This window comes from Pinus tabuliformis, chromosome 3_2 (assembly GCF_031772625.1).
Source record: "Pinus tabuliformis cultivar Carrire ecotype Pingquan chromosome 3_2, CPIR1, whole genome shotgun sequence".
NCBI classification, from domain to species: Eukaryota; Viridiplantae; Streptophyta; class Pinopsida; order Pinales; family Pinaceae; genus Pinus; species Pinus tabuliformis.
Genome location: NC_142302.1, coordinates 128,754,654 through 128,826,742, shown reverse-complemented (window position 1 = coordinate 128,826,742; position 72,089 = coordinate 128,754,654). Strand labels below are relative to the sequence as shown.

The following is a 72,089-nucleotide window of genomic DNA, read 5'->3' as shown; positions in this document are numbered from 1 at the left end:
TTTCCACCTTGTGGATCCTAGTTACCGATTTCGAAAGTTTATCAACGCCTACGGATTTTGGTGTAATTGAAAACCTCTTCAAAAATAGACATTTCAATATTGATGGGACATCTATTATACTCTCAGGCGAAGTTGGCAAAATATACATTCTAGAAACAGGACAAGGAAAGTCCCAAAAGGATGCAAAGTATGACTAGTTCTTTCTGGGGAATTACCACCCTCTTGTTCAAGATGTACAAGGGAACATTCTAAATTAGGAGACTCATCTACCTCTATATCGATGCAACATTCAGGATCTTCTTTGTGATGCAAATATGATTCCTTATCCTGATTGATACCAAAGCATGTATCAGTAATGACACTTGGGAGCCCTTAGGATTGACTGGTTGCCTCCTTCTATAAGACTAGTTGTAGGCACAACTAAAGATGGTATTTATGTTATTCAAGATGATATTTTAGGACGGTTTCCTACCCCATATATTGAAGGGAATAGGGATAGGTAGTTGGAGCAACCAATATAATTGGATGATGTGCAGTTTGATTATACTTCATGCCCCAATAATATGGTCTCCACGGTAAATTTGAGGATGAAACCTAGGGCTAAAGTTTCTATTGTGGGTCCTTATGGGGGTGGTAAAACAATAGTTGTAAGCTTGATAGAAATATTCTATGAACCCATGAAATGGAAGATCCTTCTTGATGGAGTGTCTTTGGTGGAGATATTATTTTGAAATTTACATAAAAATTAAAATTAAAATTTAAAAAAAAAAAAATTATAAAAAAAATATATATATATATAAGAGTAAATTGAACTAGGAACCTATTATTTTTTACTGCTCAGTAGTAGACAATATTATGTATGGAGTGAAAGGAAAAGCTAGCACTATTGACATTGAAAATACTAGCATAATGGCCAATATCCATTATATAATATCAAATTTTCCAAAAAAGTACAATACACTTGTTGGAGAGCATGGTGTGAGGCTTTCAGGAGGTCAAAAATAACAGATTACAATAGCAAGGGCATTATTGATGGATCCTCGTATACTTGTTTTGGATAAATTCCTGATATTAGGAGATGTGATAAGTTCTTATCATTGTGTTTTTTAAGATTATTTCACTACGGAAAATATTCCAGATGATTGGCTATTTGAAATTAGTCCTTTCATGAGATCAATCCCAAGATTTATAAGTGTACCAGAGGCTTCAAAGGTTTATCCTATATGTTCGCTTTGTGAGTGGGAAACATGTGAATTCGGAATTTTCTGAGGCCCTCTGCCTGTAGGTGGAAAAATAACTGGAAAGGGGGACTTCTTCCATGTGTATGTAACAATTTCAGCCATAAAAATAAAGTTGGATGCAATTCAAAAGAAGATACTTTCTAACAAAGGAAATGCTTATGGAAATGGATTGCTTCATAGTATGGAAGAGTGTCACAATTATGTCAGGTTTAGTTGTGTTGAGATGATACAGCAAGTATATGTGGGAGCATTCTACAGGCATATTTTGGATCTTGGTATTGATATGTAGTATTGCTTGAGGGAAAGAAATCCTGGGAAGGGAGAATTGTAATGTCCCTTTTGAATTACCACTTTTGGAGACTAATTCAGCAACTTATTTGATTCCTGTAGGATATAGTGGGGAAGGGGATCAATTAATTTTATGAATTTCACTTAAGTGGAAAGAACAACAAGTAGAAGTGAGAGTGGATAATTAAATTAAAAAGTGACTATGGAGGAAAATAAATAGACTTTATAAAGTCAATTTATATTATTAAGAAAGAAAAAGGTAGAAAAGGGGAGATCCATGGTATTCTATTAACCCATGATATTCTACAGACACATGGTATAGATCCATGGTATTCTAATGATACAAGTTATAAAAAGGAGAATTGGAGCTCACTTTTGGACATGCATTGGTTATTTATCTAAATTGATTTGAGAGCTCTTGGAGCTTGAGTGTAAGGGTGAGAAATTGAGTAAGGATTGGTCTTCAATGGTAAGATATCTACCCTAGCTAATTCTAAGACTAGTTTCAGTGGTGAAACGATCCACCCTATATGGTTAAGAGGAGGGATCATTCATAGTGCTCAACATTGAAGGTAAAGATACTATTTTGTGGGTCAGTCTATTCTTTTGGAAGCCAAGGCCCTCTCTTGGAAGGTCCAGTTATCTCTTGGAAGGTCGAGTTATCTCTTGGGAGATAAAGTTATTTTGGAGTCTGAAATTATCTTAGAAGTTGATCATATTTGGAGCTACGTAGTTCATTGCGAAGTCACTTTATTGGAGGAGAAATAATTTGTGATAAAGGTTGAGTTATTGCAACAACTGAGTTTATTTAAGGAGAAGTTGAGTTTGTCTTGCGGAGGAAAAATTATTGAGGAAGGGTCGCGATACTTGTGAAGGCTCTAATTCTTGGGCATAACTCGCTTCAATGTTATCTTCGTTAGCCATTTTTACAACCAAAACATGCCAATTTTCTGAGTTATTCACAAGTTCCAATTTTTCTAAATTTTTTTTATAAGCCAATCATTGGCTATCCCAGGGACTAATGCTGTAGGTTACGAATGGATGGATCTCCCACCCACCCACGTACTCATCACTGCCTGCCTGTGCTTGCCTGACTGACTGGTCCTGCCGAGCTTTTCTTCCGTAGATGCTCTGTTCCTAATGCCCATATATGCTTTTCATCTCCCTCATTCATCAGAGTGGGATGGCATAATGACATATATAAAGAATGTCCTTTCCTGTTGGTCATTCTTTATATATGTCATTATCTCTCTTATCGGTCGAACCAAAAGCATTTTCAAACGCCACTTTCCCAATCGAGACAAAGGCATATCTACCAATGATGACAAGAGCAGTACCAATAGCATCAGTAGCATATCTTCCAGTTCCATGTCGAGAGCGACTTAGCCGATGATCCCAACCCATACCGAGATGCAGATCCTTATGATGATGGGCGTGATCTGGTGCCCGGACTTCCCCTGTAAGGGATTAATGGACTCGGATGTTTTTATATCTATCGCCTCTATCACCCTGTAGGACCTTGAAAAATACTGACCAACCGGGTGAAATCCCAAATACATGGGAAACTCAAATGGATGAAGGAGAGAAAGATGTGAAAACCTCCACCATCTTATCGGTCAATAATGACATATATAATAGATATTTTTTCTGATGATATTATATACGCTACATGGCATAAGAGGCTATGCCAACCTTCGACAACAAGGAAAACATAGTGGTTCGCTTCTCAGTTATCAGAAGAAATCAAATCAATCAGTTTAGATCTATTATTTAGGAGTCGGTGGTGGGTTCAGCAGGGAGGGAGGGAATTATAGCGGCATCAGGGAGTTATAACCGCCAAGAATAACTACATGCTTCACCTTGTAAAGCCACCTGGAATAAACAACGGATTTCCCCTCTAATCTAGGCACAATATCCCACTTTCTATTAATTCTTCAACATATTACATCTTGGATAGATCTTCTGCAGGAAAACTAAGGCCTCACTCCTACCAGATTTATTGGCCATCAAGTACAAAGAAAATAACTTTGATAAAAACATTATAAAACTATTAGACCACATATCAATGGTCCAAAAAGCCTAGAACTATGAAAAAATAAAAATATAACCCACTCACCTCATTACGCATGAACATTATTAGGATCTTGAGCAGTATACCACCTCACCGGGGTAGTGGAAAGTGTTGTGAACATATTATTCCATGTATACCATGCCTCCCTCGAAGTTTTCCATCTTATACTAAAGCCTCTTTTGGCCTCTACGAAGGGAATCCTAACAGTCAAGGATATGCCACTAGTTATGCTAGATATCATTGAGGAAATCGATGACTTCATTCCAGTCATTGTGGAAATCTTGTGCCTATTGGTCAACCGCTGCTTGAACTAGACAAATTTGATCTTCTAGGGAGTTAAAATGGGGTGGAAATTCCACCTGCCCAGGGGAACCACGAAGCGGCTAATCCAGTTCCCCTTCTTTGGCAGGTGGAACCACTTGAGGCGTTTCACCCTAACCCCTCTCGCCCCCACCTCGCCACGGCCTTCCTCTTTGGCATCGCATAGGTAAGCCTCGCAGATAACTCTGCAGCCCCATGACGAATAGTCAAACCAAAGTAGCCCATACTACTTCCTGGCCCACACGCACACTCCCTTCACAGGTGGGGAGTAGTCCACCTCCCCACACTAGTCCTGCAAGGCAAACAAATGGCTACAGGTGACCCCAACTACTCTCTCTAGGGAAACATAGATTGTTATAGTCGGAACCCAAATTAACCAAGGTCGATGTTTTTCAATACCCACTCCTCTAAAAATGTAGCACATTACATTCAGGTTGACTCCAAATAAAGTCTCTAAAAAGAAATAACACCAAACCTTCACGAGGGAGCGCCTCACATGGTGACCCCTAGTCTTTCGACCTAGACTCCTCAAACCCATGGTAACCCTTAAGGAAACCAACATGAAACTCACTGTTGAGAAGGAGGAGTTACGGGGCCACCCATGATAGAAACTAAAAAATAAGAGAAAGGATGCCTTCCAGGGCCACCCACAGAAGAAGAATGGCCCCTTTTTTGACTGCATTGACTACCACTTAGACCACATTGACTGAGCATACCACAAACCAACCACTACAAATGACCAAATGAATTGGATTACCTGGTAAAATGTGTGAATCATCGCTCTGTATCATAATTGTCACATGGGAGGGCTATTAATTCCCAAGTCCTATGATGTATTGCCCGCGTTCGTCACCCCCATCAGGGAGGTTCCAAATTTTATATTAATGGAGTGATTAGAATTTATTTTTATGCTCCAAATTAATAAATAAATTCGATGAGTTATTGTTGTTTATGTGCTAAGTAAGGGTTTCTTATTTGAATTCTTGCAAATGTTTGAATAAATATCACTACCATAAAATTTCTCTTCTTTGCATACAAAGCGTTTGAATAAATGTTTCCATGCAAAGTGTTTTTTAAAATGTATGAAAGAAAATATTGAGAAACATCTGAAAGAGAATTTTGAGAATTCTTGCAATATTAATTGGCATATTTTGGTTAGGAACATCACATATTATACAACAAGGTTTTACCTTGGGAAAATTTTAAAAATAACGTAGAATCTAATCCAAGGTTAGATGCATTGGTTTTTACTATTATCATGCATATCTTACACTTTGTACTTAGTGATTTTGACTGCAAATATAGGATAATTGTTGGTTGTAATATAAAAAATCTACAACAAATATCAAGGTATCCAGCTCACAACACATAACTAACTATTAGAAACTTTGTTTAGTGACTCTATATTACTTTTAAATTGCTGATTTATTATTTTACAAACCAAAATAGAAGTCTTCCAGCCATATTTAAAGTCTATATTAAATCAACATTTTTTTAGCACTTTGCTAAAGGGATTGATCCCATTCCACAAGAACTTAAATTTTTGGTGCACTGGAAATTGCGATTTTATGTTGTTACAAGTTGAGAAGTGGTTTGATAAGGGTCCTTGCTCATCCTCCAACCTTCCCACCCCTGTATCTATGATCTAGGAGTACTTTTTCACTCATTAGGTAGTCAATTTGAGTGAAACAGGGTGTTGTCCATGTGGTTTTTTTTATTTTATGCAAATACATTTAACGGGACAGTGAGCTAATTCACTTAGTAAACCTCCTAACCACTCATCTAAATTGAAAAAGAACATTGTTGTTGGTTAGGATATTCTCTACGTTTATTTTAAGTACCTATACATTATATTTAACATCAATTGGTGTAGTTTTATTATTGGTTTCAATTTCCTGTTGCATAATCATACACAAAATTAGTGGGAAAACCCCAAGAATTAACTCCTCCACCTCTTTTTGACTAAATTTAAGGCATAAGTCTCATTGGGAAATAGTTGAGGTATCAACTGGAAATCCTCCATTGGATTTTCGGGAGGGATTTGGGCATAGAGAGTGAAGGTTTGGTTAAACGTGACAATGGGCCCCTAGCCTATGTTTTCCAATCCCAGCAGGTTGCACAAACATTTGCAACTCTGCTAATTGGATTGGTAATATTTCTTGGTAATTTTGTTGGAGATAAGCTCAAACAATTTGGCATTTCAATGACATTTCAAATTATTGTTCAAATTATCTTTCGGATACATCGCATAAGGATTCTTTTTCATCGACGTTTCGAACGAGCAACGGTGGTTCATCTTCAGGATGTGAGAGAATATTGAAAGACTGGTCTTATTTTTCACTTATATATATGGAGATGCTTAGCCGACATAATTGATTTAATTATTCTTTTTCCCTTAGGTTTATGGTTAATTATATTTGTTTTAATTATCTAATTCTCTTTTTTTAATTTAATTTTGATTAGTTATTTTTATTTTAATTAATTATCTCTATTTTAATTATTCTAATTATAATTCGTTTTAATTATTTATTTTAGTTAATCTAACCACTTTTAAACCCTTAAACACTATTCGTAACTGCCTTAATCCTGTGAAAGACAAAATTGACCCTAAATGCCATAAAGGTGTCTACTTAATTCCTTGCTCATGTGGCAAGCCCTATGTAGGTGAGACTGGGAGATCCTTTAACACAAGAATCCAGGAACACTCAGCAGACATAAAACACAATCGATCCAAATCCTCAGCTCTAGCTGAACATTCTGATAAAACTAAGCACCAAATTTGCATAGAAGATACCTGTATCTTAGCTAGGAGTGATCACTACTTCATAAGGAAATTCAGAGAAGCCATAGAAATTAGCAAACACCCTAATAACCTAAACAGAGACGATGGATGGACCATAAGCAAAAACTGGGTTCCAATCCTATCATCCAAATCTACCCCTAACTATAATCCTCCCCTAATTAACCTAGAACAAACATAAAAGTTCTAATCCATTTTAATTTAATAACACACTATGACCTATATCTTAGCTATAATAAACTCCTCAATGTAGGGAGCCTTAATAAATAATCACGACATATAATTAAAACAAATACAAAGTAAAAAAAAAAAAAATAATAATAATAATAATAATAATAAAAATAAAAATAAATTAATTAATAAATAAATTGATATAAATATAATCATAACAATTAAAATTAAAATTAAAATTAAAATTGATAAATAAATTGAAATAAATATAATTATAACAATTAAAAAGTAATAATTAATAATTAATTAAGATAATAATTAAAATAAATACAATTTAAACCATTAAAATTAATAATTAATTAAAATAAGCAAATAATTAAAATATATAAAAATTTAAAAACAATTATATAATCAATATAATTACAACCATTAAAATTAATAATTAAAATAGTTATAAACATAATAATTAAAATAATTAAATAATTAAAATTAAATAATTAAAATAAATAAATAATTAAAATTAAATAATTAAAATAAATAAATAATAAAAATAAATATATAAATATAATTAAAATAAATCATATAAATATAAGATTAATTAAAATAAATAAATAATTAAAACTAATTATCAGTAATTAAATATAATTACAACAATTGACATTGAAATTAATAATTAAAAGAAACTTAATTAGAATAATTAAAATAAAAATAATCAAAATTAAATTAAAATAATTATATAACTAGATAATTATAAAATCATATAAATATTAGATTAACTAAAATAAATAATTAAAACGAATTATAATTAGAATAATTAAAATAGAGATAATTAATTAAAAATAAATTAAATTAATTAAAATAAAAATAACTAATCAAAATTAAATTTTAAAAAAAAAGAATTAGATAATTAAAACAAATATAATTAACCATAAACCTAAGGGAAAAGGAATAGTTAAATCAATTATGTCGGCTAAGCATCTCCATATATATAAGTGAAAAATAAGACCAGTCTTTCAATATTCTCTCACATCCTGAAGATAAACCACCGTTGCTGGTTCGAAACGTCGATGAAAAATAATCCTTATGCGATGTATCCGAAAGATAATTTGAACAATGATGAAACTCGCAGAAACCTCAAAGACAAGATTTCAAATTATATTTCAAGGTGTGAATTTTTCTCATCCATCGGTAATGTTTTTTGGCACCAGTGCCAAGGAAAAGGTCTTTCAACATAGTCATATATGACATCAGTCACTCTTGGTAAGTTTCCATTTATTGGTTTGTACTTTGATGAGATTTATTTTTATAAGAAAAACTTGTAGGATCTTATATGGAAACTCTATCTCAGCCCAAACCTAACAAAAGGCACAATACAAGATATTGTAACCAAGGTATTCTAACCAAGGTGAGTTAATCTATGTTCCTAAATCTGAATTATTTTATTAACGTAGGAAATTTAGAGCTATATTTCATAGTCTCTTGCACTTCTTTCACTTAAATATTTATGTCTTGAATAAGAATCACTAATCAATAATGCAATGGTCACTCCATGGCTGGCCGAATTATACAAACCATTTGATCTCTCAAACATACCCAATTAACCACATGATCTCCTTGATTCTTTGAAAGAAATACCAAATTTCAAGGTAAATCACTCACAAATTGCACAAGAATTCTGGGAACTATTTATTAAAAGCTTGCATAAATGAAAAGTAACTCATTTGGATGTTGTATTGAAATGTTTAACACTTGCATTGACTAGTGATACATCTATATGGTTCTCTAGTCTTCTATATAATAGTATTGTTGATTTGAATATATTAAAAGAATAGTTCTTTGAAATATGGGTTGAAAAGGAACAAGTTAGGTTTCTTTAAAATGCATTAACTAAGCTAAAAAAAAGGTTAATGAATCAATAGAGGAGTTTAATGTCATGTGCCATAAAGTAATACAAGAAATTCCACACATGCACAAGCATCTTGATCAAGTTATTACGGCATATTACCATAATGCATTTAATGGGAATTTTTCCTTTTTCCTTAATCATTCTAAAACCAACAATATCAATGAAGCTAAAGAAAATGTCGAAGGGAATTGATACTAGTTGGTTATTGTCTAGTAAACGTGACATGATTGCTCCAAATGAATCAATATCTATAGTTCAACGTAAGAATATTGAATCAAAAGATAAATCTTCAACCTCTACTATAATACTTTTAATGATGTAATTTCTCTTTTAACTTAACAATTTAAGGATTTCCAATTATATATTAACAATTTAAGGATTTCCAATTATATATGAAAGAACTTATGCAAGGCCAATAGACCATGTAAAACAAGATTATTCAATTGGGAATAGAAAGTATGGAGAAAAATTAGGAATTAGAAAATAATAAAATATTATTGACTAAATCAAAATCTAGCCGTTGTGAATAATTTATTATATTTTTTAGAGTGAAAGATATTCAAAATGATCAAATATCTTTATTTAGAAAGTGGTTGAAGAAATTAACAAATAAAATTAATTTACTAATCACTTTGTGAGAATTAAGAAAGAAATAATTATTAAATAGTGGTTTAATAATTATCTCATAAAGAAAATATAGAATAAATAAGGAATAATAAATAAATAGTGGTTTATTTAAATATTCCAAGGTGATTAAGTCAAAAGTGATAAGAAATACTAAATATTTCTAGAGAATACTAAATAAATAATGATTTATCTAATTATTCTCATGGGATTTTTAAATTTTAATGAGAAATAATTTAGGAAAAATGGTTTACGAAATTATTTCCTATGGTGAAAGTGGGTTTACCATGGTAAAATTAATCCTACATGGTGTATTTCGATCCACCTAGTAAGAAATGGCTAGGTGATCATTTTTTGGGTGATAACAAAGAAGTCAACAATTTTTTCCCCTGTGAAATAATTCTCCACCAAAAGAGAGTTATAAGGCTCCTTTCTATTGCCAAAAAGCCCCTAACACTTTTGAATCCGCTAATGTTGTAGGGAAATTGAATCTTCATTTCTATAGAGTATGTGATTGATTTCACTCAAATTTTACATGTGTTGTCTTTGTGAAAGCACAAAATTTGCATAATCCTAATGGACCCAATATCTCATATAGTTGTAGCTTATCCTCTTTTATGGGAATTGGTTGATTATTTTGAGAACTAGAACTAGAGCAAAGTGAAACCGAGGTTGATAGAGCCACCTAGCATTTTGGGAGGATTCCTTCCTCTGAAGAGATATAACGTATGTACATCCAAAAAATTTAAAGAGGAGACATACTAAATAAATATAAAGAAACAACATCCTTAAACCAAAACCTAGATGGGAGTTCCTTCTCCAAGAAAGTGGATGAACAACCTTAGTCTTTGGGATCTAAAGAATTGGAAGTAGACATTTATGGATGGGCCAGTAATGTCAAGGCACCTATCACTTTCACTAAATTTGTCAAATTTCCTACCGTCAAAAATCAAATCAGGAAGGTCTTGGGTTTTGAAAATCCCAATGTTGGTGAGAGTTCCAAGGCAAGTAAAATATTTGAGGTTATACAACCTAGTATTGTTCAAGTAGAAGATCCTCCCATGTTCCTCACCACAACCATGTTTAGGCCAAGTAAAAAGCCCTTAAATGAGCCATTCCTAGTATCATTGGTAGTGACTGATTGGATCCTTCACAAGTACATGATGGATTTAGGAGTTGCTATCAATGTCATAAGTTTGGAGGTGGCCAAAGGAATGGGATAGAGAACTTCATTTCCATATAGAAATATATGTGGTTTCGATTCCTAAGAGATCGCATATATACGCCTAATCAAATATTTGCAAGTGCACCTAGCAACACACTCTAAAGTGTTTTTAAGTATGGATATTGTGGTTTTGTGTGTGCCCTTGGCTTGGGGAGTGCTCTTATCTCATAAAAGGATGGAAAATGTAGGTGGTATAATCTAGATGGATTTTTCATAAATAACCTTACCGACTCCTAATGGTTAAATGGTCAGATTATATAGGGAGGAATATCGGAAGAGTCGAGTGGAAGATCTTGTTAAGAATTAGGATGCGCAATAAGAAAAAAGAAAATGACAAAAAAGGCTTAATTTTTTTCTCGCTTGCACCTTGTATTGGTATCAAGATCTAAATTTATAACACGTCAATTAGATCATTTTACATCTAGATATCACTAAAAACTCATCTGTGGATCGTAACAATGCCTCTTAAAAGATAAGGATGATAACTCATGATAATTGTATTTTTGGAATTTGTGATTGTTTAGGGACTTATAGCCTAAAATTTTCCCCCTCAATCACAAGTCTAAAGGATTTTATCAATAAATTTTTCATCTTCAATATGAAATTGTTGAACTAAGCTCTAATAAAGATATGCCTGAAAACTGCCAATATTTGAATGTCTAGAAGTGAACAGTTGTTACGTCTAAACATTCTAATGAATAATTGAAATTATTGTTATTGAGGAGACTAGTCAATTATATTGGAATGCCCATATGTTGATTGAATTTTGATTGACTTTGAATCTTGAAGCCTAATATCTAATATCCCCTTTGTTAGGATCAAGGTGAGAATATTTTCAATAGTTCATAATGGAAACAATCCAAGCTAGGAATTTGGATTCTTTAGGTGGTGGTTTTTTATTAAGCAGTAACCATCTTCCTTTGACACTGGTGGTTTATGGTTTACCACTAACCAATCTACTTTGAATAATGTTGTGGTTTCTAGATAACTGCTAACTAATTTGAATTCATCAATTTACTCTGCCCCCCTTAAAGGTGTAGGGGATTTTCTCATATTATTGTGCTCCCCCACTTTAGGTGTGAAGAGTATCATCTTTGACTCTTATTGTTTTTGTCTTTACCTCTACCTTAACTAGGCAGTAAGACTAATAAATTGTTTCACCTATAGATTCCATCTCGAAGGGTTTATCCATCCATAATTAACCATCTTCTTAACCTACTTATTCTTATGACATTTTTATAATAAGTGATTTATCTTCCCATAATGAAGACAAGGATCAAGATCAAAACATTGACTCTCCATGTGACCAACTCTTTGAAAATGTTGGCATTTGTTTTCAATATTTTGAACATCTTCAAGAAATCCTATGCTCGCAAGTTGAACTACTTTGGAGTAATCTAGAATATGCAAGTTTTTTCATTTGTCATATCCCAAGCCATGTCGATTTTTGTTGAATGATATCTCTTGCCAAGGTTAGACAAACATCTTAGAAAGCTCTTGATGTTGTTATTTTTCTTCTTCACATTTTATTTTTTTGTATTGTTGTTGTCATTATTTTCTTGTGACTCATCTTCATTCATTTTTTCCTTCATTAATTTACTATATGATTCCATCAAGTCTTTTGTATCATGATGAGCATCAACAACTTTCAATATTTCATTTGTTTCATATGTTGCATCAAACATTTGAATAAGATCTTATATATCATATGTTGCATCAATATTTTCTCTAAACTCCGTTGTGTCACAACTTACATCAACATTATGGATGACTTCATCCATATCACAAATTGCATTAGACTTTGTATGAATTCCTTTGTGTCACATATTGCATCAATCTTAGTTGCAGATGTTGTATCAATCATGTCATTAATTTGATCTTTTTGTTCTCTTAATTTGATTTGAAGTGTCTCAATCAATTGATCATTCATTCCCATATCACTTTGACGATTATTTGTTGACTACAGTGTATAGCCATTTGACCAATTATGATTCCTTTGTTAAGTAAGTTCCACTCAAGTACTTTAATTTGATCTTGTAATTTATGGTTGTACTCTTACAAAACCTTGATTTACTAAGATGCATTTTGTATACATTTTCCTTTACCTATTTTTCTCACGCTGGCTTTTCACACTCGCTTACACTCACTCACTTGATCATGTGCTTATGTATCACACTCACTTGATTTTATGTCACCTTATGATGGCAAATACTACCAATTATGCACCCTAAAGTAAATTTTACAATGGTTTAATGATGAAAATGACTTGAATTTCAACCTCCTTATTCAATTTTAGGCAAGTGTTTATGATAACTTTCATGTTTCACTTTGAAAGGGTTTGAGACTTGACCCTTTATACATTTGAATGGTTCATCCTTCAATTTTGATAGTGCAATGATCAATTTGATTTGAACACCTTGTTACTTCTTGAGAAATGAAATCGAATGCCAAAATTAGTCACAAAATAGATAATCACGCATCCCAAAAATCATACATAAAAGGAAATGTTGTTAGACCTCCTTATTCATTTTCAAGCCAGATCTTACGATAAAGAGCAAAAAAAATGATTTTGTTGTAATGTCCTTTCTTTTTACAAAGATAAGGACCACGTATAAGAAGACATTAACATAAACCTCCTTTTACAAAATATTACCAACCTCCTTTTATTGAGCCAAGAGACTCATTCTATAGCCCAATATGAGGGGATGTGTAAGTTTGTTCGTTTGTCCATCTAGTTGATATGTTCCCCTTTAAAATAAAATAAAATATGTTTTAAATAGAAAATAATGTCGGTTATAATAAAATAAAATAAAAATCCTCCATAGTAATTAGAAGTAAACAAAAAAGGTGTGAACACGATGTTTAAACCTTATACTTTTCAAAAATATTTCGACGGGGGATTTAAATAAATTATTTGAATATCTATGTTAACTAATTTATGTCTATATGTTAACTAATTTATGTGGGTTATCAATACAATATTTTAATAACAACTAATATTGACATATACTTAAAAATATATTAATAATAATAAAAAAAAAAAAAAATCATTTTAATTTGCACTTAAAATGTCTCAATGTGCATGTGATGTAAAAAAAATTACTGTCAATTATGTATATATTATATGTCATTCAAAATATATATATATATTATTTTTTAATTTTTTTAACCATTTATTATTTTTATTTATTTATAATTTTTTAGGATTTAATTGTTTTTATTGTTTCGATTATTTAAGTTTGACCTAAATATAATTTTTATTTTAGATATTCATTTCATTAGAATTCTCTTTTTGATAAATTATTTTCCTTAATTCAATATCAACAACAGTTTTTTATTAAAATATTATTTATTAATAAATAATATTTGTTTAACTATTATATTATAATGGCTAAAAAAATTATCTTTATCTATTTAACTTGATGCGAAGGTCTTGTTCTTCATCTTGTCCTAGCCATCACACTGATATGATGTTTACTGAAATTTTTCTTACCATTCATGATATGGATTGGAGAAGCCTAAATTCAATCATGAAAAAAAATAAGTTTGTATGGTTAAAACATTTATTTGGTTCTATATATACTTTATATAGCATTCAAAAATACAATTTAAACAATGAAAAATTACACATTTTATTTTGCACTTTACAAAAATTTGCACAATAATTTTGAAAAATCTCAATAATATTCCTAAAAACATCTAATTCTTTTTTAAAGAACATTCGTTTATTTTATTGCTCCATCTCCTCCCTTTTCTAAAATAATAAAATATATTTTTTATAACTTTTTATATAGCTTGTATCTATTGAAAACAAGTTTGTGCAGGTTGAAAACAAGTCCCACTTAATACTTGACCTAATTCAACCATTAAATCAAGTAAATCACCACAGGAAAATATATATATATATATTTTCATAGTCACTTTCTTATAATTCTTCTTGTCATCTCCAATCCTCTACAACTGCTTAAATAGATTTGAGGTATAGTCAATATTATGCTTTTTCTGTGGAAAAAAAAAAGATTTGAGGTATAGTCGATGGAAATTGAGGCACGCGTGATCATAATAATCATATCTCAACAATCTACATGCATCCAATACCACGCTGGAGTTTTGACGATTTCGAGAAACTGTATTTGAGCTATAATCAGCTGACCTGTTCAAGAATCGAACCCGTGAGCGATTTATGGCTCTCTCTACCTGCAATTTCAAATCCGATATGTAAATTGGCTTTCTCTACGTACAATTTCTCCTTATTCTTACCACTTGTGTATGGGGAAGGGGGTCCTTTATAATTCTAAAACAATCATGCTTCTACAATGGTATACAGGCCTCTTTCTAGCTAGTGGATGGGCTAGTGACCAAACCACTCAACTCAGATCTGCAGGGATTCGATGAAAAGTAAGGATCTTGATTTGGTTATTGTATCGTATTAAGCCATGTGATAAAGCTCGGGTTCTTCAGCAAATATCACCATGAGAATTGTTTATGGACAGCCCAGAAATATTAGTGCTCAATCAGTAACCTTTGTTAGCCCTCTCATTTCCTCAAACCGCCAGTATAGATGCCACCATCACTTTCAGCACCATAAATTTCTTTCTTACAGCTACTTTCCAAAGACATAGGAGACCGCAAACAGATCTATAACTCAAATATTTCAATCATAATCTTATCATGGAAGAACAATATATCGCAAATCTATGAATCAGATAATTCAATCAGCAGTTGCAGACATGCTTGGTCAACTTCCTATCGCCCATAATAAGAACCGGCAATATGCCTCATGATCTTCAATATACCTCATGGTCTTCAATGAATATGAGAACAATATTCCATTCATATGATCTACTATTTGATAGAGCAAGGGGGAGAATTGATAAAAACTTTGGAAATATTTATATCTATGGTAGATTCAGGGAATATTTCATAATCTGATAGTCATGAGAGGGGTCAATTATTTGACCCTCAAGTTCCAGGATATTATCAGAATCTGCAATCGACAACTTCAACATGGATTGGAATGGGATGTTGGCTGATAAATTAGGCAACCAATGGCCATTAAATCTAGTTATAAGATATCAATGTGCTTTGTCATGTGGGGTTGTGTGAAGCTAAAGCCAAAGCATGCTTAGGCACTGTGTCTATTTGCGCAAAGTCCATCAAAAAATAGGCGAAAAGAATCCATATGTGGGTAGTATGCTTCTAGTAGTTGCAAATCTCAATCCACTTGAGTGTTGAACAAATTCTTCGGAGTACTTCTAATTAATAAACTATTGTTTTTGTTGTTCAACCCAATCAATCTTTCAATTCAAACTTCAACCAGAAATTTTACTCTAAATGGATCTATTATAGATCTATTCATTTTTGCACATCAAACTAGCTCGTCTTTGCCATTGCATGTTGAAATGAATGTAGATTGTCATTTTATTGGCATAGGCAACATGAGGCTCCTCTCTCACTAATCATTATTATGGAGTAACTTCCATCCATGTTCAACTTAGACTTCTCCTCTCATAGCTTCACTATGCTCTTATATTTTCATTATCTTTCATAACCTTGCTTTAATACCAAGTCAAGAATTAATATGAGTGAGACAAGACAAGCAAATGACATAAAAGGCTTAATGTCATTCTCTCTTACCTTGTATTGATCTCAAAATGTGAATTTATAATACATCAATTGGATCATTCTAGATCTAGATCTCACTAACAAACCTTCAGTGGATCATGAAAACACCTCATAAAAGATAAGGATCATGACTCATGACAATTGCATATTTGGACTTTCTGATTGTCCAGGGACTCGCGATCTCACAAATCATTGGAAGCCATATGATGAGATCAAGTTCATAGAAGAGAATATGGGATCCTACTCCATTATCGTTGCTAGCACAACTCTAGGTGAGGATGTGGGTGGATTATGGAAGATGAATTTTGACAATGCATCCTCAAAATATGGGAACAAAGCTAGAATTTCAATCTCTTCTCCTGATCGGGAAGTGATCCACTTCTCTTACCAATTGAGTTCAAAGCAATGAATAATGTGGTGGAATATTCAGCATTCTTATTAGGATTAGCTACCACCAGGGATCTGGAAGTTATGTATCTAAAAGTGATAGGAGATTTGAATCTAGTTGTTTTTTGGGTCAAAGTCCTGCATGCCTACAAAAATAAGCGTCTTACGAGATACAGGCAACTAGGCATGGGTGTGATAGATGCATTTGATACATTTGATATAGAGGCGGTGCTTAAATCAATGAACATAGTAGCTAATTCTTTAGCAATAGTTGCTTTAGTCATGCAGCCTTTCCCGAAACTGGAACAGGGAGGACGTATTGAAACTCATTATAGACCCTCCATTCCAGATAATGTTGAGAATTTGACAACATTTGAAGATGATGATCATATTGCCAGGTTTCTCAAGGGCACAAAGGAATTTGAAGGAAATGAGCCAGATATGAGGGATGAGTATTTGATAAAACAACTAGCCTTTAACAAGATTCCTTCGTCTTTAGTTCTTTTGGAAGCATCTTTCAACTAAGATGATGCTTTCAAGGGTTGAATAGATGTGATCAAACATGAAGGATATGAAGAGATTAACATGGGAACAAAATTTGATCCCAAAATGATGAAGGTTAGAAATCACATCACTCCTAAGGACAAAAGCAAGATGAAAGATCCAGTGATGGACTTCAAGGATGTGTTTTCTTGGTCATATGATGACCTCAAGGCATACAAGGATGACATTATTCAGCACATCATCACATTAACTGAAGATGCTAAGCCTTTTAGGAAAAAGTTAAGGTTAGATTAATCCTAAAATAACCCACTTAGTCAAATCAGAGCTTGAAAAGATGTTGAATGTAGTGGTTGTTGCCCTAGCAAGACATACTACTTGGGATCCTAATATCGTAGTTACTAGGAAGAAAAGAGGTCAAATAGACATGTGCGTCAATTTTAGGAATATCAATGCAACCTTGAATAAGAACAACCATCCTATACCCAACATGGAAATGTTCTTGCAGTGGATCACAAGGTCCGAAATGATGTCTTTTCTCGAAATATTTTATGGTTACAATCAAGTCTCAGTGAGAGAGAGATATGGTGAAAATTTCATTCATGACTCCATGGGGAAAATTTGAATACATTAAAATGCCTTTTGTTTTGCAAATTGCGGGTGCGACATTCCAAAGGGAAATGGACTATGCATTATGAGTTATAATAAAGAAGATCATGGAGATCTATTAGGCCGACCTAACTATTTTCTCGAAGAAACATAGAAATCATGTTATTCATGAGAAATAAGTCTTCCAAAGATGCAGAAAATATGGGATCATGTTGAATCCTAAAAGGACAATGTTGGGTGTGACCAAAGGGAAGCTTCTAGATCATATATTTTCGAAAGACCGAACAGAAAGAGTCAAAGTCATCCAAGAAATCCATCAACCAAGGAATGTGAAGCCTACGCAAACCATTCGTTGGTAAAGTTAGCTTCACTGGGAATTTTTTCCCAAATATCACAAAAATTATTAAACCTTGAATAAGTCGCTAAAGAAATATGCCACTTATAAGCAGGATGAGGCAAGTAGACTAGCGCTTCAAAATGTCAGGGATGTTATCACTTATGCTCTGGTCTTGGTGAGTCTAAATTATAGCAAGGAATTCATCATCTTTTGTTTACATCAAATGACGCCATTGTTAGAGTCCCCCTCCAATACAATGATGAAGGATATGAACATCCCATCATGTTCATGAGAAAGATGCTCAGGAATGTGGGGATTAATTATATGGAAAAGTAAGCTTGTGCATAGTCAAATATTAAAACATTTACATACTTACATGTGATATTCAAAGATAGTGACATTCATTCCCCATGTTGTTGCGAAAGAGATATTATCCAAATGGGATTGCTTAGGAACAAGAGGAAAGTGTGTAGCTAAAATTCAAGAGTATGGTCTCGAGATCAAACCCACAAAACTTATTAAGGGTCAAGGACTTTCTAAACTCGTGGATGAATGATACAAAGAAGCCCTTGGGCTTAAGGATATTTTTGTGCCATGATTAGTGCATTCACTCGGAAGCTTGAGAATGCAAAGCATTATAAGGACATCATCTATTATCTCAAACACTTGAGCAATCCTAGACACCACCCTGAGCATAAACATAGGTCATTTAGGCTAATGGCCTCTAAATATTGTTTCATTGATAAAGTGTTAGGATAATGAAGTCCTTATGGGCTAATACTAAGGTGTATAAATATGGAAGAAGCCAAAACCTTAATTAAGGAGTTCCATCAAGGATTATGTGATGTTCGTCATGCAGCTAGGACAACGACGCATAAAATCCTTAGGGGTGGCTACTATTGGCCATCCATTTTCACTGATGTTCACAAATTCATCAAAGAGCATCATTCATGCCAGTGCTTCATGAGAAAACAAAAGTTGGTAACACTATCTCTACAATCAGTCATAGTGGAGGCACCATTCCAACAATGAAACCTTGAATTCATCAGTGAGTTCAAGGAAAACTCTAATAATTGTTACAAATGGATTCTGACCATTGTGGATTATTTCACTAGGTGTGTGGAGGCCATACCCACCAAGAAGGCAATCAACAAGGTAATGGTCAACTTTCTTGAAAATATAATTATCACTCGTTTTGGTGTCCCTTGAAAATCACGACAAATAATGCCAAGGCATTCAATTCCACTAGAGTGTCATATTTTTGCTTTGATTATGGCATTATCTCATTTCACTATTTGTGCTACTATCCCTAAGGAAATGGTCTTGTTGAGTACAGCAACAAAAATTTCATGAATATCATTAAAAACACTTTGGGCAAAAATGCAAAGAGATGGGACAGTCAAATCAAATATCATCTATGAGCATGTAGAATTACCAAGAAATATTCTACTAGTAGAATACCATTTGAGCTGGTATACAAGGTGGAGGTAATATTTCCTATTCATCTAAAACTTCTTGTATATCGCATATTACAACATGTTTCCATTCATTTTTATGTTGTGTAGGAGAGGATTTCATAGTTGATCGAGTTGGATGAGAGCAGAATAAAAAATAACAATCATTTTGTCAATAGCCAAGAAAGCCCAAAGAAGAAATTTGACAAGAGGGCTCGTAAATAATAACTTTCAGATCAATGATTTGGTGCTTCTATGATACAAAACGGTAAAAAGCTAGGTAATCATGGTAAGTTTAAAATTTTATGGTGAGGCCCTTGCATTATTGTTAAGATTGCAGGTGAAAACTCCTTACGCATTGGTCATTTGGATAGCAAGAGACTTCCATTACATATCAATGGGAAAGCCCTTAATCTCTAATACAAAGGTATAAATTAGCATTATCATGGGTGTTTTCTTGAACCTTAGCTAGTTGGCACTTTTGCTTATGTGATTTCATTTATTGATTCAATGTTATTTTCATGCTTTAGTTTGGTTAATATTTTGTGTTGTCATTTCTATTTCAATTTTGTTAGTTAGTAGACATTTCATTTTGATTATTTTCATATCGAAAAGGACAGGACTTTGGTTTGATTTCCTCCCAGTGTTTTATGTCTATCTAGTGAGTTTTTTTGGTGAGAGGTAGAATAATCTATGGTTATAACATCCTCCCAAGAAGAGTGTGTGTCCTACAATTGAAGCCAATTGTTATCCCTCATGTCAACAGGGATACATACAAAATTGTGTAGTATATTTCACCACCATTTAAGCCCAAGGTCAAAAGTCAAAAGTAGTGTAACAACCATTTGAGGCTTTGTATTATGTATCCTACATGTGTCTTGTTGTATGTATCTTGTTGTTTTGGTCGAACCATGGTTTGTCCCTTGGAGTTCATTCTAGATTCATTTCTCCCTGTATAGGATTGGAGGGGCCTAGGTGGACTTACTTGTTGTAACAATCATTTGAGGCTTTGTACTATGTATCATACATGTGTCTTGTTGTATGTATCTTGTTGTTTTGGTCGAACCATGGCCAGTCCCTTGGAGTTCATTCTAGATTCCTTTCTTTCTATATAGGATTGGAGTGGCCTAGGGGGGCTTACTTGAGGGCTTACGATTTTATGGGGGCCTACTTTTGTATGGGGGGTCACCGATGTATGTTCCAGTCCATCTCGTGTCAAGGTACACCTATGTCTTACCGCATGGTTAGGGTCTATAAATTTTATAGGTGGCATTGATTTGGTGTGATATCTCTTAGAAAATTCTCATGCATCGTAGTGTTATATTGACAATTTTCACAGTTCCCGAGGTAGTTCACGGTGTCTAATGCAAAGTGGTGTCATTGGTCAAAAATCCAACTTGGTCTCAATTTGTTCAGCTTGATGAGAGGGGCCCATGCCATGTAGAATTATTCCAAACCGTGAAGTCAATGGCTAGTTACAACTTGTTCAAATAGATCATGTAGGTTTCCAAGTGGTAGAACAGGGTCAGTGTTGGGAATTTTAGTACATGCATTATGTCAGAAGCCATCTACAAAATGAGAGGAACAAAACCCAAGTGTTAGAATTTCCAGATTCCTCAAGGTGTTATAGAATCAACATAGTGGACTAATGACATGGTAGAGACAATGATGATGTGGCAACACTAAGCAAGATATAGAGATTTGGAAACATACCTAGTTCATATCAGGGCATGTGTCAGATTAGCCAAATTCTTTAGGGTGTTGGATATCTAAAGAATGTGGATAAGTTGACTTGACTATGGAGCAAAATGTCAAAGGAAATTGTCGTTGGGGAGTCAACTAACCATTGAAAAAGTCTAACTAGTCATTGGAGGTGCCTTGGACCAAGAAGTTAAGGAAAGGACTGATAAGCTATCCATTATGAAGCCAAGCAAACATCTCAAGACCAAGTTAAGTTCTCTCCAAGCCAAGTCAAATTCATATGGACCAAGTTGAGCAACCACATGGACAAAAAAGGGGGATGCTGAGCAACTAATTTCTATTATTCTTCATCTTTGACCATTCTAGGCCATTAGCAAAGGGAATCTTGGACCAACTTGTGCATTATGAACCAAATCGACCCCTTAGTGGGAAAATTCATTTTTGTAATGTAATATTTTTTTAAAATACTAGGTCTCCAACGTAGATGACTAGTAAAATATATTTTTTGGAGCCATTAAAAAGATTTTATAAAAGGCTAGCCTCCCTTCTAGCAAATGTTGTTGTTGTCTTATGAGATAAGTGCCATAAATAAAGAACTCTCATTTTGCAAAACTACATTCAATTATTTTTTGTGCATTTTGTGGGATGGTTTTTAACTAGCTCTTTCTTTGTTGATTAATTATTGTATATGTGTTTAATCCAACAAATTATCTGATAAATAAGATCACATGGAGGCTAACAAGTTGAGCCATCGAAGAGCTACATAGTCACATGAAAGAGGCAAACTAAGGGGAAACCCCAATTTATTTTCTTGTTTGCAAGTGGATCGCTTCAAGAGACCTTGCACTATTTTGTGAGGAAGATTCATCTAGCAAGGGTTTTGTACTCCTTCTCTTACTCAAATTTGTCGAAAAATGTGTAACTAGGTTCGGCCTTCATAAGTATGAAATGTATTCTTGTAAATATAAAATGGAAAATAAATTATTATTATTATTGGAGCATGGGTTTCATGCTCAAGTTCTTTATTTTATAGGTCAAGCACCCATTGAGTGCTTCTAGGATTTGTCCTAGTTAGAAGAGTCATTATCATATATGGAAGACCCTATGGGCACATTGTAAATTGTAGAGAAAAAAATATTTTGTCTTGAAAGTGTCAAAATACCTCCGAGATAAAGTCGGCCTACATGAAGAGCCACGTCCACCCTTGAGGAAGCTTATATATATGTCCTCCATTTGGATCACTCACTCACTCATATCTTATGTGAAGAAGTAAAATAATGAGAAGTCAAAGAAGGAAGTACGAAGAAGAGGAAGTCGAAGAAGTTGAAGTGTTTATGGGCCTTATCTATTCTTCTGGGAAGATCGAAGTTAGGGTTTCTGCGCTGGATATTTTGGGATTCGATTTTGGAAGCAGAAGAGAAGGGAAGGAAAGTTAATGCCTCATAGGGAATCATACTAGTCCTAGGACTCAAGTCAAGGCAAGCGAAGTCAAGGGGAAGGCTATTAGAAGAAGATTGAAGTCTCCTAGAGAAGCAGCAACAGTTGCTGGGCAGCAGAATTTTGGATCTACTGGGAGGTCAAAGATATTACAGTAGGAGGTCATGGTAGACTTGATATTGGAGGGTATTTGTCTAATTCTAGGTCATGGTATTCGTCAATTGAAAGATCTGAAAGATAAGAAGAGATTTATGGGTTTTCCCCTCAAGAAGAGGGGTTTTGGCTGTGGCTTACAGCCTATATAGTATATCATTGCTCTTATTGTTTTGGTAGTTGTTTGATGTATTGTACATTGGAATAATAATGAAAAAAAGATAATAAGTAAAAGGTAACACAAACAGTTATCAAGTTAAGAGAATTAACAAATTCATTGCCCTCTTGAATTCTCAACATGGTATCAGATCTTTGGTTCTCTAAGGGCATCGTGAAAATATCCTCAACAATGAAGAAGTTCATCAAGAAAATTGCAAGCCATCTCAAGAAAGGTATCAAGGAAGCATGGAGTTTCTTATTCTCTGCAAAGAAGGTACCATTCAAAAAAAGGGATGAAGATCTCTTCTCGGCTCTCTCTTGTACATTCCAAGATGAAGACATCAGGGTAATTGATAGTGGTGCATCAAGGCACATAATTGGCCACTCCCTCCAATTGAAGACCTTATCAAAAGGAAAATTCGCTTACTCTGTGGAGCTTAGAGACAATAAGAGCTCTCTTGTGAAGGGCATTGAATCAACTTCTATAAAACTTGAAGATGGAAGCAACATCCACCTCAACAAAATTCTATTTGTCCCAGGTTTGCACAAAAATTTACTTTCTATTTCAAGTTTAGAAGACAAAGGAGATAGAGTAGCCTTCATTGATGGAAAAGTAGTTGTTTGGGGAAAATACTCAAGCATAGATCAAGCAAAAGTTATTGGTATCCGAGAAGGAAGGATTTACAAATTAATATCTTCCATAAACCAAGCCCTATTTCACAGCGATATTAGTCCATGTGAACTTTGGCATCGAAGGTTTGGTCATCTACATTTCAAAATACTTTCAACTTTAAGTTCCTTAGTAGATGGAATATCGAATTTGAAGGAGAATCATGAAGGTGTCTGCAAGGGATGTGCATTGGGAAAGAATACCAAGAGGCCATTTTGAAGCAGTGTTTTGCAGTTGAAAGAAATCATGGATCTCATTCACTCTTATCTATGTGGCCCTGTGAATCCAAAATCTCTTGGAGGCCATATATGCTATGTCACATTCATAGATGATCATTCAAGAAAAACTTGGTTTTACTTGATGAAAGCCAAGGATGAAGTATTTACAAAATTTCAAGAATTCAAGGTTAAAGTGGAGAACCTTACAAAAAGAAGAATCAAGATACAAAGATCTGATAATGGAGGAGAATATACATCCAAAGAGATTATAACATTATGTAAGGAGTCTGGGATTAAGAGGGAGATGATAGTCCCATACAATCCTGAACAAAATGGAGTCGTAGAAAGAAAGAACAGATCCATTGAAGAAAGTGTAAAAGCAATGTTACACGATCAAGATCTACCTAAGTTTTTGTGGGGAGAGGCAACAAAGACAGTGGTCTACATTCAAAATCAATGTCCTCACAGATCTCTAGATAACAAGACTCTGGAAGAAGTGTTCACTGGGAAGAAGCCATATGTAGATCATCTCTGGATCTTTGGATGTCCTGTGTATATTCATATACCAAAGGACAAAAGAAAGAAGTTGGATCCTTCCAGTATGAAGGGAATATTTGTTTGGTATAGTAACTCATCAAAGGCCTATAGAATCTATATGAAAGATGGAAATCACATTGAATTTAGTCATGATGTCATATTTGATGAGATTATAGCATTCAAGAAGTCAGAAGAACTTTCCATAGATTCTGATGATGAAGAACTTCTGATATTTGAGGAGGAAGTTGACAAGGAAAGAGAAGGATCACACCATGAAGAAGAAGGGCCAAGTGAACCTGTTCAACCCGTGGTCATTCCAGAAACAAGGAAAAGACCTAATTGGTTGAAATCCACACTAGTTGATGCAGAAGTTCGTGGGGCAACACAAGGATCATTTAGAGAAAGTAAGAGACCCAAGAAATATTCTGGGTATGCTGCATACATGAAAAAAATTATAGAAGCAAAATCATCCACCTTTGAAGAGGTTGTAGAACATCGAGAATGGAAGGATGCCATAAATGAAGAGTATCAATCTATAATGAATAATGGAGTCTAGGGAATCGTACCTAGGCCCGAAGACAAATTTGTGATTACTTCCAAGTGGATCTATAAGATCAAGCATGCAGCTAATGGAAGTATAGATAAGGATAAAGCAAGATTTGTGGCTAGAGGCTTCTCTCAACTTTAAAACATCGACTATGAAGAAACATTTGCTCCAACAGCAAGATATACAATGGTTTGATCAGTGGTCTCTCTGGCAACATCGATGGGATGGAACATACACCAAATGGATGCATACCTCCAAAGAATAGGCTTCACAAAAAGTTTTGTTGACTCGAACCTTTATATTAAGGTTGAAAATAATGAACCTGTAATTATTCCTCTGTATGTATATGATCTTCTCTTGAAAGGTTAGAAGGTCTAATTGAAGAATGTAAGAAGCAAATAGCATCAGAATTTGACATGAAGGATCTTGGGTTGAAAAATTACTATTTGAGACTAGAAGTCTGGCAAGGACCGAATGAAATCTATTTGGGTCAAGGAAAGTATGTGATCGAGATTCTAAAGAAGTTCAACATGATGGGTTGTAAACCTATGACCACTCTGATGATCACAAACTTGAAAAGATTGAGGAGTTTTGAATCAAGCCCTTTGGATCCTTCCAAGTATAGACAACTTGTTGGCTCATTGATGTACTTGGTGAATACTCAACCAGACATAGGTTTTGCAGTAAATGTACTCATTCAATACCAAGTGAAGCCGAAACATGATCATTGGATAGCAGCAAAGCATATTCTGAGATATTTGCAAGGAACCATCAACTACTATCCGAAATATGAAAGAAGGAATGATGTCCAATTGATTGGTTATATAGATTCTGACTAGGGAGGCAGTGAACAGGATGGAATAAGCACTGCGGGAAGATGTTTCAGTTTAGGATCCTCCATGATCTCATGGATGAGAAAAAAGCAAGACACCATTTCTTTGAGTAGTGTTGAGGTTGAATATGTTGCAGCATGTGAAGTAAGCAGAGAAGCAATATGGTTAAGGAAGTTGTTATCCAACTTGTTTGAAGGACCGATGAACTCTACAGTGATACTTTGTGATAGCTCCAGTTGTATTCATTTTTTTGATAATCCAGCGTTTTATGGAAAGACAAAGCACATCAACAACAAGTATCACTATATTCGAGAGCTAGTACAAAATCGTGTGTTGCAGCTATAGTATATCTCCACTCATGAACGGGTCGCTGATATATTGACGAAATCACTTTCGAACAAGAAGCTTGTATACTTAAGGGACAAGCTTGGTTTAGTGGATTTGTCCTCCCTAATTGAGAGGGAGAGATAGACACTACATTCTTGTCTTCACTTGGGAAGAAAGAATGGAGGATTGTGTAACCATCTGGCATTTGATACTCTTTGAGAATGTGGTAGGGCATTCAAGACAAGAGTAATTGTGGACCAATATTCTTTGGCAATTAGCTACCCAATATAAGAATAGTCCAATGGGAGGTCATACTCTGTGAACACCCAGGTGGAGTATGTGCTTTGGGAGACAATTATGATGGTGTCTATACATCATTGGTCTAGCCAGCATTGTGCTATGATCCTGTGGAGAGATAGAGTTGTTAGTCAAAGCCGTGTTATGTGACAATGCTGGTTAATATGATGTTAGACAGATGGGTTACCAATCCGACTCTTCTTATGAGATCTCTTCAGATTAAGAATAACCATGCACCTCTTATGAATACCTCCCTAGTTAAGAGGGAGTGTTGGAAAATGTGTAACTAGGTTCGGTCTTCATAAGTATGAAATGTATTCTTGTAAACATAAAATGGAAAAGAAATTGTTATTGTTATTGGAGCATGGATTTCATGCTCAAGTTCTTTTATTTTATAGGTCAATAAACCATTGAGTGCTTCTAGGATTTGTCCTAGGTAGAAGAGTCATTATGATATATGGAAGACCCTATGGGCACATTGTAAATTGTAAAGAAAAAAATATCGTGACTTGAAAGTGTCAAAATAACTCCAATATCGAGTCGGCCTAAGGAGCTGTCAAGTCAGCCTACATGAAGGGCCACGTCCACCCTTGAGAAAGCCTATATATAAGAATAATGTGTCCTCCATTTGGATCACTCACTCATTCATCTTATGCAAAGAAGTAGGAGAAGGAGAAGTCGAAGAAGGAAAGTACAAAGAAGAGGAAGTCAAAGAAGTCGAAGTGTTTATGGGCCTTATATATTCTTCTGGGAAGATTGAAGTTAGGGTTTCTGCGCTGGATCTTCTGGGGTTCGATTTTTGAAGCAAAAGAGAAGGGAAGGCAAGCGAAGGTCTCTTAGGGCATCTTACTAGCCCTAGGACTCAAGTCAAGGCAAGCGAAGTCAAGAGGAAGGTTATTAGAGGGAGATCGAAGTCTCCTAGAGAAGCAGCAGCAGTTGCTAGGCAGCAAAATTTCAGATCCACTGGGAGGTTGAAGATATTGCAACAGGAGACTATCGTAGACTTGATCTTGGAGGCTATTTCTTTGAGTCTAGGTCATGGTATTCGTCAATTGAAAGATCTGAAAGATAAGAAGAGATTTACAAGTTTTCCCCTTAAGAGGAGGGGTTTTGGCCTTGTCTTGCACCCTATATACTGTGTCATAGTTCTTACTGTTTTGGTAGTTGTTTGATGTATTGCACATTGGAATAATAACGAACAAAGATGATAAGTAAAAGGTAACACAAACAGTTATCAAGTCAAGAGAATTAACATATTCATTGCCCTATTGAATTCTCAACAAAATTGAAGGCCATAGAACACCACATCAAGGGGCCACTCCTAGTTGGCTTTGAAAGCTAAAAGATTTGTTAAGTCATAAGTGGGGATGATTTCTATTATAGACTAAACCCACTTCCATGACAAACTACAATATCGACTCAAGGAGGTGCACGTTTCATGTTCCAACAAGTGAGGTATATCATTGATGATACATGGTATAATTGCAATAACCACTATAGTTTCAAATTTTCAAATAAAACTTTACTTTTCTATTCTCGAATAGGAACTCTCCTTGCTGATTTTTTTTAATTGTGATATCATACAATAGGAAATTTTTACCTTGAGAAAATTAAAAAATAGTGTAGAATCTAATCCAAAGTTAGATACATTGGTTTAACTATTATTGGACATATCTTACACTTTGTATCTAGTGATTTGAGTGCTAGGATATTTGTTAGCTGTAACATACAAAATTTACATCAAATATCAAGGTTCCAACTCCCAATGAGTAAACATTGGAAACCTTATTTTGTGACCATATATTGCTCTTAAATTGTTGTTTACTATTTTAAAGTCCAAAATAGAATTCTTCCAACCATATTTATAGTCTATATTAACTCTAGAAAAAATTGGGCACTTTAGCTAGAGGGATTTGATCCCATCCTAGAGGAAATGCAATTGTAATTTCCAGTTGTTACAGGTTGGAGAGTAGTCTCATAAGTCTCATTTCTCATCCTCCAACATTCCCACCCCTAGATCTACGATTTGTATGTTCTTTGGCACCTATCGAACGATTGATTTGAGTGAAATAGGTTGCTATCCATGTGGTTTGCTACAATTTATGCAATCTGATTTAACAAGATAGTGAGTTAATTCGCTTTGTAAACCTCCTAACCAGAGATCTACACTAAAAAGGAACATTGTTATCGATTAGGATATTTCCTCTACATCGCTTTTGAGTACCTATATGCTATATTTAACATCTATTGGTGCGGTTTATTGCTATGTTTAATTTTCTATTACATAATCATACATATAAATAGCAAGAAATCCCCGAGCATTAACTTCTCCACCTCTTGTTGACCCGATTTTAAGGCACTAGTCTTATTGGACATCAATTGAAGTATCAATTGGAAACCCTCCCTTGACCTTTCAAGAGGAAGTTGGGCCTTAAGAGAAATAATCTGGGCTGAGATGATAATGAGCCCCTATCCTATCTGTGTCAATCCTAGCATGTTGCACAGGCCTTATAAACCTTGCAGATCATAATAGCTACAAATAAAGTAAACACACAGAAAACAATAAAAAATTAAATACAAAATTTGTTTTCAAATATTTCAGTATATATTTGTCATTCTACAAACATATCATATTCGATAAACTTACTATTCCAACAACATTTTCTGTCTTATTTTCAAGGATTATAAAATATAGTTTATGAACAACAACAAATGTCGTCATTTCACAAATATTTTTACATGACAAAAGTTATCATAGGGCAAATTTTTCTTCAAGAAAAGATATTTATTTTAACCCAACTGTCTTAATAAATATTTAGATTATATTTCCTCTTCATTAAAAGCATCATATATCCACAAAGTAGCCCTAGGGTAAGGTTGGCCAAATATGCATAAAATTGTGCAATGTATTATACACTTCAAGGTAGATGTATGTGCACCAATTAATTAGATTGAGTAAAGCCATATTTTTTTATAAATTTGTGAAAAGATAATTTGGCATTAGGTGAAATTTTGAAATCAAGATGGACTTCTTAGAAAAAAAAATTAACTAAAAATTATGATTAATTTCAGCCAATAAGATTTGATATTATGATGTCAGCCCCTTGGGTTTACAAAACTTAAAAAGAATTTTAAAATACCAAATCTAAATGATTACGATTTAATTAAATAGAATGAAATATGGTTAAGCTTAGAATCCTTAATTATTGGTTCAATAAATAACAAAAACAAAAACACATATAGTATAACAAGATTAAATTTTGTGTAGAGCTGGAAATACTTCAATTACTTATTATTTAGATCAGTTTAAATATAAAATGGATGATATTTAAAACTTTTTACAATACCTAGCTATCATTCTCTCTTCTTTAATGTGAAAATGAGTGTAATTTTCTACTTATCCTTCTTTATTAATGTTAAAGTCATTTTAAAGTATAAAATTTATGATGTGTACTAGGTTTTCACATTATTTATCTATCATTCTCTTTTATTTAGTATGAAAATAATCACAATATCATTAGTTAAGTTTTATCTGTATCTGTTTATATGAATGCAATTTCTTTTACATTTACAAACCAAACAAATAAAATTGTCAAAGTTTATATGGACATTTTGTTTACAATTAAAATGTATAACTTTGTCACTGTTTATTTTAATAGATTTGTTAATGTGAACATAAAGTTTAATAAAATAAACTCACATTATTTAATCATTATAATCTGTTATTTAGTGTGAAAAGGAATGAGGTTATATCATTATCAAGTGTCAAAAATAAAGTTTTTTAAAATGAATTCATTTTTTTACTTAATGTTTTTTTTTAACATTTAGTATTAAACTACATTATATGTAAACAATATCTAAATTATTTATTATTATTTCTCATAATTCTTCATTAACCTAACTTGCATGGAAATAATCAATAGTACCTTTAATGTTGTGTAATGTGGCATATGCTCTCATTATTTTATTATTTTCCTTGTGAAACCCATTCTTAATCCCAAATTTCTCCTAATCAAGCTAATGTCCATTTTTAATTAATTTGCTTCTAACAAATTGGTCTTCAAAACTTTTGAATTTTCTTATAAAATACATATAAAGCATAACACTAGTGTATATTTTGCTTGAAATTCAAGTTTAACTATTGTAAGCACAGTACTAGACAACTAAACATGAGGTAGGCTATAAGAAAATCTCTAGGAAATTTTCATTACTTGAAAACAACATTGACAAACAAAAGAAATCAAAGATACCTTAACCTTTACATACCACTTATAATCCGTCCACAAGAATGGAATCCTAAAGTCCTGCGGATGGAATGAATGCCATGTTGAGGATGAAAGACAAGAAAATTAGTAAGGAATAGAAACCCAATCATAGGATATGCCATTATAAATTTTCATATACGTCACATAAACAACAAGAAGCCAAAGAGAGCCCACAAGGCATAACATCAAAACCACCACCAACTATGTTAGTGCTAAAGTGGGAGAAGATGCTACCCCAAAGCCAATGTCCAAACTAGCAAAGCTTTTGGTATAGACAATGCCTTGTAAACCAACTTTGTCTGGCAATTGTTATACAAGTGGGATTATTCAGAGAACACACACAAAATTAGAGCATTAATGTGGAATAAAATCCCAATCATGAGATATGCCATTGTATTAGTAAGACTTGCAATTATTATGGACATCATATAGATAATCACCACAAGCCAACTGGGGCCCACAAGGCACGACGCCAAAACCATCAGCGACGTTAATTTCAAAGTGGAGAGTGCTATCACATCAACACAGCCCGTGGTCACTAACACGAGGCCAATCTAGGAATTACAATGTCTTGACATGATTCTTATTGTGCTCAGGTCCATCATAGATAGCAAACGAGGGTCTAATCTGAAGCACAACAAGAACTCATTCAGAACACCAGTTCCAGTACTCCCACCAATTTTCACTCTCAGATTCCAACTTCAAACTAACAGTATCAACATACATCACTGCCCAAAACACTTCATCACCGAAGATGTAATTCGTGATAAAAGAAACTTCATGCCAGCAGAACCTCCTGGAAAGTATGAAACAACATAATATAGCAATGCCACAACCTGGTAAGAAAGCATGTAGGTCAGATGATATTGGCAACACAACTATTTCCATTTACAACAATCTAGAGACTTATTTGAGATCCATTCACCTTTCCTCTGAAGCAAAATAATACAATATAAGGATACATAGAGATAAACCTGAACACCAGAAAAAATGACAGAAAGCAAATAGCTGCGAAGCACCATTGATACATAAATGGTAGCTGCCATACTGCTAAAAAATCCAATTGTCAATGGCAATCTCTGCACATTAGCAAGTCATAAGAGTGAGAATACTAAAGCTTAAAGTTTCCGATAGCAATATAATGGAAAAACTATCTTCCATTAAAATGTGCTCCATAAGCCTCTATTATAGTATTGCTAACAAAAGATCACATCTAAACAGATTTAAATAGAAATAACTTAGATATTATAGATGCCTGCCCGGTAATTCCACCTGGCCTAGCAGGGAAGGCTGTAATGCTATCGAACCCTTAAAAAGGCCTCAATCCAAAACATGAATGTAATGCCATGAAACTTATAAATAGGCGGACTATAAGAAGATGACATCGAGAAACCACCTCTTTTGATGCCATGTGAAGAAGCTGATTTTTGGGACCTTTCAATGCAAAGAAAGATAGAATGATAAATAGGCAACCGAGCGTAAAGCATATTGCAAACTTTCGAGGCATCACAACCATGACGGGAAGGAACATGATCAAGGCAATGAAAATGAAGAAAATGCCTGTTGCCAGAAGCATCCCAAAGTACATGAGGGCTTTTCCTGAAGGCAGATTACTTGCAGCTGACTGCACATTTCCTGGCAAATCCCGTACTCCTTTTGATACTCTGCCAAAAGATTTAAGAAACTACATGAATAAGCATAAAAACATCGGAGTTGGTTAGTTTCTAGTTCTACCCTCTCAAAACAAATACTAATCTTTGTTTCCCTTGCTTATCCATTAATTACAATTGCTTAAAACAAAGGAACATTGAGGTGTATTAAATAATTTAAAGGAAAATGTCTGTTTCAGATCAGAATTATATCAAAAGCTGTAACTGTATAACATAAAACATACAAGTTATAACCAGGAGGAATGCAAAACACTATCCACTTGGTTGCTTTACGGAATCAGAACAGTAACCAATGATATTCTGTATACCATTGGCCCAAATAGCTTTCTTATAAGTCTGTAACTTGTGAATATATGATACAGATAATAGCTCCACAAGAACATTGGAGTCAGTTTCTAGTTCCTTTTTTTTTTAACCATGGCATATCAGTAACACATGGAAGTAATCTGGGCAAGGCCCAGGATCAAATCTTTGTATTGCCACTATAACACCAAGAGTATATCCAACAGCCCGCAAGGCAGATATACCAATAACTTATGACTTAGCAAGAACTTCTAGTTCTAAATTCTGCTCAGGAGTCGGATCAAACACTAGTGACTAATCTGGGCTTGCCTCACATGATCAATTTCAATGGCCCAAAACAAAAGAATGTGAAAGTATTTCAGATAATTTAAAGGGAAAACTCTATTTCAGATATGTAATACATTCTTATTCTGAACACTGCCCATTTGTAATTACGTATATACGTTTCCCATAAGTGCCAAGTCAAGGGTAACTTAAAGTTCTGCCTTTGTCCCAAGACAAGTGTAGCTTATGGAGTTTTGCCTTTGTGCCAAGTCAATGATACCTTGGATGTAATACCGCAAAACTTGTCACCCCAGCTTGTATCAGACTCCCAAAATATTTTCTTTTGGAAATATGATTCTATTAATCTAAAAGCTCTAGATAAATTGATACCACAGGATGAAATCTGGGTGAAGACAAACAACCCTCTAAACCTCAACCAGAAACTAGCAAATTGCAAGACTGAAACTTATTACATCTCCTTACAAAACACACAGAACCATGCAGGTGAGTGGCATAGTCAAGAAAACAGAATAAAATTCTACCCTATACAAAAACTCAGGCTACCATGCAAGGAAGTAGGATGACCTTGAATGGTAATTTACAAAAGAAATAAATCCTTATCAAAATTCATGTGGCAACAATTTTTCAAACAGAGCCAACACACAAAAGACCTTACCCAACAGAACATTGTGGAGGCATGCTACAGAAAACACACACCATGGGGAGTGAATAACTCACAAAATCAGTAGAAAAGTGGGGCCCTGCTCTTGAAATTTTCAGACAATGGTAAGTAGATTCTGCACTCACAAAATTTAACCTAAACCCTAGGGAGCTTAAAACTGAAAACTTCAATTGAAAATTGTAACGAACAAAGTTTGTTTATGCTCTGATACCAATGTAGCAAACAAAGTTCGTACATGCAGCGGAGAGATTCAGAATATCTGAAATATAAATGTATCTATCATAGGATAATATATATATATATATATATTGAATATAGAAGAGATATGAGACAGTCTTTGATTACAAATGAGGGTCTACTTTATATACCTAGGCAGGTACCCCTTCATGAATGGCAATGTCCTTAGAGACATGCCTCTTCACTAATTAGTTATTATTTATTTTTATTATTTTTATATTTTATTCATAACAAAAATGCTAATCTGAAATATGTTAATCTAGAAACACTTACTGCTGGAAATATGAACATTCAACAGTTAATACAAAAAAATAGATCTGAACTCTCAAAACCGCATCTTTATTCTAATAATTGATGTAAATAGTAAATACACGAAGGTTTACAATCAATACCTATTCCCGTGAAGTGCCTAGAATAGAACACCCAATCTGCATGAGTTGCTCCTAGATTAGAGCACCCTCAATGAGTGAAGCATGCATGAATGTAAGCACTAGTCTCCTAGGCATCAGCGCCCTATCCTAAACAAGGAATCACCCCTAAAACAATGTGCTGAGATAAGTTTGTAAATGCTAACTTAAGACAAAAAAAAGCACCTAATCTAATTCTGGAATAAGCTAAAAATTGGAAACTGCTTTCCAAAATAAAAGATCCTAAGGGTGGCACATGCATGCCTCTACTCTAGCCTACGTAGCTGTGCCTTCTCCACACTGCAACCTGGTGCTGTGCCATCTCTATCAGGACTACTGCACAGAACCCAAGATGAACCCTGCTAAATTATGGATCTGAGGCACTGCTGTGCCATGTGGAGGAGAGGCTAACTCAGAAACAACGTAAAAATATAACACTCCCTCTTTGCGAGGTAAATGTTCTCCACTAAGCCAAATCTCTCCTTCAACGTCCCAAACTTCCCCTAAGCCAGGGAATTTGTCCGGACATCTACAACATGTGAATCTAAAGGAACATACTCTAGGTTCATTGCACCCTTCTAAATGCTGACCTGTATGAAATAATACCAGATATTGATGTGCTTGGAGTGATCATGAAGCATTAGATTCTGAGAGATCTTGACGCAACACTAATTATCACAACAAACAATTGTGGGCTACAATATTTGATCAGTCCACTTTGTCATTAGTTTGTGAAGTCATATAGCCTCACAACTAGCAGTACTTGTGGTCATGTAATCTGCCACTACTAAACTAAGTGCAACTAAGGACTGTTTCCTGCAGAACCAGGATAGACTTCAGAACCCAAACTGAAGAAACAACCTAAAGCACTCTTCCTATCACCTACATCTCTTGCCTAGTCATAATCAACAAATCCATGCAACAATAAATTACCATCTCTCTCAAACCTCAAACCATAATGAATTGTTCCCTTCAAGTATCTAAGCACGTGTTTTACAACCTTGCAATGACTATATCAGGGCTAAGCACGTGTTTTACAACCTTGCAATGACTATATCAGGGCTCAATCATGAACTAGCTCAAAATGTTCACCGAAAAAAAAAAATTAACAGGCCTAATATTCACTAGATAGTAGATATTTAAGGGAACCAATCAACTACGTGTATAAAGAAGGATCTACCAAACCTGAATCTAAGTCAATAGATCACTTTGGATTTGGAACCATATGAGTGGCTAGAGGTTTACAATCCATCATCTAAAACCTCTTCAAAATCGCTATGGCTAGAGGCTTACAAGCCAAACTGAAGCAACAACCTAAAGTACTCTTCCTATCACCTACATCTCCTGCCTAGTCATAATCAACAAATCTATGCAACATTGTTCCCTTCAAGTATCTAAGCACGAATATTGCAACCCTCCAATGACTATATCGGGGCTCAATCATGAACTAGCTCAAAATGTTCACTGGAAAAAAATATCAGGCCTAATATTCACTAGTTACATAAGGGAACTAATCAACTACCTATCTAAATAGGGATCTGCCAAATCTGAATCTAAGTCAATAGATCACTTCAGATTTGGAACCAATGGAGTGGCTAGCAGTTTACAACCCATCATCTAACACCTCTTCAAAATATCTATGGCATAATTCCCTTGTCCAAGGAAGACTTCCATGAAACCCTTCCGAACCTCTAGACCCAAAAAATAAAGCATCAAGCCTACATCCTCTATCAAATTCATTTGCCAGTTTCTTCTTGCACCATGCTATGAGCTTTTCTGAACTACCTGTCAAGATCAGAGCATCTACATACAACACTAAGATAAACAGATCAGATTTATCAAATAGATAATACAAGTTAGGATCTATAGCAGTCATAGTGAAGCCCAAACTCTATACGTACTCATCAATCTGTGAGTACCAAGCATGTGGTGTCTGCTTCAACCTATAAAGGGCCTTCTTCAATTTGCACACATGCATATCTCACCTATGCACCTTAAAACCACTCAACTGCTTAATGTATATTTCTCCATCAATCATATCATTAAGAAAAGTTGCCTTGGCATCCATCTGATATAAAGGCCAATAAAATATTGATGCTAAAGACATAATGGTTTTGATGGAAGTAAACTGGCAACTAAAGCAAAGGTCTCCTCATAGTCTACTCCCTCTTTTTGGGAGAATCCTCTCATTATGAACCTAGCCTTGCACTTCTCAAGACTGCCATCAGCAGCATGCTTTACCTTGTATAGCCACCTGGAGTCAACCACTAGCCTCCCTACTAGTCTCAACACTATCTCCCAAACATCACTCTTCAGGATGGAATTAATCTCCTCTCCCATGCCATCCTGCCATACCTGCTCGCTTGCTAACTCCTCATAACTGAAAGGCTCTGCACCTACAATGGAACATTGTTACCACCTAAACTAGAATTCAAGTGGAATGTCCAATCACAGATGCTACCTTGGGGTGACAAGATGGGAATTGCACCATTGTCACCTTAGTACAATACCCTTTCATTTTAGGCCAGCTCCAAGGGCCAAGGGGGGTATCCCTATCTACCAACGATAGATGTTTAGGTAAATCTCTTTAATGAAATGATCACATGCAAGCTTATTATTTACTTCAATGAATACATGTGACAATGTAAAGTACAAGTATTCCAATAAGTGATCAAATGGTCGAAGATAACAATTCAATATTAATAACGTAAAACCACAATTATCCACTTACGAGATGAGAGCTCGGAGCTAGTGAATGTGTGTGCCAAATCTGATTAAAAGTACGTAACAAGAACAACTTTATATTTGCATTATGATGATTACAATTCCAACAAATGAAACTTAGAAAAGGCTGCTTGGAACAAACCACTTTAAAGCATTAGTAATGAAATCAGATAGCATTAAATGATTGTGTAGTGTGCTTTAGGTGCCAATCAACTAATGCTGAATTAGAGACTAGCCTAAGGCTGTCGCACACTTTTAAACCTGTTTAAATGATAAATAAACAAAATTCCAGATTTGAAGTGAAGAAAGAAACAATCCACGAGATATGTTTCCACTTCAATGCAAGACGTCTTGAACAATTTGGCTAGGGCTCAAGATATGTAATGAAATAAACAGCCCACACATGTTAGCATCAAGCTCGCAATAGATATCTCAATGCAATAAATGAGAATTTGAAATAAAAAGGAATTCCCCCTTAGGTTTATCCAATGTTAGCTCTAGAATTCACCAAAATAATCTCTAAATAAATGATATGCAATTTAAAGATAAATTTCACCACCAGAGATGTATGATAACGTGTAGCAATATTCTAATTAATGAAATAGAAGCTAGGTCCAAATATCAAATTAACCTTTTAAGCACAAAACCTAGTTCTAGGGTTTCCTCAAACCTGATTTGTATTTTTGTTACGTAATTTCCAAATTTGAGAAAACCCAAAACAAGATAATTAAACCCTTGAAGCATTGAGACAATTTGCTTCTTTAAGGTTTTAAGATAATAAGTTAAGCATAAACCCTTATAAACCTAGTCTAGAAAAAAAAAACAACGAACTTTATGCTAGACCATGAAAAAAAATCTAGATTATTATTTTTTTTAATTTTCGATTAGATGTTTTTTAACAAATAAAATAAAAGATTTTGGTTTTGTAGCTTTGGTTAGTTGTTGAGATAAGACAAGTGCCTTATTCCAACTAAGGACTAATGGGGTCCAAAAGAATACCCCACTTCAAATTTGGCTTATTTTTCTTTATAGATTAGGGCTAAAAGGACTAAAACCCAAGGGTCAATTAGTCTCCTATCTAATCAAAATAAACTATGTAGACCAAGGCCCTACTAGAAGTGGTTCCCAAAGGAACCACCTTCATCACCAAGATCAATTATAGCATGATAAAAATAATAGATACTCATGCTATGATTCCAAAGGATAGACAAATCAAAGAATTGAGTAAATACCAAACTAGCAAAGGAAGAAGAGGATTAACCCCAAAACATCTTACCTCCAAGTGGTAATATTACCTCTCAAATGGATTGATCTTGAAAGTTTGTGATAGTCTTGAGAAAACACAATTAATCTTGAATGCACCAAAATGAACCACGATAGAAGAGCTCCAAGAATTGACACCAACACCTCAATAGGTAGATATTCAACAAAATTGTATCCTCAAAGTAGCCAACAACAACAACTAATTAGAATGACAAGAGGAGCCTTTTTATACATGAGGCTTCATCATCCTTTTCATTCAATATTATTTTCTATCTCCTTATATCTAGCCTAAGAGAACTACAAAATTGACTTGTCTTCCAACTAACTAATGGAGATTAAGTCAAAAATACAATGAAGATGTGCCACATGGACAATATTTACTCCAAGCGGGGATGTCGCTCCATTAGGGAGATCAAACTAGGGTCTAAGGCAATGTTGCGAACATCTTGATCGAGATTAAATCAGTGAGGGGAAAAATCGGAAAAAATCGACAAATACAAAAATATTCAATTCTTTTCAATTTTTTTAATATCTAAAGGATCTACAACATAAAATAAATGCATTGACACATAAATATGATAAAAAAACTAATATATAAGATGTGTAATATCATTTCTAGTGCTACATCACACATAACAGTGAATCATGTCCTGAATAGTAAGTCTTGAGTCCCAACTCAGCCTCAAAATATCAACAAAAAATATAATAATGTATCTCATATCATGAGTCATAATGTCATATACAATGAAATGAACCAAATAACTAATACTATTGATTTCCTCTGCCCCTCTTGCGAGAAAATGCAATAGCTTTCCCTCTAGATGTAGATGGCGGTGGAGTTGGCAGTGGACTCTGTTGTGCTCTAGAAGCTGAAGAACTAGGAGCTACAGGAGGTAGACCACGTCCTCTACTGGTGATAGGGGTAGCCTGGGTAGGTGGTGTCACCTCCTCCTCCTGTTGCTCCTCCTCCTCCTCCTCTACCCCCTCCACTACCTCCTTCTCTAACCAATCAGCGGCAGACTCCATGAGAGGCCTCTCAGCCTCAACCCTCCATGCAGCAGTGGTGTCAATCCCATCCAATGAGATGGCCTCCATATCAGGTGTCCTCTCAAGTTGCCTCACCCACAATCGAAGATTGTAGTAGACGTAGACCATGTCATTAAGTCATTGGGACTCCAACCTGTACAAGGGTCATAAAATAATAATTATAAAAAAATTATTATTTAATGAATTCAAAAAATTAATTGGAAATTTGGAATATTTTAAGTTTTAACCTGTTGCGCTTCTTGGTGTGTATTTTTTCAAATACACTCCAGTTGCGCTTGCATCCTGAGGAGCTACATGTTTGGCTGAGCACTCGAATGGCAAGCCTTCGCAGATTGGGTACTTTGCCACCATAGCTTCTCCACCATGCATCTACAACAAAATTACAAATAAGATAAACATATAAAAAAAAAAAAAAAATTGAAATTTGAAAGTTGAAGCGAAGTATGAAGTTATGAACTTAAAGAGACAATGAAATTTGAAACAAACTAAAACATACCTGGCATTTTAGTCTTCCAATCAACCACAGCCATGTCAAAGCTAAATGTGCCACCTACCATCCTGTATATCTCCATTTCTTTGGAGATTTCTGCACGTTCTAGTGGATATAGCACCATCATCTGAACACAGGTGAAGAATCCATCCATGACCTCAACATCAAATACGAACCCATAGGAGTAAGCAAATGTGGGGTTCAAGTAGATCCCTGCAGCATGAATGGGACGACGGAGTGTGTTGTTCCATCATTCATCAATCACTTCCCATAGGAGGAGTTGTTTCTGAAACCCCTCATCTCCCTTATCATCATAGTAGGTCTAAATGGATTCTTTGGCCTTGTACAAGTAGCTCATTGCGGGCTTGTCACCATCAACTAATCGAAGAACCTTTACCAAAGGTTCAGTAATGTTGCACACCTCCTGCACTCCCGCCCAGAAGCTTTCCTGGTATGAAACTAATCTGCATATGGCCTCTCCCTCTGGTTTGCAGCTAAATGCCAAAGCACGCCACTCATCTGAAAGAAACATTCTCTTCACATCCCACATAGAATTCAAGAGGGATTGAAGAGATATGAAACTAGTGGCAAACCGTGTAATGGCGAGGGCGCACCAACTCCTTGTTGTTGGTGAATGTTCTCATCAAATGAAGCACAGATGCATGATTATATATAAATTTTGTAATTTTTTTTATGAGTCAACAATATCTTTGACAAAAGGAATTTTTCCTATGTCCTCCAACATCAAATCAATGCAATGTGCAGCACAAGGTGTCCAAAATAAAGTAGGATGCCTCTCCATAAGCATCTTGCCAGCAGCAACATAATTTGCAGCATTGTCCGTTATGACTTGGACAACATGTTCTAGACCCACCTCCAAAATAAACACATCCAGCAAATCACATAATAATTTTGCATCTTTGATATTTGTAGATGCATCAACAGATTTCAAAAACATTGTCTCCTTGGGTCAATTAACCAAGAAGTTTATAAGGCTTCTACCCTTTTGATCGGTCCAACCATCTGACATCACAGTGCATCCTGTGTGTGCCCATGATGCCCTAAACTCCTCCAATCTCTTGGTGCAGTCAACCTTTTCATTTTGAAGAATGCGGCCTCTAAAGTCATCATAAGAAGGGACTTTGTACCCTGGGCCAACAATTGCAATAGCATCAGCAACAGGTTGGAAAAATGGATTATTCCTTGCAACGCTGAAAGAAATATCACTCCAAAGAAGAAACTTGCCCAACAACTTGTCAGCTTCTTCTTTCTCCTTTTTTTTAATAATTGAAGAGATAGATGGTTGTGAACCAGGCATGGTTCTAGGAACAAAATATGATGAGGCAGCTACAGGGTTGGTTGTAGATACTGATGCTGAAGTAGAACCAGTGCCACTCTCATATTCACCTCCTAACACTCTACTCCCTGCTAGTTGACTCTTCAGAGCTGACTTGGACAGTTTGGTTTGCTCTATTTCTTCCAATGATCTGAGGGCTCTTCAGATGATTTCCGGATTTGTATTGGTGCAAGGCCCTACCTCATGTCCAGGGATTTGTGCAAGGTGATACTTCAATCTGTATACCCCCCCAGTCATATGATGCCCACACAACTTGCAAGTCAAGTTTGATCTGTCAAACCCTCCATCAGGTTCACCAAATTCCCACAGAGGGTCCAATTTCCTTGGCATGTTTGTAATTTTGTTGAACTCTTGAGTTTTAATGTAAGATGAAGTTTGAAGTTGAACCTAGGGCACAAGAAGAATTACAAGTTAAAAAAATAAAAATAAAATTTACATACAACACATTGAATTTTTTACAACAACAAAAAACCTCAACTCAATGCAACAATAATGGAAAAAATGCACATTCAAACCCAAGCAAAAATGATGCAAAAAAACTAGGGCACAAGAAGAAATTAAACTTATAAATCTAACAATCAAGTTTTTGCATTTTTGACCAAAATGAACCCTCTCCACTCTATGCAACAAAAATGAAAAAAAACACAATCAAATCCACTCAAAAATCATTGAAAATCAATGGGTTATAGAAACCCAAGCAAAAACAAGAAAAAAACCAAAAAAAAGGGGCCAAATTTGGTGTCCATACTTGGAAACCACGCTTTGCTAAAGAAACTTGGTCCAAACTCGAATTTTTCTTGCTTGGGATGCTAAATTCTTTCACTTTTCTCCTCTCCTGCCCTTGTAGATGACTTCTTCTCCTCCTTAGCTCTCAAACTTGCCCACTGTTTGAAAAAAATGACACAAAAAACCCAAAATCGGCCCTTTAAACGTGTTGTTTCCACCCGTCACGATTTTTTGGGATCGGATCGCAATATTTTCGCGTTTTTTTGGAAATAAAAAATCGCCGAAAAAAATTGCAATTTAATCACAATGTTCGCAACATTGGTCCAAGGAGGCTCAACATCTATCCCAAATGCAAGGAAAGACCCTCAAAATATGCTAAGATGCTCTTTTGATGAAGAAAAGTTCAAATAGGTACCAACACCCATCCTCAAAGAGTGGCATGTGGGATAAGTGAGGTCAAAAATAGAGGGTGGCCCCTCAAAATAGGCTCCAATGGCTACATGGGAGGTATCCAAGGTTTAAGATCATCCTTAATTTAAACCATGAAGCCAGAATCCACAAATCATGGGATGTCTCCTTTCAAGTCATAATAAGTCCACCCCACCATATGAGTCATCAAATAGGTAGTAGAAGTGTCCTCCAAGGAATTCAACCCTCAAATCATGTAGAAAATGCCTCCAAATGAGTGAATAAGGTGAGCGCTTGAGAATCTAGGATGCGGCATGGCATAAGGATCAATGCACGTAGAAATATGTTAAATTTGGCAACTAGGGCCAAAAATCACTTTGGACAGCTCTTATGAGGCAGCTGATATTTTTCTTGGATTCCTCTTTCCGAGAGGTGTAGGATTGACCTAAAGATCATCCCATTCTGACATGTACAAATGAAGTTATGAATTTATTTTGATTATGGACAAATTGTCAAGGTCGGCCAGTGATCTTTATAGCCTCCTCCAGCCTTCAACATTGCATATAAATACAAGGTGCCTCCTCCTCATTTTGGCATGTCATCTCATTCATCTTTCTCTCTCTCATCTTGATTGAGTATGGATTTTTGGGCCTCTCTCTCTCCACATGTGCAAAAGGAAGACTGTCTTTTCTAGCAGCTGCGATGACAGATTTGACCGAAATTTCAGGAGGCTGACTTTGACCAACATTGACCTTGTTTGACTTCGTTTTTGTGAGGGAGACTTCTATTTGGGCAGGCAGTTTGACCCCTGCATTGACCAATGTTGACTTCCCTAATTCAAGTTGTTGCGTTGACTTTTGTTGACCTGCTTTGACTAGTTATTTTCAGACTGTTTTGGGTTGCATTATCTTGCTATTGGAGGCCGAGTTGACCAAGGTTGACCGAGTTGTTTTGGAGGTCAATTTCAACGTTGTTGACCAGCGTTGACTTTCTGGTTAAGGCTTTTTGTTTCTGCTATTTTGAATGATCAGTTTGGGCAAGTGAATATTGTAAATTGTACTCTCTCACTCTGCTGAACTTTTGAAGAATTATAAGAAGAATTGATCAAGGGTTTCCCCACATTGGGGTTTGTCCTTGGTTGGTGCCATATCTTGTGTCCTCTTGTGTTGGCTTGTCTTCTACTGTTATTGTTTATGTTCTATCTGCATTTTACTATCATGTTGATGTGATTGCTATACTGGATATGATATTGGGCTAATAAAGAAAATTGAAGTAAATTTGCTCTAAGCATAGAACATACCATTGTTATCCTAAAATTAACAAAAAAGCTTCAAAGTGTCTCGAGTGATGTGACCAACGCCTAAGGATCAATGAACTATATCAATGTCAGTGAAACCACCTCATGAACTGTGTCTCTACATAATCAACTATCCAGTCATCTCCAAGACTCCATGGCCAAAGTGTGACAAATAGATAAAAGAGATCCATGCTTAGGCATAAGACAAGTGAGCTTCCATAGGTATGACAACCTTAGCAAGATGAGGAACACTTTTAGATAAGGATAAATGTCCTAGGATAAAGTGTCCATAAGAGCAAGAACTATCCTGAAATGGAGACTAAAGGGATGGGCCATGACCAACCACAAAAGGTCTAAAGATACCTATTACCAACTAGGTAAAAAACACTTTTACATAGATCATCTAAGCATGGTTCAATACAATACATGGAGTACAAAATGGTCATAGTATCACACTTTCATTGATGATGATACAAAAATACAAAGCATGATGGTGGCACATCTAATCATGGTACTCTGAGCTCTAATATCATCAAGATAAGTAAAAAATCTGCTCATATCATGGGTCATATCCGATGAAGAAATATGAGGTAAACTAAAGTGAAATTAAGGTGTAACCGAAGGCATTAATGCAACATAATTAGAAAACTTCTTTGGAGAATGACTCACCAAAAAAGAAATCTTTAAGACACCTACTTGTTCTTGTACCTTCTACATTGTCTAGGTAAGCCATATGGAACTTTTGATTAGATTGGAAGGCACAATGGTCTATATATCTACACTTGAATTTGATTTATATGGGATATGTGGGTCACGCAACAAGCTTCTTTGTCTCCTCTATCTCTATTAAAGGCTCCTCAAACTTCGAGGACAATGCATCCTTATCAAACTTGAAATCTCCGCTTAACACTATCTTCCGTTAAGATGGAATGTAGACCTTGTAAGCTTTAGAAGTCTCAATATATCCCCAAAAATACATTTCAACCTAGAAGGTTCCAACATTGTCATTTTCTCCTCGAGACAACCAAAAAACACAAAAATGTGAGATATGTGGTTTCTACCAATCAAAGAATTCTCTATTGTCTTGTCCTTCAATATCTTGTGAGGACACTTGTTGTTCAAAATGTAGATTGTTGTGCAACATGCTTCTGCCCAAAGGCTCATGGTAAAATCTAGGTCATGGATCTTTGCCTTGATAGTCTCTATAATGGACAGGTTCTTCCTCCCTACAACCCCATACTATTGTGCGTTGCAAGGCACTGTCTACTCCCTCTTGATCCCTGCTTCCCTAGAAAAGGTTGTTAGCTTTGGGGGCTACTCTATATGTGTGTTCACCTTGTTAGGAGATCCCCAAGACACCTAGCCGCTCAACAATGCTTCATGGACATATGGATGACTTAGTTTGGGTCAATACTTAACCTTGGTTAGAGTGCTAGTATAGTGTCCTTACCTAGGATGTTGCTACCCTAATTGGCATGATGATTAACCCATTAGGTGCACACAATGGGGGAATCGGTTGCTTAATTAGCCAAGGTACCTAACTAGAACGAGAAGAGCTAAGCACATGGACCATGTGATATACATCTTGGAGGTTGGACCCTTGAATTAAGGATGCTTGGGTTGAGGAGCATACTTCATCGAGATTTGTTGTGAACCTAGACATATATGTTGAAGAGGAGCATTGGACATGAGTAGCACTCGACACACAAGAGGACATGTGGTACATGGTTAGAGGAAAGCCTTGCATGAGGAAACTTAGATAGTGAACCATCATGGAAGAGGGAGCATTGAACTAACAACTTGTTAAAGAATGCACCATCTTGGAGGAGAAGCGTTGAGCCCAAACCAAATTACACTTGGATGGAATTTCACCTTGGGATTGAATAAACCCTAGTTTGATGTTGAAAATGCAGTGAGCAAGGTCTTTTGGAAATGCCTTAGCCAGTGAAGACCTCGAATTGTCCTCATGAATTAGACTGCAGTGAGGATGAGTTATTTCCAGTTTACTGGAATGATCATCAAGACTACATGCGTAGAGTTGGAGCTTCAGTTAAATAAGAGTCTTCATCATTTTTACTACATAATGAAGTGGTAATTAGTAGTTCAGTTAGAGCGAGTTAGCCTTCAATATTGATTGAAGGAAGAGCCAGTTAGATCTCCAGTGTTGATTGGAGAGAGCACACGTTAACCACTCCAATGATGATTGGAAGGAGAGTAACACTCTCAGTTAACTTGTTATCACAACTCGAGTTCTGAATTTGAACTAGCCTAATTTAGCATGGATCGAATCTATAAAGAGAGGACGAAGGCACAAGTAAATCATATTTTGTTTTGTGCACAAAAGTTTGTGACAAGATAGAGCTCACGAGTTTGTGAGAGGGCCTTGATTATGGAGCGCGGGAATTGTGTCCTAATAGGAGATCACAAGTGCGCAAGTATTTAGGAGATTGATTGTGCGCAGAGCTTGTGTCCTAACGAGTAGGAAGTCACAAGTGCACAAGATCAAGGAGAAGAGAGTAGGGCTTGCAAAGCACGTCAAGGAGGCAACAAAGGAATAGTTGTGTGCAAGAACTGAGATCAAGTAGTGATCAAGACAGACCAAGATCAACTATATTAGCTCAGATTTGCGTGAGAAGAACACTTTCTCAGGAGAGACAGATTGCTTCGTAATAGATTCAATTGCTCCAAGGACAATTAATAAAATAGCCACATCAAGCAAGCAGGTTTTCCCTGTTGGGTTTCCTGAGAAAAAGTGTGTCAATTTCTGTTTGTGTTTTTATCTCTGTGTTTTTATTACACTGCTTATGTGTGTTGAGAAATTTTGTGTCTTGGTGAAAAGAATTTTTGGTTTCAGTTTGTAGTTGCCATTAGTTTCAGATTGTTCATTCAAGCATTTGCAAAATTTCGTGGAAATTCAACTTGGTATCAGTGCAGAGATCAGTGCAAAGACTAGCACCGGATTGACCAGTCAATGAAGAGTGTAAATCAAGCAGAAGGTTTATGTCAGAGTTTGAAGAAAAGTTTTTTTACTGGTTTTTTTTGGTTGAACAAGAAAAAAAAATTGATTCCAAAAAAAGTAAAAAAAAGGGCCCAGCTTTTTTTTTTAAAGAAAAAAAAGGTATTCGATGGCGGTAGCAAGAAGTCAAAACGCCAAGGGTAAAGGCGGACTGGCCGACATAATTTGCAGCAAGACAACATAGTGCAAAGCTACAAAGGAATGACCATTGGAGGTCATTTGCACACTGGTTGAAGTTGACGTATCAACGGCCAAGTCATTAAAAAAAAGCATTGCTTCTGAAGTGTCTGGGCAGCACACGTGATTTTCGGCCAAGGAGCAAGAGGCTCCGGGCAGCCTCAAGAAATATGCAGAAATTTTGGGCAACAAACAGCATGCAGCAGACAGCTAGGATAACCTTGCAATATGCTCAGAAGCAAGATGATCCTAGGAGCATGGTTGGAAGCAATGGGTCTTCAGATCAAATTCCGCAACAGCAAGCAAGGAAGTCTTCTAGTTCAGAGGGAGCAGCTGCAACAGCGGAGAACATGGCAGTGTTGAAGACAGATCCAGGTGGACAAGGTTCTTCCAGAAGTACCTTCCTCTCTAAGACGGAGTGTTGAAAATGTAACGAGCAAGGTCTTCTAACATGTGCCTTAGCCAATGAAGACCTCGAATTGTCCTCCTGAGTTAGACTGCAATTAGGAGGAGTTATTTCCAATTTACTAGAATGATCATCAAGATTACATGGGTGGAGTTGGAGCTTCAGTTAAATAGGGGTCTTCATCAGTTTCACTACATAATGAGGTGCCAGTTAGCAATTTAGTTAGATCGAGTTAGCCATCAGTGTTGATTGAAGGAAGAGCCAATTAGATCTCCAGTGTTGATTGGAGAGAGCATGAGTTAACCACTCCAGTGATAATTGGAAGGAGAGTGAGTAACACTCAGTTAACTTGCTATCACAACTCAAGTTCTAAATTTGAAATAGCCTAATTTAGCATAGGTCGAATCTGTAAAGAGAGGACGAAGGCACAAGTAAATCATTTTTGTTTTGTTCACAAAGGTTTGTGACAAGACAGAGCTCACGAGTTTGTGAGAGAGCCTTGATTATGGAGCGCAAGAATTGTGTCCTATGGAATAGGAGATCACAAGTGCCCAAGTATTTAGGAGATTGATTGTGCACAAAGCTTGTGTCCTAAGGAGTAGGAAGTCACAAGTGCACAAGATTGAGGAGAAGAGAGCAGGGTTTGCAGAGCAAATCAAGGAGGCAGCAGAGGAACAATTGTGTGCAAGAACCGAGATCAAGTAGTGATCAAGGCAGGCCGAGATCAACTATATTCGCTGAGATTTGTGTGAGAAGCAGGACGCTTTCTCAAGATAGATAGATCGATTTGTAATAGATTCAATTGCTCTAAGGACAATCAATAAAATAGCCACATAAAGCAAGCAGGATTTCCCTGTTGGGTTTCCTGAGAAAAAGTGTGTCAATTTGTGCTTGTGTTTTTATCTCTGTGTTTTTATTCCGCTACTTATGTGTGTTGAGAAATTTTGTCTTGGTGAAAAGAATTTTTGGTTTCAGTTTGTAGTTTCCATTAGTTTCAGATTATTCATTCAAGCAGTTGCAGAATTTTGTGGAAATTCAACATTTGACACATGTACATCCTTGTATTGTAGAGCTCTCCATTTGGGATTGCCTTATTGATTACTTGTATGGGCATGTCTCCTTTTTGCATGTTAGCCTCCCTCACCTATTATAAAGGCAAGAGAGATCTTTCTCATATTATTATCATCAATGTACACTAACCTTTGTATTGTCTTGGAGAAGTCTTGTTGGGAGTATTACATGTCATATTCTATTAGGTTTCGCTTTGTGATTTTTCATCACATTGATGGAGATTTATCGTTGGTTCCTTGGAGGTCTCTAGCTTGGACAAGTCTCACTTCTCCTTGGGTGGATGATTGTGCTAGCTACTTGGTGGTATTCTCACATGTACTTACAATGTTGATGACCCCTTGGTTGCACTTTTGAATGGTTGGGGAGCATACTACTTCATCATGGTGTGGTTTGGTATATATGATTATCTTAGATGTGGATGATGGTCTAAGCCCCCTAAGAGGTTAGATGATGTTGTTAAGAGGTAAATGTATCATGATATTGTTGATGTTTCCTAGTGACCTTGGCATTGACGCATGATGTTGGTGTTAATAGGAGAGGATATTTTACATGGTCCTCGTGATTTGGATCTGTGATAAGGATCATACTTGATGATTGGATGGGTTATCCCTTTATTATATCCCCTTCTCTTATGACTTTGTTATTTGTGGGATTTTCCTAGGTGATATAACCTAATGATGTAACATTTGCTAGTCATCACCTAGGGGTGGATTGTGTTTGATGACGTCAGTACCCTCATTGATGTGTTATTTCCTAAGTTTGAGTTAGAGAGGAAATACTATATATGATTTGATGGTGATCTAACCTTTTTCCTAAGGTTGCATGATGACTTTTGATGTAATAATCCCTTGATGTTGGTGCAACTTAGGTTGGGCTTTATGATTTTTTATTATCATGGTGGGGTTTTGGCTAGGAGAACATCTTTTATTTACATGGTATAACACTTTATTAAAGTGCACCCTTCATTGGCACATGTTCATGGTGATTTAAATAGTTAATGATATTTGAAGGGGGGATGACGGTTTTATTCCAACATTAACCTTTGTGCACACATGTTGAGGTCGATTTAATTATTCAATGTTTATAATCAAACGGGTGGGTACTTCTTTCCATATCTGTCAACCCTACTATTATTCAAGTGTGGTACACTTGAATAAAAACACAAAGGGGATAAGCGGGATTGTTAAGTTTAGGTATGTTTTATGCTTAGAGCAATTTATTTCAATTTTCACAGTTAGCTCAATATCTTTTCCAGATTAGCAATCACATCAGCATTAAAGTAAACTGCAAATAGAACATAAACATAAATCGCAGAAGACAAGCCAAGACAAGAGGACACAAGATGTGGCGCTAGCCAAGGACAAACCCCAATGTGGGAAACCCTTGATCAATTCTTCTTATATGTTCTTCAATAGTTCAGCAAAGAGAGAGAGAGAGAGAGAGATAGTACATTTACAACAGAAGTCAACACTTTGACTTTCTAGATAAGAGAATAGATCATCTCTACATGAGATCAATTGAAGACATGCTGCTTCAACTGATTCTCCAAGGTGACTCCTTCACCTATCATTGTGTTGCATCTCGTCCATGTGTTGCACCTCACCGTGCTGCACCATGCTGCAGTCATCATCACAATGTTGGACCTAATGACCATGTTATGCACTTCATGCTGCTGCTCCTATCACTGTGCTTCTCCAATCACTGGGTTGCTCTCATCACGGATCTACACTCTATGTTGCACTCATCATCACTGCATCCAATCATGTAGTTGCATCATACATAGTGTTGCAGTATGCATCACGTCATGTTGCACCCTTTTTACATTACGCCGCATTGCTACCCATCACTGTATGTTGATAGCACTATGAGGTATTAGTTGTTGTCCCATAATAGGTCTAGCTACACCATCATGCCCAAATAGTCCAATTAGGCCATGTTGTCATTTGTTTGCACAGTTGTTTGTTGCACCCCTGGTTAGGGCACTTGCAGCAGCCCTAGTTTCATCCCATAGTCAACAAACTAACCCTTTAAGGGTTGCGGCATACCCTCATAGGTCTCCTCCTCACCCACGCTGCTTGCTTAGGGTGTTGTCCACCCTTGATAGCCCTCACACAGCCTCTAGTTGTGTGTTATGGCCTGCGGCCTAGCACAACAGATTGTTGTAGCAACAGACCTCCGAAAATGTGCCAAAATAACTTCCAAACAGCAATGTGTTTGACCCTTAGGAACTCGGCCTAATAGTTAGCCTTCTCGGCCCTCTTCACAGCAAACTCGAATCCTGATTATATCATTGTTCCAGCCCTAAGACTATCCGCACTTACCTCAGCCACTCAACCTCTTGTAGCAGACTTCGGATCCCTGTTTTCCCACGCTATCTAGACTCTAGATTGTTGCAGCTAGGGTATATCCATATCACCCTTAGGTAGGGCAGCGTAGGGCCTCCTCTAGTTGTTGGTTAGGGCCTTCCCTTTGCTGCAGATTAGGGCTCCCTTTAGCTGCGGATTAGGGCTCCCTTTAGCTGCGGATTAGGGCTCTTCTAGCTGCGGATTAGGGCCTCTTAGATCTGTGGCCAGATCTCCTACAAGTCTGCGGCTAGGGCTCTCCTAGATGACCCTTCTTTAGGGCTGCGTAGAAGGCATCTCCTCTAGACCTCCTCTTCCACTAAAAACCCAAACAAGTGCAGAGTGAGATCACAAGAGATGATATCAAATAACTTGAAGTCCTCCTTTATTTATACTAAAACGTTGAGCACAAGTGGGGTATATTTGGTTGCTGGCCGACCTTGACGAATTGCCCATAACACAAATAAATTCATATCTCCATGAATACTTATCAGAATCGGATGATCTTTAGATCAATCCTACACCTCTCGATGAGAGGGATCCAAGAAAAATATCAGTTACCATTAATAAGATGACCCACATGGAGTTTGGCCCTAGTTGTCAATTTTAACACTCCCTCTCAACTAGGGAGAACTCCATCCGCTGATCCATATGTCCGATTGTATTATCTCTGCCATCAGTGCCCTGCACTGCTCTGCTTTGCTCTACTCTGCTCTGCTCTGCTAAGCTCTGCTCAGTTTTGCTCTGCTCTGTTGAACCATGAAGAAGAAGAATTGATCAAGAATATCTCATACCATTCTCTACTAACCCAAAGTCAGTTTCATTGATCCTAGATCAATATCACAAGAGAGTGTCTCAAACCACTCATACTGATCCCAGATCAATGGAGGTCATCCTAGCATAGGGAGTACGATAGATACAACGATGCGTCCATCGATAGTATTACTATGGTCCCTAACCCCATTTCACTGCTCATTGATCAAATGAGAGGTACTTCCCATGAGTCCCGGACTGCATGGGTAGGATGCCTCGACAGCGAAACTAATCATCTTGCCCACAGGAGAACGAATCATCCTGTCCCACAGTCGCCACGGGAGAACTAATCATCTCGACCCACAAGAGAACTAATCATCCTATTCCATAATTTCCACGGGAGAACTAATCATCTTGTTCCATAGTCGCCACGAGGTATCACAGGGAAAGGTTGAACCTGTCACCCTGTACATAGCGCACCACCAGGGAAGGGTGAGTCGCCCTGTGGTCGTATGTCACTCCAGTAAGTACCCCAAGCCCCCTAGAGCTCCCAGAGCTCAATGCATGCAACATGCAAGACCCTTATATGAAGGTCTCTCAACGACTCCAAGTCGTTCGGGAAAATCACAGATTTGACCTTTCCCCGGGGCTTTGACAAAGTGTCTGCGACTTGTACATCAGTCTCAATGCGATGGAGCCTCCTCACTCATTGACTTACCATATCCCAGATAAGGTAGTATCTGATGTCTATCTGCTAGAGCAATCATCGAACACGAGATTCCTCAATAATCGAATCCCCCCTGGTTGTCACAAAGAATCACAGTGGTATTCATCATGTGTACAAACAACTCACTGAAGAGCTTCCACAACTAGGCAACTTCACACGAGATCATACTCGTAGGTATGTATTCGGTCTCGGCGATGCTTATAGCAACCGACTTTTGCTTCTTGCTCATCCATGATATCGAAGCAGAATCCAGAGAGAACCAGCACTGAGAAGTGCCCTAATGATCCTCTGCACTGCCCGCCCAGTCAGCGTTCGAATAATCATGCAGCTTCATATTTCTGGCAATGTATCTCAATCCATGAGAGATTGTGCCCTGAAGATATCTCAGAAGATTCTTGGCACCAATCTAGTGAGGCTCAACCAAATATGAGCTCACTATGCTAACTGCAAAGCATATATACGGACGGAAGTTCACCAAGAACATCAATGCAGATGAGTTTATGAAACTCAGAGGCATTTCCCAAATTTGGTCTGGCATCACCACCATATAACTTCTGAAAGTTAAGATCCTCGAGGTAGTCACGGACTTGCAGTTTACCATTCCATATCTAGAATCCAACTCCCTCTTACTTCTGCAAGTGAGAGGGTCTGCACCTGTCAAAAATAGGTCGTTTCTCAAAAGGTGCTGGTATGAGAGTTCTATCATCCACAACCTTCAAATAATGGTTTGGATCGACTTCACTTTTAGCTAATCTCAGCTTCATTAGACAGCTATCAATCCTCTCATATTAGGCCCAGGGTGTTTTACTTCAAGCCATAGAGGGCTTTCTTCCACCTGTATACATGAGATTCCCAATCATGAATCTCAAACCCCTCGGGTTGTTCCAAACCTGTGGACCTGCTACATGAGGGGAATGGTCCCCTTGTAAGATTTTCCTTCAGTACATCTCAAACATGTACCTTCATGCTTTTCTTGAATTCGGGTATCCGAGTCACCATCTGACTCACATCAGTTAGGGCCTCATAATGCAGATCTCAGGTGTTATAGATGAGATATGTCATGATCCCCAATGGGCCATCCTGCAACTTGACACAAATTGACAACCCTGAACCCATGAGTAAAAGCATCTTTGAAAATTTCATTTTCAAACACATACCTTTCCATCGATGAATGCCACCCTGTAACCTTTGACTTCCATTGCTGAAATGGACACCAGGTTCTTCTTATGATCAGGTACATAAAAGAGATTCTGTAAAAGAATCAAGTTACCCTCATTCAATTGCGGGGTAACATTCCCTACACCCTTTCCGAGATAGGTGGCATCGGCTCCAAGTATAATCCCACGATTGTTTCCATCTCTACCAAATTAGAGAGAGCACCCTTCTATCTGATGAAGTGCCTTGAAGCACTATAATCGATAAGCCAGATTCCCAAAGAATCTGAAGGAGACAACCAATACAAGATAGCGCTTCTATATCTTATCAGAAACAACATTTGATTGTTCATACCTGGGGTTCCTTGCTTTCTCTAAAGAGTCAATCGTTTCCTTGATGACCTACATTACCTGTTATTCCTCTGACCATTGAAGATGTCCCTAGAATGATTGTTATCATCATCAAGTGATGTGTCCCTGCCATTCGGACACTTCTTCGCATAATGGCCGAACTAGTTATCTGCCTTTCCTTCCACCCTGAGATCCGGTCTTCCCAATGAAGTGATCTTTAGGTAGGCCATATTCCGCTGCGCCATTCTGATAATATTCTCTGCTTCGATTTCACCCTCGATGAATTTGAAGAGGGATGAGGAACCCATTGATCCTTTTGTCCTTTCCTAACTGTCTTCGGTGATTGCTCTTTCACTCTTGCTTGGGCATTGTCTTCACCTCACCTTTGATACCATGTTAAGTTTAGGTATGTTCTATGCTTAGAGCAATTTATTTTAATTTTCACAGTTAGCTCAATATCCTTTCTAGATTAGCAATCACGTCAGCATTAAAGTAAACTGCAGATAGGACATAAACATAAATCGCAGAAGACAAGCCAAGACAAGAGGACACAAGATGTGGCGCTAGCCAGGGACAAACCCCAATGTGGGGAAACCCTTGATCAATTCTTCTTATATGTTTTTAATAGTTCAGAAGAGAGAGATAGTACATTTACAACAGAAGTCAACACTTTGACTTTCTAGATAAGAGAATAGATCATCTCTACATGAGATTAGTTGAAGACATGTTGCTTCAACTGATTCTCCAAGGTGACTCCTTCACCTATCATTATGTTGCATCTCGTCCATGTGTTGCACCTCACCGTGCTGCACCATGTTGCACTCATCATCACAGTGCTGGACCTAATGACCATGCTATGCACTTCATGTTGCTGCCCCTATCACTGTGCTTCTCCAATCACTGGGCTGCTCTCATCACGGATCTGCACTCTATGTTGCACTCATCATCACTACATCCAATCATGTAGCTGCATCATACATAGTGATGTACTATGCATCACGTCATGTTGCACCCTTTTTACATTATGTTGCATTGCTACCCATCACTGTATGCTGATAGCACTATGTTGTACTAGTTGTTGTCCCATAATAGGTCCAGCTACACCATCATGCCCAAATAGTCCAATTAGGCCATGTTGTCATTTGTTTGCACAGTTGTTTGCTGCACACCTGGTTAGGGCACTTGCAGCAGCCCTAGTTTCATCCCACAGTAAGGGTTGCGGCATACCCTCATAGGTCTCCTCCTCACCCACGCTGCTTGCTTAGGGTGTTGTCCACCCTTGACAGCCCTCACACAACCTCTAGTTGTGTGCTATGGCCTGCGGCCTAGCACAACAGATTGTTGTAGCAACAGACCTCCAAAAATGTGCCAAAATAACTTCCAAACAGCAACGTGTTTGACCCTTAGGAACTCGGCCTAACAGTCAGCCTTCTCGGCCCTCTTTATAGCAAACTCGGATCCTAATTATATCACTATTCCAGCCCTAAGACTATCCGCACTTACCTCAACCACTCGACCTCCTATAGCAGACTTCGGATCCCTGTTTTCCCACGTTGTCCAAACTCCAGGTTGTTGCAGCTAGGGTATATCCATATCACCCTTATGTAGGGCAGCATAGGGCCTCCTCTAGTTGCTGGTTAGGGCCTTCCCTTTGCTGCGGATTAGGGCTCCCTTTAGCTACGAATTAGGACTCTCTTTGGCTGCGGATTAGGGCTCTTCTAGCTGCGGATTAGGACCTCTTAGATCTGCGACCAGATCTCCTACAAGTCTGCGGCTAGGGCTCTCCTAGATGACACTTCTTTAGGGCTGCGTAGAAGGCATCTCCTCTAGACCTCCTCTTCCACTAAAAACCCAAACAAGTGGAGAGTGAGATCACAACAGATGATATCAAATGACTTGAAGTTCTCCTTTATTTATACTAAAACGTTGAGCACAAGTGGGGTATATTTGGTTGCTGGGCGACCTTGACGAATTGCCCATAACACAAATAAATTCATATCTCCATGAATACTTATCGAAATCGGATGATCTTTAGATCAATCCTACACCTCTCGATGAGAGGGATCCAAGAAAAATATCAGTTGCCATTAATAAGATGACCCACATGGAGTTTGGCCCTAGTTGCCAATTTTAACAGGGATGCTCCAACCATGAATAAAGCAACTCAGCAACAGCTTCCTATTATTTAAGGGGGCCTACCCTTCTATTATAAAATCTACTACTTGATCAAGATTTGAGGTGGAATAGGATGCATAGAAGGCAGGTCAATCGATCTGCCGCATTGAGGATATAAAAAGGGCCCAAACCTCATATATATTTAAGGCTACTCGAACTTTAAAATAGAGAAAATTTCCCTACCAAGGACAGTGAATCTTTACCTCACAATCACGAAAAACATAGAACCTTTAATATATCCAGATTACGGTTAATAGCTTGAGCATCCTACTTCATTAGCTTCCTTTTCACACTTGGACTAGCTAATTGGAGTTGGCAAGGCTTTCTTGTGGTTTGCCCCCTTCTTGGGCACAATTTCCAATTCATGCAATGTTTTATTTATTTCTTGGACAAGTTGGCACACTTCTCTAGGCACCTTCTCTTGGGTTGGTTGGACATCTTTATGACATTGCAAATGGAGGGATATTTCATTGGTTTACTCATGAGGTCTAATCATTCTTGGAACATTCTCCTAGGGCACACTTTAGTGGAGAATATTATATTATTTGTTAGTTGTTTTTAATGTTATTAGAACCGAACTGGTAGACCCCGCAAACTAAGAACAGGTCAAAACTGGACCAAAACCAGACCAAAAAACCGATCGACCAAAAAATACATAAAATGTTCAAATTTTAAAGAAAAAAACATATATATTCATGTGCATTCGTATGAATCCAAATATTTATACACAAATATGCAAAAGCATTTATTTATATAGCATGTAAGGGTGCATATAAAAAAATAGCATTGAGTGCAATCCATCTCTAAACCAAAAATACATCAACAAGTGGGCTCTAGATGGCCTCTAACATCCCAAAAAAAAGTCATGCTACAACATATACATACATATCATCAAAACCATTTCTTGTATTGGGATTTTCGTCATCAATATCACCCTCTAAGCATTAAAATTAGAAAGAAAAATCTTAACATGTCAAGTCAAGATTTTGTTTGAGTGATGGGTATTGTTTTACTAAAGTCGTGACAAGGGAGTTTAACAATCAACACCACTAACATTAAAGTACATAGAGGACTTGGTGCTCTTGATTAAATGTCAATTCCATACCCTCGTACATGACAAAATCCAATGTAAATGTTGCAATACCCCAAATCTTGAAATCCTAAAAATTGTTAAGTCTGCTAGATTTTGAGTGGAATCTAAAATTCTACTTTCTCCATATAAATCCAATGAGGTTGGAGCTTACACTTGGCATCTTTTGACCTTCATTAGAGAGCACCCTCATCTCTTTGACTTTACACATACAATATCTTATTTGAGGTGGTTATTGGGGGGACATTTATTGGGAGGCGTGTGGTATAACATGTGTGGCTTTTGCATGCATACTACTTGACTTCTTTCTATTATTGGAGATTCTTCTTGGAGGGCACACGTGTTGAAGGTTTCTTCCTTTTTATTTCTAGAGATTATCTTGGAGGACGCACTTATGGAGACTTTCTATTTTGGTGTTTGACCACATCTTTTCTTTCAGAGCACTCCATCTAGTTGGCACTTTGCATATTCACACATGGAGTTGTTCCACACTTACACATGACTATTATGGACCACATACTATTGTTGGAGGAGTTGGTTATGTAGCATTCTCCTAGGAGGATTATTATAATATTTTATCACTTATGCATCTCGGAGGGTGCACTTAGTGAACTCTTCTAGGTGGACCTTGAAGCACATCCTCCTATGTTGAGGTTATTTATTAAATCTTGCATGCATGCATTATTTGAGGGTGCATTCCATGTAGATAACTAGAATCTTAACTTGTAGCTATTTTAGTGGTGCACTCCCTTCATGAGCATTATCTGGTGCACGTCTCTCTCTATTTTTAGATAGGGAAAGGCGTCCTGGAGAGGCTTATGTCCACATATGTTTGATTTGGTCAACATTTGATTGACAAGAGTTCTAACTACATTTTTATAATAATTGTTTGACTTGTAATGGAGTGAGTTAGAAGAAGAATAGAGGAGACTTGATTTATAAAGAAGAGCACTCTCTCCATTGTAAAGGCAATTTTGGCAATTGGAGATTCCGAAGTTAGATAAGTTATGAAGTATCAAGCTTAGCATTTGAAGCAAAGTTTTAAAACTTGACCAAGTCTAACTTGGAAATGGTCAAATCAGCCAAGAAGACAAGCAACCAAGTCAACTTGAACCAGCGAGTACCAAATTGGCCAAGTTATTACACACGCCACACACGCAAACTCGGCTAGTAAGAAAACTTTTTTTCTACTAAGAAAATAACAACCCCCCACCTGAGCCCCCCAAAAAAGAATAAATAAACAACCTAGCAAACTGCTATAAAGAGACCCCCCCCCCAACTTCCTATTTGCCTTCTTTCCTTATGAACTCTTATGAGGCTTCTAAGTTCTACAGCGATGCTAAGTTTGAGCAACAGCAAGCTTGGCACTAGTTTGGCATCTTGGAGCAAGTTTGGAGTTGGTTTGGATTTGTCCAATAGATTTGGAATCTTTGGGAGGAGGCTACAAGCAATCTTCTCATTCCCAAGTATTTTAACTTTTCCCTGTTATAAAATTGCAAATATGAATTCTATCCATGTTCTGTTTATTTTATTTTTCTCTTTCAAGTTAAGACAAGGTTTGCATTCTAATTTATTGCATGTTTTATCCTTGAATTTACAAATTTCTTTCCATTTAAATTCCATCATCCACACCTCAAGAATCAAAGGCCCTGCATGAACCCATTGTGATATTATTGATAGCCTAATATATTGCAAAGATTGCAAGCAGAAGAACGAGGGGTATTCGTAGGTTGAAACAACATTTGGGTTGTGTAAGAAGCCAAGTAACCCCATGTCCAGCACCAAAGGTGATAGGGCATATTAGAGCAGAAATACTCAGTCAATTTGAAAATTTTGAAGAGGTGAAGGCTAAGGAAAAGGCAATAAAAGAAGAAATTGCAAGAGGCAACTTGCACTTATGAGACCAAGTGCTAGTGGCAAATTTGAACATGAAGACTCTTCCTCTCTCCCATCTACCAATGTCCATGACCTCTTTCATTAGGTTCCTTTGTAATATTCCCAATTTTGATTTTCCGCATTAGAGACGATTTTTGGAAGAGGAGGCAATTTCGGCATTGGGACTTCGAAGAGAGAAATTTGGCCAAGAAGGGAACTCGCACTCTTGGAGGAGAGAGAGAGAGAGAGAGAGGAGGGGGTGCGAATTAGGAGAGAGAAAGAGTGGGGGCCACCAAGGGAGAAAAGGAGGCCAACAATTATAAATAAGGAGAAGAGGCCTTCATTTGTATCTTTTGTCAACTTTACTTCTGAACACAAGTTCCCTTGAGTTGTTTAGCCAAGACAACCAGTGTTGTTTAGCACAAGGGATTCCCAAGCGGGAATTCCACCTCTACCTTCGGTGAACTTCGAGTGTCACCCTAGGAGAGTAAGGGGGAGTTTGTTCCGGGTGTTTGAGGAGCTAATTTGCAGATCATTCATCAACTTGGGCGTGTTTTTCTTAGGGCGCAGAAAGGGAATTCGTGGGTTGAGAGGAGCTAGCAGGAAGTGGAGATTGGGCTAAAGATTTTGCAGGAATTTATCCATTGGAAGGGCAAGTTTCCTCTTGGTATTTTGTAGGGCTAAAAGAGTTGTATTTTGGAGGGCCGAATTGTCTAAAATCTGGGTCTGCGTAGAGATCACTAGACATCTACTGCACAGCCATAGAGAGCAGAGAAATTTCGTGGGAGTTGGGCAAGGAGAGATAAGAAGATTTGGAGGAGTTGTTGCAGGGGTTGGAGGATATTTTCCAGGAATTGATTTGGCCTCCTAGATTAGGTTTCTCTCTACAGGGTGTTTTTCCATCCAATTGGAGCCACACGCACTCCTTGGGGATCACCGAGGCATGTTGGATTCAGCCCAAACACTTTCCGGGTTTTTGTGGGCTTGGTGAAAGGAGGCTAGGATTAATTTTACATAATTTTTTTAGCACTTCTGAGGGCAGAATTCCTAGTTCCATTCAGCAACTAGCAACAGAAATTATTGGAGGAGAGCGCAGTTTACCCTGGGACCATTTCCACCACTTGGGTCCGTGAGATATTTAAGGGTTTTGTTGGAGCTGGTGTGGAGAGCCTATATTTAATTTTGCAAAATTTTTGGAGTTGATTTGAGGGCCGAAATATCAATTCACCTACAACAACAATTGCAGTAATTTTCTGGGTCAGCGCAGGGGTTTTTGGTTGAGTCATTCCAACACTTGGGCATCACAATTCCAACCTGGGTTTCACCTAGCTTGCTATAGCAAGCCCAGTTCCTTTGATCTCATTTATTGTACTCATATTTATCAGAATTATTACAATGACTCAGAGTTTTGCCCATATTTTTGTGTTCAAATGTGTATGGTTTTGCATTTCTAAATTTAGTAGTTGCAGCTAGTTCATTGCTTCTATTATCTATAGTATTTTTCCATTTGGAATATTACATCCTACCCTTACTGAGTCTCACAATCAACCTATAAAGAAGAAGAACATTAAGAGTTATTTCACACCTTCCCACATCTTTGCTTCTACAAGTGCCTCTCAACCAAGCCCTTCTCAACCCAAATTAGATAGCCACTGGAAGAAGCAATGCAAAGAAGTTACTTTTGAATAGAAGTCCTATCATATGGTGAGCAAGGGTGCCAATTATTGAGGGCACCAAAGCTTCAAGGAAGACATAATCCGTTACTTGCTCATATACCAAGGGCACATTATTTCTTGGATGATTATTAATATTGTAATGATCAAAATGGTCCCAATACCGCTTCTACACCCGATTCAAAGCACACATTCCAAGAGCATCCCACCTTATTGTTAAAATCTGAAAGTTCTATGCAGAAATTTAAAATTTCTTTGCAGAAACTTGAAAGTTCTATGCAAAAAATGAATGTACTTTGCAAAAAACTAAATGTACTTTGCAAAAAATTGAATGGAACTGAATGTACTTTACAGAAAGTTTAATGTACTTTGCAGAAAACTGAATGTACTTTGCAAAAAACTGAATGTTCTATGTTGTTGCAATTACATAGAATGCAGATTTCTTCTTCAAAACTTCAAATCAACAATTGTAGATAAAACATAAACTTAAGGATCATATGAAGACAGCCAAGCACAAATATGAGACACTGATATTTTGGTCCAATGACCAAGGCAAAACCCCTCAAGGGGGAAAACCCAAATGATTTTTCTTCTATTAGATTTCTTCAATTGTTCAGCAAAGTACAGAGAGAGAGAGAGAGAATGAGAATAAATAAAGTCACAATGTCTAATCAACTTGTAGCTAAAATGCACTTACTCTTTGCTTGAAGATCTCCTGCATCTCTTGATCAGATCATGTCCTTCACACTTGCTCCAACTCTTCCCTTGCTCTTGCTCTTTACTAGTTCTCACACTTCTCTTGCACACACTCAATACTTGCTCTCCTTCTTCACAATGAACATGCTACTCTCAACTCTCACTTGCTCTTGCTTAAATAGATGAGAAATGAGGAGTTACAAAATGAATTCATGCCTTGAGCCAATAATAGGAGAATCGAATTCCATGAGGGAAGAGTTACTTGAGGAGAAATGTAACTCATCCCAAGAATAGAGAGAGAGAGGTACACTTGTCTTGAAGAGTTACAATTTGAATTAGGGAGAGAGAGAGTTACACTTAGACATGAGAGAATATTTGGTGAGAGTTACAAATCGAATTGAGTGAGGGAGTTACAAGTGCATTTAATGAGGAGGAGTTACACTTTTTCCATACATTGAATTAGTGAGGGAGAGTTACATTCTCTTAAGTGTGGAGTTACTATTTTATTCCAAGAGAGAGGTTTGATTTGCCAAGTAAGAGATTCTCAATTTAATTTACTTATTCCATGAGAGAATTTGTTTTTAGTAACTTTAGACTATTTTATAAATAATAATATCATAATAAAATAATACTAGTAAGAATAAAAATATTAATGCTTAGACTTGTATAATCATAATTGATTTGATTTTAAAGTAGATTCCATATGTCGAGATCATCCATGATCATTTAGACATGACTTTCTATTTTTGGAAAGTCAATTCCAAATTGAGTTGTGACTTACTATTTTTGGAAAGTCATATTAGAATAGTCAGAAATGAAATTTTATTATCGCTGCTTCAAACAAAACTAAAAGATATGATTTCTTTTAGGAGAAATTCATCTCTGAGCTGCCAAATTTTAACACTTACAAGGAGGTAGTCGAGGGTTTCTAATCAATAAATTATGGATATTTCACTAGAATAGTTAGTCACAATAGACTTTGCAATACTAAAATGCCTTATCATAAACTATATTACTTTACTTAATATTACTAGCATAGCACACAAAACACTAAATAAACTAAAACTAAAATGAAAGAAATCAGTATATAACACACCATCCACACAATGAACACAAGATCTACCCTTGTAAAACCAAATATGTGAAAAAACTAGCTAGAAAGTGAGGTCTCTGCTTTGCTCTTTTCTTTTCAATTTCGGAACGAGAATACGAAGAAGGGGCACTCACTATGATGTTGTCATGGACATTGAGGCTTGTATGGTTGCTACATGATCTTCCACTTCCTCTATCCTACTTCAATATCCCACTACAAATGCTCTATTCAACCATGTAACAACAATGCTACAATACAAATGGAATCCCTTCCTTTTCTAGTATCCCGATAGTTAACATGTCATGACAGTTGTCTAATATTAGAAATAGGGTTTTTGCATACCTCAACACCCACTTAGGGTTAGGGTTTTTAACCTCTATAATCTTCTTGAAATTCCACACATGACTAGCTCCATGTATGAGTGATGTGAGTTGACAAGGCATCCACACATTATCATGTTGGTCAACAAGATAGGTCAATTTGCCGGAGGCGTGAATTCCACATATAAACTCCAATTGAGGTGATCTTCACACCATTGGAAAGTTCTTGATGTGTAGAACAACATCGAGAGGCTAAGAATTTCATTTGCAAATTTTTGGCATCTCTTACCCCTCATATTGTATGAGAGGTAAACTTGTAACTTTCATCAAATGATAGGACTTTCAATACAAGCAAAACTCTTCCAGTGGCATGAAGTTCTAGTTCACACCTTATGTGAGCACTTCAAATTGGTCATTCAGAGCACATATGTCACACATTATGTTGCCTAATGGTCTTTCTTTGCACAATGGATATGCCTACCTGATGATTTCATGATGGATACCAACATGGCTCAGTTGGTTTTGGCATTATTACCCACCAAAATGGGTAACCCATAGGAGGAAATTTTTCTCCTACATTTGACAACCAGCAACCCCTGCCAACCACTATTCGACTATGATATGTCATGTGCCTTTGCCACTTGTATCAGCCATGTGCCTCTCACCATTCGGCATTAACACTTGGATGAAGGTGGGCTACTATTCAAAAGGTACTTTGATGATTTTGCAATTGGGTGCTTATACTTGTTTGTTTGGCGCATTTAGTATGGATAATGGGGTTATCTGAAAGATTGACAGACCTCGACCATAACTTTGTTCTCTCATCTTACCAGGTGGGTTAATCTTTAACCCTAGTCCAGTGGGAACTCCCTTAAAGCCCATTGGGTTATAGAAGGGGCTATACCTGGAAAGCCATGATTGAGATAGTGTAGTTCCATCTTCGCTATGCCATACTTAACACCTCCATGCCACATTACAAGCCCCATATTTCACCTCCATTCTTCAGGTACAACTTGTCATTGGTTCTTAGGGCTTTGGCATTCATATGTTCAAATACCTTGAGTAGGGCTCAGAAACTTTATCGTAGTAGGCTAATGCAGCTAAAAGAAAAGGAAAAAGCGCATCATGGCCACATCAAAACAAAAGAAAGAAATCAAAATGCAAAAGATGGTTGAGACATAAAATTAGCACATGGGAAAAAGCCTAGCATGGCTCTACCTACATCATATGGCCATCATCCGGGTCCTAAGCACATAATGCTCCATTACATCAAAATTGAACCCTTGCGTGTCCCAACCCTGATGAGCGATAAACTAACTCATCTTAAAGGGGTAATAACACTACTACATCATACAAAGCAAGCTCTAACCCTTGAGCTATAAGTAGTAATACAAGGAATAATCAAGAAGTAAAAGCCACACAAGAAGGTTGGAAAATTCAGGCTGAGTTGGTAACTCATGCATCCATGAATGCTCCCTCCCCACATCTAAACACTCAAGATGTGGATACCCACATCAGTTGATCCCTTTGACCATGGCATTTGACCATGAAGTCTTCTCCTCTCCATTACCACACTATTATACACTAACACCTATCAATTGAAAGGTGGACCAGGGAATTGTTACTTCCACTTAGGGGTTGGAAGCATTTAATAAGGTTGACCCTTAGCCACCCCTACCTAAGGAGAAAACACCTTTGCGAAATCTTGGTCTTGATTTTGGAAGGGTATCTTTCTTTGAAGTATTAATATGCCCTTAGCATTCAAATTTGGTTCACTTAGATGCATTATTGATCTTAGTCCCTAATGGATGGTTGCTTTCACTAGAATCCATGTTGTTCTTGTCAGGTGGTTCAGCAGCCCAGGCTTTGGGCACCCACTCCACAGTTACCCAAGCTTTCTAGAGAAGTACATTAGCCTAAACATGTGCAATGTTAAGAGATTGGAGCCTCCTAACAACACTAGCAAATGACACATGTCCCAAAGTACCTTTAGGGCCCAAGACATTGATCTACTTTGACCTCGTTTTGACCTCGTTTTGAGGATTCTTCATGATGACAACACTGGACCTAGTATGCCCCTAGGCTGGCCTTGACACAACCTGATGGGTTGGAATTGATTCAAATCCTAGATGAGGATAGTCTCCCATTAAGAGACTAGGGAGGGCTTGTTGCAGTAGAGGAAGCCCTAACACTGGAGAGGAGGCCTTATTTGACAGTTGGAGACCCATGGAGACCACTTCATGGCATCCCAGCTAGATCTTGGGCCCCGCATGAGATATTGAGGTGGATTTGAGGGCCAATCGTCAAATTTTAGATGATCCAAGCATCTACACATTCTTTGACACCTTTTCACTCTAGGACATGGCATTTGGAGCATTTATGATGGATGACGTCAGGATTTTCGAGGCTACGGCTCACACGCATGGGCAAATTAGGCATTATTTGTTGTTAGCTAATGGGTTGGCTTGTAACCCAGGTACATTTAGCAATCAAACTCGTTTTTAGGGGATTTGTAGACATAATTAGGAGTCATAATCCCTATATAAATAGAGGATAGGCTCATTTCATTTCCTCATCATCACTTGAGACTATTTTGGCCCTCTTATGGAATTCGACCTAGTTGAATTATGACTTGTATCTTGTGGAGATGTGATCTTTGGTGGATTTTGCTAATGGATTTATTCTATGGCTTTGGAGATGTCATTTTGGAGAAATAAAAGACTTGTCCATGCATTCTATTTTGTAAGTGTACTTTGTATTCGATAAATCTTTGTATTTTGTGGCTATAGTATGGAATGATTGATTATCTAGGGTTTCTATGTGCAAATTTACTGTTGAAAATTATTCTATGGACTCTTGATGATAGTATCACATGCAAATTTATTGTTGAAAATTATTCTATGGACCCTTGATGATAGTATCGCATGCATTACCCACCTATAGAATGTGCATGACAATCCCATGGGTGAATCTTTGAACTAGCTCTCCCCATTGATCTTGCTCCCTCACAAAAGTGATAGTTAGGGTTTGGAACCCCTTACTCTTTTGCCAAGGTTTAGTCATTTTTAACCATCCCTTAGACTTCATCACCCAAGGTCAAGGCACTGGCCCTTGTTACATGGTTAATCACCTTGAAAATCTTCATAAATTCACTTTCTTCTATCCTAAACCTAGAATTTTGGCCTCGTAAGGTAAGTCACTAACTAGGGCTAGGGCATCTTTCTCAACTAGGGTTTGAAACGTTGCTTGGTGGAGGGATTAAACACGTGAAGGCGAGGTATTTGCCTCTAAATCAAGTTATTCTCATGACTAATTTCTCTATTTTAGGGCAAATGTCCCTTTCCCTAGGTAGATTGTGCCCTAGAAAAGTCTTAGTTTGCCCTAGGCTTCAACTTGGGGCTTATTGAAGGCTTATTGTTCCATAAATTGAAGGTATATATTTATTGGAAACCTTTTCTTGGCTTTGTGATCCTAGGTAGTCCTTCTAACATTGCTAATTCTCAAGCCCTAGGTCACGTTGTGCCCTAAATAGGCCTTTTGGAGAATGTAAATTGTCTCGTTGTGCTAGCTAAGCCACGTTCTTAAGAAGAGCATCCCTCCCTAAGCCTATCTTGTCACCTTATCCCTAGTACTTGATAAATAATTTAGGTGACAAAATACAATGAAGCCTCCCCAGTGGTGGAAATCCACAAAGGAGCAGTAGGTAGTGGTTGTGGTGACAATGGGCCACACCTCATATTGTTGTTCCTTGGTCTAGTTTCTTGTCTTGTGAGTTCCCCTCACAAGACTTGCTAGATTTTGAGGTAACGGGCACATAGATGATTTTGTACACATGGTGATAGCTCCTTGGTACTTCAGTTATGATGAAGCTTGATGTATTGGATATTATCATATCTTATGTTCTTACTTACATATGGTGACACTACTTCCTATATAGATCATTACCATGGTGAACATTCGTGCAATCTAATAATGAATCATAACACTCTAAATTCTTCTCTGTTCCTTAGTTGTACCATGGTGTGTCATAAGTTTCAGATAAGTGTTGTCACCTTTGAGTCGAGTTGTACTACTAGAGAAATAGGAAGGTGTAGCCTGTTCATTTTCCCTAACCATCTTTTAGACCTCGTCATATTCCCATTATTTCCATGCACATTATGTCCTTCCTTCAATTCTTTCCTTGTGCAAGACTCACACCAACAGTGCTCTGTGGCTTCCTCCAATTGCTCTTCTCCTTGGCCAACTTGGCCTTTCAAAAGGCATCTTTCAAAGTGCAGATATCAAACATCTCAAGTTATTTTTTAATTGGAATAATCAATGTTCATATTAACTTGGTTACCAATGTTTGCTCAGCATCCATCACCATGAGTCAAATTGTACAATGGTTAAATTCTTGGATGTAAGCTTCTACTGATCGATTCGACGATTAGACTTCTGTCATAGATGTTGTCATTGCAACAGTTGCTTCTTCATGTAATTCATGTAGTAGAGCTTGTCTTTGACAATGATCTTGAACTTATCTTGCATCACATTCTTAGTGACGCTGGTTTCTCTTTACACACAAAAATTCCCCCACCATAGAGAAGTTTCCCCTCCTGTGTGCAACTCTAAAAACAACCTTCTACTAGTCTGAATATTGTTGTGTTTCATTGTATGATTCAAGTTGCCTCAACTAATTGCCAAACTTCAACTCATCCATATGCACATCATACAGAGAAATCTCACCTTCGTCTCCACTTTATCAAGGATCCCAGGTTCAAGAACGGTGAATTATTGTGAGAGGAACTAGGTTGATTCAAGCCCGCATTGCTTCCAGAAGAAATCAGACTCATGCCAGCTTAGATTGCATGACAATGCTTGTCAAATTCTACGACTGAGTGACCCAATTCATCTGGCCTTTCAAGTTTGAAAATTGCCTGTGAAGGTGAGCAATCCCTTCCTCAACCACATCAAGTCTTCTCTGAGATTCATTTTCCATGTCTATCTATGTCTGAGAACAAGCTTTCACCATAAATTGTGAACCATATTCCTGCAATCACAAGAGAATTCAATTTTCTGATACCAATTGATATGTGCGAGGGATGGTAAAAAATTGTGTCATGGAAATAGGCTCCCAGCACCAACAACTGCAGTACACAAACTACATATATGGACACTTAAGTATTGCACAACTCATAACATTCATAAAAATGAGGATGCATCATAGTAGCAGCGTGAGAATAATTGTTTGAGAACAGCAAACAGTTTGGAATTTGCATTAACAGAGTTGAGACACGACATACATTACATCAGAATGAAGAATGGTATCGAAGAAACCATGATACAATACAATAAACAGCATAAATAGCTAAGCTAAGGATTTTCCCATCTGTTACATCTTCTCTAAAATTACGATATGGTACAGAGTTTGGGGAAGAGGAAGAGACATGGTCGTGGAAGATAATCCATTGCCACGCTGGAGTTGCTGGATGTTGATTGTGTGTAGATTTTCAAACTGCACCAGTGGGCAATGTGCTGCTATGCCGAGGTGCACTAGTCTTGAAAATGCACCTGCGTGAGAAAGGTTTGTCACAAGATATTAGCACAACCAAATGTCTGTGCAACAGGGTTGCAGGGCAATACTTTGCAACTGAAGTCTAGGCACAACCACACTCACGCTGGAATTCCTCTTGCACAGAACTACTAGTGCTAACAGCATTCCGATGGCCTACTCTCATTCTATACTAAGATTTAGTTAATTAAGCTTAGCCGTGCCTTCATCTTCCTCATGCGCATCTGACATATTGCATGAACATTAGTCACGTTTTGGTTAAGTGCACCTATATAAACACAGTTACATTAGGGGTAAACCTTTGAAAAGTAAAACGGCTGACACAAACTTGATTTCCCGATCGGATTCGGATAGATTGAATCAGACCTCTGAATATAAATAGGCCCTATTTTAATTTTGCAAATAGAAAACAAGCTAGGTTACAGTGACAATTTTGAAGGTAAAAGGTTTCTATATATAAACCATGGGTTTGAAAGTTGGTGGAATTCATCATTCCATAGACTCAGGAGATGTTGTGACAAAAGCCCCGGGGATCTTTCGACTAATTTAATGGGTGATAATAATTTTCTTTCATCAGACCGCACTCAATCCCCGGTAACAGGTCGCATTTTTTTAATGTTCTTCAAACCCATGGGGAATTTTGATCAAATCCATGAGCACCCAAAATTTCAGGAATAAGAAAAGAAAATGACAGGAAGGCATGTAAACAGAGAATCATTTTAGAGCATTCAACGCCATATCTTATGTTAACGGTTGCAATTGGAATGCGAAGGGAATGCAGAAAAGTGCCAGAAAGGACTCACATATTGAAGGTTCCAAGTAGAGTTTCATTGGCAGATTTGAACAAGGGTACCAAGGATTCCGGTATTGAAGAAGCTTCCAGATCTGGCCCCGTTTGTGAGGAGGCCGATGCGTCTGACCTGGATGAGGAGACACTGGTATACGACTTCCACTCTGCAAGCAGAGAAGCCGATGGTTGTTTCGGCTGTTGTTCATCATTATCATTTGCCTGGGCACCTGTGAACCACGAACGCAATTTCTCCTGCATTTCCCACCTTCAAGTAATGTTGTATTAGAGGCGCGGGAGTTTATCACAACGAGTTGGGTTCTTAGCGTTTTCCTATATCGATTTGTGTTTTGAAAATCCCCGACAAATGCCTGGAATTTCGAGACCGCTGCGGATTTTTCATATGCGACTGACTATCATATAACCCTGAACATAACAGCAGTTGAAGAATTGTATGGACGGAAGTCTAGCGTGTTTTACTGACCATTTAACACCGAGACAAGTTCGTACAGCTGATTCCTTCATATGAAATATAGCAGACTTAATTGGGAAGCTACTCGGCAATGTCAAGCAGACTTACCTGTAAAGCCACGGAATGAATGAAATAAATACTGTTGTGCCTTTTTTATTTTTTCACGAGGATGGTAAGTAGATCTCAATGGAGTAGTTTAACTAAATACTGTTGTGCCTTTTTTATTTTTTCACGAGGATGGTAAGTAGATCTCAATGGCCTAGTCTAACTAGGCGGAGGAATCTGGTTAACTACTCCGATCTCAATTCAGAGTGACATTTTGGGTACAGAAATACTATTAAATTAAATTTAATGTTTTCTTTTGTGGTATACATGTGTAGTAATATAAATTAAAGAAGGATAATCTATGTCATGAATTCTAATAAACAAAATTATTTTACAAATTGTTTAATTTACTATAGAAAAGTTGATACAAGAGTAAGTGAATTCTAATAAACAAAACTATGTTACAAATTGTTCAACTTATTATACCTATTATAAAAAAGTCGATACAAAAGTAAGATAATATATTAAATTATAATGGAAAGTTTTTAGCAATTAATAAACACAATTCTAGTTTTTTTTATTGTAATTTTCGTCTTTTAGTTTTTATTAACTACATCTCACTTTCTTACTATTAAGGCATAAATCCTTACATGCAATTTGGCGGCGGAACATGAATCTTTATGTTAAGTGACATAGAAATCCCTATCTCATGGTTCTTGTTGGTTTGTGGCCATCTTCAATTTTAAATGATGCATTATGAGTTTGTCCTACAAAATGTGCAAGGATAATTGTGAAAAAATGAAAAAACCAATTGTGTGCGGTATGTGTGCAGAAAAAGTGTTGTGAACAATGGAAATGTACGCAAGAATTGTGCAGAAGCAAGAGTGCATGTGGTTGTGCAGAACTAAGAATGTGTGTGGGACAAGGATAAGCAGAGGTTAGGGATGTGTGGAGTTAGAGTGTAAGCATTAAATATAATTTATAAGATGTCCCGCTTGAAAAAAACTTACCATGTCTAAAATTGATGGAACAAAGGGCATGTGCACAACTAAACTCTGCTTTTTGGCCTTAAACTTTAAAAGTGTGACTTTACATAAGTTTGGTGGTCCGATGGGAAAGTTTTCAGCAACTAACATACACAATTGTCGTTTGGAACACTACAAAACTCTCATGTGCGACGTCAAATTTTGCGTTATCAAAGACTTTCATGTATCTCGCTTTTTGTAGACCCTGTCACACTCTCTTACCATTAAGGAGTAAATCCTTATATACAATCTCACAATGAGACATGAACCTTTCTATTATATGATGTATAAATTCTTGTATCATGGGTCCTGCTAGTTCGCAGCCGTTGAGAATTTTAAACAATGAATTATGAGTTTGTCTCAAGGAATGGCTTCTGCGACAATGTTGTGTCAGAAGTGTCTGACATAGCTAATGTGTATCTTTTGACATTAACCTTCAAAAGCATCACTTTACATAAGCCACGTGGCATAAACATAAATAGGCACAATTGCGAAAAAAAAAAAAAAAAAAAAAAAAAAAAACAAAAAACAAAAAACAAAAAACAAAAAACAAAAAACAAAAAAAACAAAAACAAAAAAAACAAAAAAACAAAAACAAAAACAAAAACAAAAACAAAAACAAACAAACAAACAAAAACAAACAAACAAAAAAAACAAAAAACAAAAACAAAAAAACAAAAAACAAAAAACAAAAAAACAAAAAACAAAACAAAAAACAAAAACAAAACAAAAAACAAAAAACAAAAAAACAAAACAAAAAAAACAAAACAAAACAAAACAAAAAAAAAAAAACAAAACAAAACAAAAACAAAAAAAAAAAAAAAAACAAAACAAAAAAAACAAAAACAAAAACAAAAAAACAAAAACAAAAACAAAAAACAAAAACAAAAACAAAAATCAAAACAAAACAAACAAACAAAAAAGAGAGTAATTGTGTGTAGTAGGTGTACAAAAGAAGTGATGTGGGCAATGGACATGTGCGTAAGAAGTAAGTAAATACGAGAATGTTTGTGGTCGTGCACAAGTGTGAATGTGTGCAGAAGACAAAGTGTTGTGCGAAATAAGGATGTGCAAAGGTTCGGGATGTATGGAGTTAGTTGAGCTATGTGGAGAGGTAAAGTATGTGTGTAGGTAAAGGGTAAGTATCATTTGACTCTCCCCCCCCCCCCCAACATTTCAAAAGCATGATGTCACAATCTTTTCTATTTTAGTTCGATGCATGTAAGTCAAACATAGAAGCGAAAATAGTAAATTCACAAAATATTTTATTGGAGGAATTTGTTAAATTTGTTACACTCCACTCAAAAATACTTTCAATGTTGTTTATATAAAATTAAGTGTAAAGCCAATAATAACACTTAATGTCTATAGGTTTGTGCTATAAGTCTTCTTACTTCAAAAATCCTACTATCTCACACGGGTGGAAGTAAGGTATGTGCAGAAAAAGACATGTGTGGAGGTAGAAGGGCAAGTTCCACTACTCCGCACAAGGTGCGATCAAATTCCAAATATTTAATTTATAATCGTGTTGACAAAGAGACCCAACTATTTAGACTTGGGTGTAAATGTTAAATAATGATGTTGTGATAAATAAATTAAGAATATGTAATGCATATGCTACAATTTATACAAGGAGTCCATCTTTACATAACCCTTCAACAATTATCCATAAAATAACTTGAATAGTAAACAATAAAATCTAGGTCCATTA

The 72,089-nt window shown here is 36.7% G+C and overlaps 1 protein-coding gene across 1 annotated transcript; it reads right to left on the bottom strand.

Moving 5' to 3' along the window:
- Positions 1-30,792: 30,792 nt before the first annotated feature.
- LOC149180143 (protein transport protein sft2-like) lies at positions 30,793-69,473 on the bottom strand. The gene is made up of 4 exons (XM_089415924.1): positions 68,853-69,473; positions 32,101-32,368; positions 31,679-31,783; positions 30,793-31,540 (listed from the first exon to the last, which is right to left on the bottom strand). The coding sequence occupies exons 1-4, from the start codon at positions 69,095-69,097 to the stop codon at positions 31,430-31,432; spliced, it is 729 nt and encodes a 242-aa protein (XP_089272050.1). The 5' UTR covers positions 69,098-69,473; the 3' UTR covers positions 30,793-31,429.
- Between the last annotated feature and the right edge of the window lie 2,616 nt (positions 69,474-72,089).

Coding starts and splice junctions, on each gene's coding strand:
- LOC149180143 (XM_089415924.1), bottom strand. CDS start 69,097: ATGCAGGAGAAATTGCGTTCGTGGTTCACAGGTGCCCAGGCAAATGAT. Junction 32,369..68,852: donor CTACTTGGAACCTTCAATAT/GTGAGTCCTTTC, acceptor ATCTTTTGGCAG/AGTATCAAAAGGAGTACGGG. Junction 31,541..31,678: donor TCATTTTTTCTGGTGTTCAG/GTTTATCTCTAT, acceptor CTTTCTTACCAG/GTTGTGGCATTGCTATATTA.